Genomic DNA, 72,089 nt, shown 5'->3' with positions numbered 1-72,089 from the left:
CATTTGTATTCAACCACTTCAACCAAATAATGGTGACCTTTGTTATACAGAGTCCTATTCAATAATTGTTGGTCTTAGTGCCTATGACACCACTCTGCTGTTAAGAAAGTCTTTCCCTATATTAATAAGTTCAAATATATTTCCTTCTTTTCTTTTATCATTTTCAGTTTATCTGAACTTAAGTTGAGGTTCAAAATCAATTTGGTGGTTTTTGTGCAAGGCAATAAATATACATGAATTATCTTTCCTTTTCTTTTTTCAATAGTTAATTTTACTGAAGTATTTCCTTGTGGTCACTATTATAAATTTAATGGTACATCTTAACTTCTGTTGTAGACATTACATGTTTAAGAAAATGTGTGTTAAATCTATATTTTAAGTTTTTCATGCTTTCTTTACTTTTTATTAACTTATTTTTCATCTTTATTAACTTGAGTATTTCTTATTTACATTTCGATTGTTATTCCCCTTCCAGGTTTCCAGGTCAACATCCCCCTAACCCCTCTCCCTCCCCTTCTCTGTGGGTGTTCCCCTCCCCATCCTGCCCCTATTACCACCCTCCCCTAAATAATCATGTTCACTGTGGGTTCAGTCTTGGCAAGAACAAGGGCTTCCCCTTCCACTGGTGCTCTTACTAGGCTATTCATTGCTATGCATTTGGAGTCCAGGGTCAGTCCATGTATAGTCTATGGGTCGTGGCTTAGTCCCTGGAAGCTCTGATTGGTTGGCATTGTTGTTCATATGGGATCTCAAGCCCCTTCAAGCTCTTTCAGTCCTTTCTCTGATTCCTTCAACGGGGGTCCCGTTCTCAATTCAGTGGTTTGCTGCTGGCATTCGCCTGTGTATTTGCTGTATTCTGGCTGTGTCTCTCAGGAGAGATCTACATCCTGTTCCTGTCGGCTTGTACTTCTTTGCTTCATCCATCTTACCTAGTTTGGTGGCTGTATCTGTATGGGCCACATGTGGGGCAGGCTCTGAATGGGTGTTCCTTCTGCCTCTGTTCTAAACTTTGCCTCCCCATTCCCTTCCAAGGGTATTCTTGTTCCCCTTTTAAAGAAGGGGTGAAGCATTCACATTTTGGTCATCCTTCTTGAATTTCATGTGTTCTGTGCATCTAGGGTCATTTGAGCATTTGAGCTAATATACACTTATCAATGAATGCATACCATGTGTGTTTTTCTGTGATTGGGTTAACTCACTCAGGATGATATTTTCCAGTTCCATCCATTTGCCTGTAAATTTCATAAAGTCATTGTTTTTGATAGCTGAGTAATATTCCATTGTGTAGATGTACCACATTTTCTGTATCCATTCCTCTGTTGAAGGGCATCTGGGTTCTTTCCAGCTTCTGACTATTATAAATAAGGCTGCTATGAACATAGTGGAGCACGTGTCTTTGTTATATGTTGGGGCATCTTTTGGGTATATGCCTAAGAGAGGTATAGCTGGGCCCTCAGGTAATTCAATATCCAGTTTTCTGAGGAACCTCCAGACTGATTTCCAGAATGGTTGTACCAGTCTGCAATCCCACCAACAACGGAGGAGTGTTCCTCTTTCACCACATCCTTGCCAGCATTTGCTGTCACCTGAGTTTTTGATCTTAGCCTTTCTCACTGTTGTGAGGTGAAATCTCAGGGTTGTTTTGATTTGCATTTCCCTTATGACTAAAGATGTTGAACATTTTTTTAGGTGTTTCTCAGCCATTTGGCATTCCTCAGCTGTGAATTCTTTGTTTAGCTCTGAACTCCATTTTTTTTTCATCTTTATTAAATTGGGTATTCCTTTTTTTTCTTTATTAACTTGAGTATTTCTTATTTATATTTCGAATGTTGATCTCCATTTTTTAATAGGTTTATTTGTCTCCCTGCGGTCTAACTTCTTGAGTTCTTTGTATATTTTGAATATAAGCCCTCTATCTGTTGTAGGATTGGTAAAGATCTTTTCCCAATCTGTTGGTTGCCGTTTTGTCCTAACCACAGTGTCCTTTGCCTTACAGAAGCTTTGCAGTTTTATGACATCCCTTTTGTCAATTCTTGATCTTACAGCATAAGCCATTGGTGTTTTGTTCAGGAAATTTTCTCCAGTGCCCATGTGCCTGAGATGCTCCCCTAGTTTTTCTTCTATTAGTTTGAGTGTATCTGGTTTGATGTGGAGGTCTTTGATCCACTTGGACTTAAGCTTTTAATAGCTTTTTAAATTAATTATTTTATTTTCATCCCAAATGTCCCATCACAGTCCTACGTCCCAAAGTTCTTCACCCAATGCCCCTCCCCTTTGCCTCTGAGATTGTCTTTTCCTCCGTTCCTGGGCATCCTCCTCCCTGAAGCATCAAGCCTATATAGCATAGGCACATACTCTCCCTCTGAGGCCAAACAAGGCAGTTCTGTGTTACATTTTGGCCTGGGGCTTCTGACCAGGTCATTCATTTATGGTCTTTGATTTGTGCCTAATTCTATCGAAGCTTCTAGGAGTCTGGATTTTAGTTGGTGCTGTTGGTCTTCATATGAGGCCGCCATTCCCTTCAGCTCCTATAGTCCTTCCCCTTACTCTTCTATACGGCTTCCAGATGTCAGTCTAATGCTTGACTGTACCTATCTGCATCTGTCTCAGTCAGTTACTGGTAGAACCTTAGAGGTCAGCCATGCCAGTCTCCTATTTGCAAGCACAGTATTAGCAGTAGTAGTGTCAGTGTTTCATGCCCATGCATAGGATGGATTTTTAGTTTGAACAGTCAGTGTACAGCCTTTTCTTCAGTATCTGATTCATTTTTGTCCCTGCATTTTTTTAGACAGACACAATTCTGGGTCAAATTTTTTGAAGGTTGGATAATGACCACAACTCTCCAATGGGGGCCCTGTTCATCTTCTGGAGGTGGCCTCTTCAGGCTCCATCCCCCTACTGGTGGGCATTTAAGCTAAGGTCACTCCCATTGAGTCTCAGGAGCCCATCACATCCTAGGTCTCTGGTGCTTTCTCGAGCATCCTCCAGTGCCACCCACATCATCCTTATATTTCCATTCATTCTTCTAGCACTCTGGAATTCTCCCTATTTCTCCCAATCTAGATCTCCTGATCCTTTTCCCCTCTTGCTCTCTCATGAAGACTCATCTCTCCTTCTGCCTGCTGTGATTGTTTTGTTCTCCCTTCTAATTGGGATTAGAACATCCTCACTTGGGCCTTCCTTCTTGTTAATCTTCTTACCATCTATGGGTCTAGTTCCCTGACGACTAAGGATGTTAAGCATTTCAAGTGCTTCTTGGCCATTCGAGATTCTTCTCTTGATAATTCTCTGTTTAGCGCTGTACCATACATTTAAATTAGGTCATTTTGTTTCTGGAAGTCTAACTTCTTGAGATCTTTATATATTTTAGATGTTAGCCCTCTATTGGATGCAGGTTAGTGAAGATCTTTTTCCAATTTGTAGGGGACTGTTTTTTCCTATTGACAATGTCCTTTTCCTTCCACAAGATTTTTAGTTGTATCAGGTTCCATTTGTCAATTGTTGACCTTAGAGCCTGAGCCAACAGTGATCTGTTTAGAAAAATGTCCATTATGCCGATGCATTTGAGGGTCTTTCCCGCTTTCTCATTTATTAGGTTCAGTGTATCTGGTTTTATGTCGATGTCCTTGATCCTCTGGATTTGAGCTTTGAACAAAGTAATAAATATAGATCAATTATCATTCTTCTACAAGCAGACTGTCAGTTAGACCAATACATTTTGTTTCTGTTGTTTTTTCCCCCTTAGTATGGATTTTTGGCATCATTGTCACGAATCTGGCATCCATTCCTGTAGGATGATGTTATAATGCAGCAGGTAGGTCCAGGACAAGGCGAATCCTGTGATTGGATGAGAAGGAAGGAGATGTGGAAAAAAGTCTGGGAAAAAGGAAGAGCTGGAGAAATCAAGACAGAGACAGCAGAGCAGAATAATCCAGAGAAAGGCGGACTAGGTCAATTTGATCTTGTCTAGATAGGTGGTTTAAATCTAGTAATTGGCAGTGAATTTATTGTGTGGATGTATTGTGGATTGAGCATTTAACATATAAATCTAACTGCTAAATTATGAGTTTCTGGAGTTTTGATTTACTGGGCTCTGTGTGTGTGTGTGTGTGTGTGTGTGTGTGTGTGTGTGTGTGTGTGTGTGTGTGTGTGTGCATGTGCGTGTGCGCGTGCGCGCACGCGCCAGACATGGTAACTACTGTCTAGTGGACCATGCAGAGAGGGTGGCTTAAAGGGAGACAGCTGGGAAAGCACTGACCCTATGGTAGAGTAGCAATTGGAGTGAGCAGATCCGACTCCTGGGAACTGATAAGTTCCTTCCTAATTTTTACCACAACACATTTGAGTGGACTAATGCCTGTATCTTCAATCTGATCGAATTATAATTGTGAATAAATCAATTTGACTGCACTATAACTGGAGGTATTGTCTAATCTCTATAGCAAAGTACTGTTTATTCAAGTACTGGTCTATAAACTGGATTTGAATTATGTGGGGAGACTTGCAATGAAGAGCTGTATCATTAGAAGTGTTTTCACCACTTTCCTTACCTTAATTGTTAAATATTTAATATTAATATTTATACCTGATGTATTAATTTTAAGTAATAGAATTTCATGATATGTGTATATATATATTTATACACATATGTATACATGCATATATATATATGTATGTATATACATATGAATATATATCACAAAATATATATATGTGTATATATACATACCTATGTGTATGCAAAATATATTTGTGTATTTGATATATATATATATTTGTATTGTGTATTTATTTTTGTTTTAATTCATATTTTATGAATTTTTATAAAAACCTATTATCTGAGAAAGAGGCTACCAAATTCAGAAAAGTCAATCTTATTCCCTTTCTAATTTCTTATAAAATAGTGCTTGGAGACTATTACCAAAACACTTGAGTGTTACTAAATATATATTCAATTTTTTTCTTAATTTTTGATTGTGGATGTGTACATACCACAGATCCAGAGAGACTAGGTTAAAAAGGAGTTCTATAAGAGTGAATAACAGCTCTCTTTCTGAAAGTGAGTAGAGACAGTTTGGGCAGAAGCAGGAGTCACATGGAGGGGAGATATGGAATGATAGATGGTGCGGATATAGACAGCTGGAATTGAAGCAATTGAGGTAACGTGGAAACCTAATGCAGTAAATTCTTCCTAGAATTTCTGAGGGTAAAACTAATGAGGACTCCCTGTAATAGAGGATATGAAATCTGAACTGTCCATCTTTTGTAGCCAGGCAAGGCTCCCAGCGTTAGGACTGTATATTACATTCCTTGATTTATTCACCAAGAAGGTCCCATATCAATCCCTATACAACCAACACTGATGCTAAATCAGAAGATTGCCTCTGGAAAATGACAATAGGGCCCCTTGACCTAGGACAACTACTTAGCTCATTGAATTTAGAGAGATGGAGTTGGTGCTGGCTTAGAGGCTTCACTCCTATTTTCTAGATTATACAGAGAGACAATTTAAATTGCAGGCCTCTTTGATGTGAGAAAATACTTTCAAGAATACAGAAAGAAAAACCTGGTCATCAACCAGCCACAAAATCCTTCACATAAAGCAGCTGCAAGATGTTTGGTTTCAATGATGGGACAGAACTTGTAGGATGCCAATGAATGTTTGATTTCATTTGAGGCTCATTGCACAAGAGTGAGCCATTGTCTGACACTACTGAGAAGGCCAGAAACCAGGTACTCGATAGCCCAGAGAAATAGAATAGATCCAAATAAAGTAATCTAAAATATAACAATAAATAATAAACCAATAAACAAATGATCTATAGTGATATTCTGCCATGTTCATAGTTGGTTACTTTACTGCCTTCTCCTGTCATCACCAGCAAGACTTCCTCTGGCAGCAGATGGAAACAGATATAGAAACACACAGTCTGGTATTATGAAGAGAGACAGTCTAAACTGAAGGACTGGTGAATACAACGAAAATACAGCCCACTAAATGAACTAAGGAGGGTTTACATGGGTTCACAGACACTGAAGTGTCAAGCATGGGGCCTGCACAGGTCTGCGCCAGGTCGTCTGTGTATGTTATAATTACTAGCTTAGTGTTGTTGTGAAACTCGTAACAGTGAGATTAGTTATATCTCTGACTCTTTTGACTGCTCTTGGTACTGTTTTCATCCTACTATGCTGCCTTGTCCAGCAGTGATAGGAGGGTTTCACCTTTTTTTAAAAATTATATCTTGTTATGTCATTTGGCTGCTGTCTCATGGCAAACTGTTCTTTTCTGAATTAGAAATAAAGAGAAGGGGAGAGGACGTGTAGGGTGGGAGCTGCGGGAGGAGCAGCAGGGGCAGGGAGAACTAAGTTTGGTTTATATGTGAGAATATATTTCCAAATAACACTTTGCTTTTATTACGTTAGTGTGTGTAGTTTATCTTATAAATGTATGTAGAGCCTCTAAACATTTATTTAAATATATACTTTATATGGAGTAAGTAAAAACACATATTTTTATTATTTGATCAAAATAGTACCTCTGGTAATTTTTTTCTTTTGAAATTATAGTACAGATCCATCATTTCTTCCTTTCTATTCATCCCTTCAAATCTTCCAGTACATTTCTAAGAACAACTTGTTCAACGGGTATAATGTTACTTGTATATATGTATTTTAGAGATGACCATTTGATATTTGGTAAACAATTGATTTGTTCTTCCCTGAAGAAGACTGTCTCCCACTGTCAACATTCCTTAGTTGCCAGTATGTTTTTTGGGTAAGGTTAAGTTCTAATGGCCTCACTGGCCCACTGAGAACTATATACGAAAGTGAAATCAACACTACTTAATTTTAAAACCTAGAGCATATGAATTACTTTAAAAAGGTTATCAATTAAGTCAATGTTAAAAATGAATTGGGAAATACCCTCAAGGCCATTGAAAATCAATTAATGTATTAGATTGGCTACCGTGCCTCTTTAACATCTTTTCATGAAGGTAAAATCAAACGTAACAGTCTTTATGAAGGCGAACGATGAAGCAATAAATGCCAGGAGTGAGCAGTGCCCTTTGCTCCTTGTGCTTAGTTTCCTAGATGAGAGTCATTGTCACCGGTAGGTGACTATTCTTATGAAAACAACAGCATAAATGAAACAGGACTGTTAGGAATCAAATGAAGTAGAGGAAGCCCTGCAAGGTCTCTCCTCTATAGGCTGTGTGTTTCCCACTTACCCAATCAACTTATTTTCGACAGTTTAAGAATTGCATCCCATATTTATGTTATATAAATATACTCCACATATGAAACATATAATTTAATATCTTGGAAGTCTAACAATATAAGCAGTCCAGTTCTTCACTTCATACTCTACACAGGAAAAGGAGAAAAAGGGGAAAACTTTCTACTCTAGTCTGCATTTGCACAAGTCATTTATATTCATCAGCTGCAGGTCTTTAAACAGCAAAAGAATTGATGAAGCACTAGTAACTGAACACCTATTGCTATGTTCCTTGTTATTTTTCTTCCTACTCCTTAATGAGATGTAATTACAGTCACTCATATTTTGTCTAGAACAGGCTTTATTATCACAAAAAAAGTAGAGAGAAGTAGCAGGATGAACACCAAACTTACTGCAGATATGTAAATGAGAAGACGCTGAGATACAGAAGAGCCTGGAGATATTAACATCTGTGTGAATGAAACAGCCATTTCACAACTCAGTGGACCTTAAACACAGCAGACACCGAAATCTGTTCAGTACATGGAGTAGATTTTTAAATATGTTCAATTATTGCTTGACTCCCAGCTGCTGTCTGAACATGGCTTCTGTAATATTAGAAACTCTGCTTTGACACCACTGTTATTTAAAATCCGCGTCCTTGATTAATAGTCACCACCAGACTAAATAGCCATTTAGATTCATAAGTACGAACTTGAATTGCACCATGCTCAAAATTGCTTCTTTAGGGTAAAGGGGTTAGATTGTATTTACTGAAAAGCTCAGAAACATAAGAGGAATGACCTTTGACAAGCTTGGTTTTGTTATTATTGTCTCCCTTCAAGTATAGATAGCCAATATGTCTGATAACACAGATAAATGTCAACACAAAAGTATGTAATTAGTTTTAGGCAAATTCTTGGAAATTTAAAAGAATTATAAATTGAAAATGCTCACTTAGAATAAATAAATAGAACTGAAAGACTATGTTGCACCTATGATGTAGTTAAATTGGTAGATTGCTTCCCTGGCAGACATGAAGACTTGATTCCACTCTGAGAAATAGAAATAATAATAAAAATACATTGAAATCTGTGAATTTTTATCCCTAAGAAAGAAATAAGTTTATTTTGAAGTATATGGGCTTATTTTTAATTATGTTTGAAGTATTATACATACTTAAAGGAGGCATACACGAGTAAAGTTGCTAATTTTTTAATCATGAAATTACAACATGCATGATATTTTGGAAGTATACAGCTAATATATTTTCTGTATAATTTTCTCTAAAAATAAAATTCTTTATTTTTATCCTTCAAAGAACCATTAATGCATAATAGAAATATGTGAATGTTTCCACGTTAATATGTAATTTCAAAATAATTTATTAATATATTATGGATGAATAAAGGTTGTGAATTATCATTTTAGCAAATGAATTTGCAATTAAAATATTTAATCAATTTTGATTATACAATTTAAATATTATTATCAAATTAAGTTATTATCTTTAAATCCAGATATTTGACATTTGTTCTGAAAGTTAAAAGTAATAACCTTTATGTTTATATAAGTGATTTTAAAAATACTTTATGTATTAGGCTATGAGTATTCCAGATAATAAAAACTAATTTAATCATCAATTACAGCAATGAATAAGCCAAGTTTAGTCACAATAGGGAACACAAATTGCATGTAACACATTCACTCTCTCCCTGTGCTTGCCAGATCCTGCCAGTGAGTGAGGACTCTGAATCACACTCCTTCGGACACTTACTTTTTTCAGCATTATGCTGCAAGTTATCTTTACGACTCCCACGGCAGTTTTATAATGCCATTTCTTGGCCTTTTAGAGATTTATATTTTTATTTCTTTCATGTGAAAGGTCTGTGGATTGATATGTAAAAGAAGCCACAGTTAATTAGTAGTGCTAAATTCAGGGAAGCTTGTACAAGCGGCCAAGAATTTGAAGAGGATTCTGCTAATCATAAAGTCTGAAGCTTCAACTACTTTATTTTTTCTAAGATACTGAAAATACATAGTGAAGAGTGTACCAGAGTCTGAAACACTGTAACAAGTCAACCCTAATGATCATTTATTTGAATCAGTAAGCTGCTGACTGTCAAAGGTCAGGGCTGTCAAATAGCAGGAGAAACATATTTCTCTCTGAAGACACTTGAGCATAGTGCAGTTATTTTATCTGTTAAGGAGGCGTTGCAGTCAAAATGCTTTCAAATTATAGCATCATTGCTTTGTTTATTTTTTTGTTTTTTTTGTTTGTTTGTTTTTTTATGGAACCATGACATAGTTTCAAAGGGCAAAATAAATACATCAACAAATGAGCAAATGCTCACCAGACATAATGAGCTAAACAATTTGATCACACATATGTGTATTTCAAAACAAGAAGTCATTCATTCATAACAATAGTACTGTTGGTTTTTGTTTTTTTGAAAAAGTAGTTCTTAGTCATTCATTCACTGCCACACATTTCTAATCATCTCTTACATAGAAAACAAACTTTGTAATTTATGATATTAAAAGATAAAGGCATACATAAAACCCTTCATCTTCATGAAGCTTACTTAAATTCAGTATGGCAAATTATATAGTTTTAGATAATATAAAAAAGTAAACAGATATGGCCATGATAATGACAGCATTCTGAGACACTTTGTCCATCCGAAGACCAAAGAAGATCCTTCTGAAATGATAGGAGTCAAGGATGGGTAGGAGTGATACTGTAGGAAAAAAAAAAAAAGAAAAGAGGATTGATGAAATTGAAATATGCCTGTAATTTTATTGTCTACTGAAACTATATTGGACTGTTTCACACACATTAGTTTTAAATTCATGATTTAATGTTTATTCAAATTGCTGAAGAATCATGACAATAAGACAAACAATAGATAGGAATACCTTGAAGACATTCCTATCCATATGGTCCAGTATGGTTCTTTTTAAGTCACAAATGAATGGTAAGAAAATGGTAAGAGAATGTACACTCCATTTAAAATATTCTAACAGTGATTATCTTCAGTTCCTGATACCCCACTGCCACACATTTTCATTCATTTTCCTAAACCTTTGTAATTCTCCCAATCTCTTCCCATACCTGATTCTATCCCCACTTTCCTTCATCCTTGTCTTTACCTCCCAGGTCCCTTCCACTCTTTACCTCCCTTGATTATTTTGCTCACACTTCGAATTAAGACTGAAGCATCCACACTTCTTCTTCTAGAGCTTCATATGGTCAGTGAGTTGTATCATGGGCATTCCAAAATTTTGCCTATTATCCACTTATCAGTGAGTGTGTTCTTTTGTGACTGAGTTACCTCCCTCACAATGCTATTTTCTAGTTCCATAGATTTGTCTGCAAATTTCATGAAGTCATTGTTTTAAATAGCTGACCAGTACTTCATTGTGTACCACATTTTCTGCATCCATTCCTCTGCTGGGAGACATCTGGGTTGTTTCCAGTTTCTAACCATTATAATTAAGACTTATATGAACATAGTGAACATAGTTCTTGTTATATGTTGGAGCATCTTTTGGGTATATGACCAGGAGTGGGATAACTGGGTCCCAGATTCCAGGTATGCAAGAGGTTCATAAGACCCAATGGGATGACAATAGCCAAAATATCCAACAAAAGGGAGGTAGAACCTGTAGAGACCATATCCAGTGGTTAGGTCCGGCTCCCAGTAGAGGGATGGGACTATGCACATATCTCAAAAATATTAATCCAGAATTACTCCTGGCTAAAGGAAATTCAGGGACAAAGAGTAGAGCAGAGACTGAAGATAAGGTCATCCAGAAACTTCCCCACCTAAGGATCCATCTCATCTATAGACACCAAACCCAGACACTACTTTTGATGCCAAGAATTGCTTACTGACAGGAGACTAGTATAGCTATCCCCTGAGAGGGTCTGCTAGAGCCTGATAACTATATGTGCAGATGTACACAGTCATACATTAGACTGAGCACAGGGACCCCAATGGAGAATTTAGGGAAAGGAGTGCAGGAGATGAAGTTTGCAACCCCATAGAAAGAACAACAATAACAACCAACCAGAACTCCCAGAGTCTCCAGGGACTAAAAAACCATCCAAATAGTACACGTGGAGGGACCCATGGCTCGAGCAGCATTTGTAGCAGATCATTGCTAGAGCACTGAGGTGGGAGTAAGGGGGGCACCCTCGTAGAAGCAGGGCAGAGGGGGATCGGACAGGGGGTTTGCAGAGGAAAAATGGGAAGGGGGATAACATTTGAAATGTAGATAAATAAAATAACCAATAAAAACTAAAAATAAACCAATGTAACAAATGACATTAACATAAGTAAAAACTGTCTACTGCACAAGCTTTCTAAAATGAAAGAATAACCCAATTCAGAAATGTATTTCACAAAATCTACCATCATCTGTAACTGCTTGATTTGGGGATGAATGTCCTCTATAACAGCTACTGTAGAGTTTATAGGATATTTTCTAGTTCTACTCATTTGACTCTTGATTTCATGAAGTCATTGTTTTTAATCACCGAGTAGTTAATCATTGTGAATATGTACCACATTTTCTATATCCATTGAGGATATAGAAATATATCTGTTGAGGGACATCTGGGTTGTTTCTAGCTTCTGGCAATTATACGTAAGGCTGCTATGAACATAGTGGAGCATGTGTTGTGTTCTTGTTATATGTTGAAACATTTTTGGGGTATATGCTCAGTGATGGTATAGCTGGGTCTTCAGGTAGAACTATTTCCAAATTTCTCAGGAACCACCAGATTGATTTCCAAAGTGGTTTTACCAGCTTGCAGCCCCACCAACAATAAAGGAGTATTCATTCTCCACATACTTGCCAATATCTGCTGTCAACTGCATTTTTGATCTTAGCCATTCTGATTGGTATAAGGTAGAATCTCAGAGTTGTTTTGATTTAAGAATATACATGGAATATACTCACTGATAAGTGGATATTAGCCCCAAAGGTCACAATGCCCATGATTCAACCCACAAGCCCACAAGCCATATGGAGCATAAGAGGAAGTAAGTCCAGGGAATGGATGCTTCAGTCCTGCCTTGAGAGGGGAACAGGATCATCGTGGGAAGTTGAAGGAGATTGGGACTTGTGGGGAAAGAGAAGGAGGAACAAATAAGGGGGCAGTATCAGGTACTAGAGGGGATAGGAGAGAAGTACAGAGGATCAGAAAATCAAATAAAATGTATGAAGGGGGTGGATGAAGAACTAGGGAGAGCCACTGAAGGGTCTCAGACACCAGGCAAAATAGAGGCTCCCAGGACTGAATTGGGATGTCTTCAGCCAAAATGCACAGAGAAGGGGGGGATGGAACCTGTTGAGCCCACCTCCAACAAGCAGATAGGCATAGACCCAAGTCATGAGATGGCGGCACCCACCCATCTCAAAGTTTTTAGCCCAGGAATGTTCCTGTCCAAAGGAAGAAAAGAAAAGAAAAATGAGCAGAGACTGAAGGGCCATCCGGGAACTGCCCCACCTGGGGATCCATCCTGTTGGCAGGTACCAACCCCTACACAGTGGCTATGGTTAAGAGGAGCTTACTGATGGGAAACTGCTGTGGCTGCTCCTTGGGGAGTCTGGTCCACAACTGACCAGTGCAGATGTGAATGCGTAGAGCCAACCTTCAGACTGAGCCCAGGGATCCAGTCCGGGAGCTGGAGGAAAGATTAGAGGAGCAGAGAAGGGTTGCGACCCCATAAGAAGGACAACATGGGCTCTCAATACATTTCTGCACAGATACTTGAAAGACAATATTTGATACTCATGGAAGTGGAAAGTTGTGATGTTTACCCCACTACTTCTCAGTCTTCACATTATTTGACTTCAAATATGTTCTAAGACCGGAAGGACATCCCATTGTGTATCCCTGGTCCCGTCACATATTCTGACACTTGTTCCCATGAGTGGAAAAGAACAAAATGATTTTACTATTTCCAAAGTAATTTAGTGACTTTGTCTTTCCTTTTGTTTCCTATATCTTCTAACTATATATAATCTCATTTGTATAGATATTTAAACAAAAGTAGACATATTTATTGAATTAATGGAGAAATTTGGATTGACTTCTCAAAAGTAATTATACATAGTTAAAATTCATAGCTCTATCAGAACAACAATTTCATGGAAATCATTTTGTGGAAGTCTATTAGATTACTGTAGTAATGAATGAGCATAAGAACGGAGGGAAAGCTCACTGATTGTATTTATTTCTGTTTCTTTGATAAATAAATTGATAAAATTTTATAATAATGGTATACAATCAGATTATCAGTAAAACCATGTGGAAATTTGTACTATATTATTCTCTCTTATCTCCAGTATATAATTTTAAAACTAGAAGTAGTTTTAAAAATTGTATTTAGGCATTTTGTTCCAAATTTGTCTTCAGATATTTCAACTAATAAGTGCTTTAAGTATTTATTTTAGAGCCTTATTTTTGAATGCAATGTTGTGTGGTCACAAGAGGTCACCTATCATACAGAAAGTTTAATAGTAAACTAGTGATAGACTCAGAACTCTGTCTTTCCCCTATCAATGTTAAAAAAAATCAGCAAGTTTCTTTGTGTTTATAGACATCAAACATTGTAGAATTTTACTATCTATTTATAATATTAATTAGTAAGGAAATAACCTCTACAACTAATTGTGTTTATACAATAAAATGAAATTTTCATTAAAGTCTTTCTTATTATGATCTGTGTACAACTTATTCATCATTTTACTCCTGAAGCACAGACTGGGTACAGAGCCAAAGACTCAGAGCTGTCTGTGGTTCAGTGATTACACACTGAAGGCTGTTTTTCCCCAGTGTGGTGCTTAGCCTGAAGATTCATTATGTTCTCATAAAAGAATGTCTGGTGATGTTTTCCCTTCCCTATGTCTAAGACAAAAGACTTTGAACAGATATTTCCCATAATTCATTTAACTTAGGCGAGAGACTATACTGAAGCTCATTATAGGATATTGTATAGACATTAATGTGATAATTCACTCAACAAAAGAATTTAGTGAAAAATAAAGTAGAACTTTCAATGTCCTTGTAATATACATTGTAGTCTAATTAGGATTAAAACACAATGGCATACTTTTATTAGAATGCTGAATGCAGTGAATTTTTAAAATGGAAATAATAGAAGCTACAGGGGGAAAAACACCATTTACAACTTGAAATTACTATGCAAGCCTTGAAATTATTTTCAAAAATCCAAAGAATTGATGTCGTACAAACACCCATAAATAAATGTTATAATACAGTGTTTATATGACTTTGAAGCAACTTGGTTTCTCTGCCATGTGATTCTCAGAATCTCTTCAAACACATTATTTTGAGAGAAGGATTTCTGAAACACATAAGATTTGTTTCTCTCATCTGCTAAGAAGAATGGCCTTAAAATATTTTCCTAGAAGGAAACCATTTCCCAGTTTCATTCAGTAAAAGAGTAACTGAGTATACAAGTAGGGATCCATTCACCCAGCACGTCATCATGGTTACACTAATGAACTCTCAATGTGTCAATAGGTTGGTTATTTCCTCAGGCCCATCTTTAAAACACAGTGCATCAAATATCTCTTCTGCATACATGTGTTTGCCTATGTGTGCATGTCTATATGAATTTATGTGTACCACCTCAAATTTAGGCCCATTGAATATTAGATTTTCTAAATTTTTAGTAAATTTATAGCTAAAATACTTCTCTCATTTTTTTCTTAAAACCAAGTATTCTAATATAACCAGATAAAATATACTTGTTAAACTTAATTTTTGATATAAGTCATTAATGAATTTTTTTCTTGAGAAAATCAATGGTCTTCTCTAAAGATAATAAAAAACAAACAAACAAAAATAAACCTACCTTCAAAATGGAGAAAAAAAAAAGAAAATAATCACAGGGAGGGACCTGGGTGGGAGACAGGCAGAGGAGGAGAAAGGGAAACAGGAGTGGAGGAAGAGATGAGAAGCCCCAGAGTGCCAGGAGGAAGAATGGATATGCATCCTCTGGGTGTGGGAAGTAGGAGGTCCCTCTAGAATGTTCTAGAGACCTGGGAGGTGAGAGATTCTCAGGAATCAATGGGGTAACTTTTGCCAAAATGCCCAACATGAGGAGAGTCCACCTCCAGTAGATCCTCAAGTGGATGAGGCTACAAATCCACAGTCAAAATTTCTGTCCCAGAATTTTTCATGTCTATAAGAATGACAGGGACAAGACGGAGAAGAGACTAAAGAAAGTCCATTCAGTGGCAGTGCCTACTTGGGATCCATCTGAAGGGCTGCAGGGGTGGGGGGCTTTCAAGGCCTGACACTATTACTGATTCTATGCTATGCTTATAGACAGGAGCCTAGCATAGATGTCTCTGAGAGGCCCTACCAGCTGAGACTGACCACTGGACTGAAGTCCGGACTTCTATGGAGGAATTAGGGGAAGGACTGAAGAAGCTGAAGGGGAGAGTGACCCCAGCAGTCTCAACTTACACAGACCCCAGGGAGCTCCCAGAGAGAATTAGGCAACAACCAGGCAGCATAAATGTGCTGGTCCCTGGTCTGAGGGCCCTGACACATATATATTGAGGACTGCCTGCTGTGGCCTCAGTGGGAGAAGATGTGCCTAATCCTTGAGAAACTTGAGGCTCCATGGAAGAGGGATATCTGGTGTAGTGAGGGAGGCACCCTTGTAGAGCCAAAGTGGAAGAGGAATGAGATGAGGAAATGTGGGGAAAAGGGGAGAGGGGACTGGGAGCAGCTGCAGAGGCTGGAATGTAAATAAAAAATACAATGAAGATAAAAATGAAATAAAATAATTTAAAAATTGATTAAAGTTATAGAAAATTTGCTTATTAAGTTTTATAATGAGAATAATTTTAACCTATAAAAAAGCTGAAATTGTATCAAAAATATTTCCACAAGATTATTTCTGAATGTTAATTTTGTAATTTGCTTTGAGTAATTTTATTTATTTTCTTTGATATTCTTGTTATTTTATATTTAGAGCATAGGTTAGTTTTATATTATAATTACAAAGATTTTATGTATTTAAACTACATATTCATATATATATTTTTTAATCACTTTTTTGTCTTAGTAGATGCCAGGTATTCATAGTGAGACTCTTCTAGAGTACAATGAGTCAATATTTATGGACTGGAATCATCTTTAATTGTATTATATCATTGACTCACTAAAATTTCAGGCACAAAATATGTTTATTATCATAATCTTCATTTTTTTCTGCCTTTGAATTGTTGATACTGCAATGTTCTTCCTTATTCATTACAGGTCTAAATACTAGGATATTATTTTTACTGATTCTCTATATAACTCAGTATTTAAATTATTATAAGTGATTATCAGTTTAAATTTTATGGCTACAATACAGTGATAGTCATGATGGTTGGCCTCAGATAAATATTAGGTTGTCATGCAACTTAAATATCATACATTTGTCTTAAAATAATCTGCCATTTGAGGACTTAAATCACTTAATATTGAAGATACCAAATATCTTACAAATTAAAATTATCTAATTGTCTTCCACAGGTGGTCACTGCTTTTGGCAAACATAAGATGCATGTAATACTATTTGAATATTTAATACTTGAATCCCTTAATAGCCACTAATAATAAATTATATGCATCAAGAGCCATTGTCTCTTTTAATTTTGAATATGTTTTAAATACCTAGCAAGTATTCAAAACCTTTATATTTTGCAGAAACACAAAACAGATTACAGTGCTGTGATTTGTACCTAGAAATTGAGACATGAATAAGCCATAGATCAACCACATTTTACTGCTATTGAAATATGTGTGTGCATGTACATGTGCCCCTCTCTCTCTGTCCCACTTCCCTCTCTTCCCTCTCTCTCTCTTCCTCTCACTCATTCCATGTGTGTGTGTGTGTGTGTGTGTGTGTGTGTGTGTGTGTGTGTGTATGTGTGTGTGTGTGTTATGTGCAAAGAGTAGAAAATTGAAGACTAAAGTTTCTGGAAAGGAATAAGTTTCATTATTTCTCTCTTTGTAAACAAGTGAGACTTCTGTGGAACTTTCGGTTACAAGAATATATGGCAATAAATATGTTCTGATTTAAATCACTATGGCATGCTATTAGGCACACATGAGACAAGTGGAATTTCAATGTTGGTAAAATTATGAATATGATGGTGACTATATTATATATTAGTACCAAAAGTCTAATATTTCATTCACAAAGGATGTTGATATTCTATTTGAACATTACTGAGACAATTTAAGAAAATCACCGAAACATATATAGAATTGAATTCTTTATAGTCTTCCATTGTGATATTATTTAACATTGAAATATTAGTTATGAATTTGATTAAAAGTATATTTTATATTATACTACATTATTCATATATAAACTATATTATATACATAAATATGTAATAATGTATTACTAATTTCAATTATGTTACATATAAATATAATTAAATCAACAAAATATAAGTATAGAGAATTGAGTTTGATACCACAGTGCCCATGAATTTGAAATTCAGATGTTAAGAAGACTGGCACAATTGGTAAAAGTATTTGCTGTTATTACATAGGAACATGATTCAGTGCTGCCAACAAGTTACCCCACAATCCTCACATGACAGTTCACAACCTCAAAAACTCCAAATCAAGATTTTGTAAGTTCTTCTGGTATTTACTGGTAGATGGCACACACATGGGGCTCATATATAACCACACACACATGTAAAATTAAAATATTGTATATCTAAGAAACCATCCAACTGAAAAATCAATCAAAACAAAAATAAAACAGCCTGCTGTGATGATACATGTTTGTAATCCCAGAAATGTGGACAGAGGTAGAATGATGGATGGGGTTTACTGGCCACCTAGCCTATCATAATTGTAGAGTTCCAGGAAATACAAGACCACAGCTAAACCAAAATGGCACATGGCAGTCAAGAGTTTCCTCTGTCCTCCACACTTGTGAACATACACCTTAAACTGCTGACAGTCACAAATCCACAAAAGCATGTGTATGTACACACAACAATTTATGCATTATTTAAAATGAATTTAATTAATGTAATACCAATATTAATAAACATTATACAAGAAGTCATAAAATTTAATTTGGCATTAAAAATTTCTGGAGAGGGGTTGGGGATTTAGCTCAGTGGTAGAGCGCTTGCCTAGCAAGCGCAAGGCCCTAGGTTCGGTCCCCAGCTCCGAAAAAAAAAAAAAAAATTCTGGAGAACCTGTATTACTGAAAAACTTCTACTCACACAGTTGGTATATTAAAAATAAGCCTTTCTTCTGGAATTGAAGTATATAACTTCATTAGTAGCTTGAACTCTAAGGACTTAAATACTTACAATGTTATGATTCTTCATGTATAATGAAAATTTTATTAATATTTTTTCCAGTGAAAGATAAATAAGTTAAAGATACGAGCTTTAGGCATGTCAGATTTATTATTTATATATTTTGGATACACAGTGTTTGTTTACTGAACTATTCTGAATCAAATGAAAGTTGGATATATTATCCAAGTAAATATTAAGGCCATATTTGCAACTATATAAATACAAATCAAGTTTCTAATTTTTACAATAAGCATTATAATAAGCAAAAAAGCATACATGGAGATAGTTAGCACAATAGAGTTTTGTTGTTATTTGGATTGGTTTGTTTGTTTGTTTGTTAAGTTGGTCAGTTGGTTGGTTCCTTTGGTTAGTTTTTGGTTTTGTGAGAAAGAGTTTCTCCATATAACACTGGTTGTCCTGGAACTCTTCTTTTAGACAACATTGTTTTCAAACTCAGAGATCTGCTTGCTTCTGCTTCCCAAGGGCTGGTATTAAGGGAATACACATCACCACCCAGATTTTTATTTTTAATTTATTGATTCTTAAGTTTTATGTATATGGGCTCTCTGTTTTCATGCACACAAGAAGAGGCAATCAGATTCCATTATAAATGTTTGTCAGTCACCGTGTAGTTGCTGAAACTGAACTCAAGATCACTGGGAGAGTGGCAAAGCACTCTTAACCACTGAGCCAACTCTTAAGTCCTCTGAATATGTCGTTGTTGTTATTATTATGTAACTTTTTTTTATTAATCGAATATTTCTTATATATATTTCAGTGTTATTCCCTTTCGGTTTCGGGCAAATCCCCTTCCCCCTTCCTTGTGGGTGTTCCTCCCCACCCTCCCCCATTGCTGCCTCCCCGACAGTCCCCTAGTTCACTGGGGTTCAGTCTTATGGGACCCAGGGCTTCCCCTTCCACTGGTGCTCTTACTAGGATATTCATTGCCCTATGAGGTCAGAGTCCAGGGTCAGTCCATGTATAGTCTTTAGGTAGTGGCATGTCCTGGAAGCTCTGGTTGCTTGGCATTGTTGTACATATGGGATCTCAAGCCCCTTCAAGCTCTTCCAGTTCTTTCTCTGATTCCTTCAACGGGGGTCCCGTTCTCAGTTCAGTGGGTTGCTGCTGGCATTCGCCTCTGTATTTGCTGTATTCTGGCTGTGTCTCTCAGGATCGATCTACATCCAGCTCCTGTCGGTCTGCACTTCTTTGCATCATCCATCTTGTCTAATTGGGTGGCTGTATATGTATAGGCCACATGTGGGGCAGGCTCTGAATGGGTGTTCCTTCTGTGTCTGTCTTAATCTTTGCCTCTCTATTCCCTGCCAAGGGTATTCTTATTCCCCTTTTAAAGAAGGAGTGAAGCATTCACATTTTGATCATCCGTCTTGAGTTTCATTTGTTCTAGGCATCTAGGGTAATTCAAGCATTTGGGCTAATAGCCACTTATCAATGAGTGCATACCATGTATGTCTTTCTGTGATTAGGTTAGCTCACTCAGGATGATATTTTCCAGTTCAACCATTTGCCTACTGGGAATTTCATAAAAGTCGTTGTTTTTGATAGCTGAGTAATATTCCATTGTGTGATGTACCACATTTTCTGTATCCATTCCTCTGCTGAAGGGCATCTGGGTTCTTTCCAGCTTCTGGCTATTATAAATAAGGCTGCGATGAACATAGTGGAGCACGTGTCTTTTTTATATGTTGGGGCATCTTTTGGGTATATGCCCAAGAGAGGTATAGCTGGATCCTCAGGCAGTTCAATGTCCAATTTTCTGAGGAACCTCCAGACTGATTTCCAGAATGGTTGTACCAGTCTGCAACCCCACCAACAATGGAGGTGTTCCTCTTTCTCCATCCTCATGGCATTTGCTGTCACCAGAGTTTTTGATCTTAGCCATTCTGACTGGTGTGAGGTGAAATCTCAGGGTTGTTTTTGATTTGCATTTCCTGATGACTAAAGATGTTGAACATTTCTTTAGGTGTTTCTCAGCCATTCGGCATTCCTCAGCTGTGAATTCTTTGTTTAGCTCTGAACCCCATTTTTAATAGGGTTATTTGTCTCCCCTCTTGGTCTAACTTTTTGAGTTCTTTGTATATTTTGGATATAAGGCCTCTATCTGTTGTAGGATTGGTAAAGATCTTTTTCCAATCTGTTGGTTGTCGTTTTGTCCTAGCCACAGTGTCCTTTGCCTTACAGAAGCTTTGCAGTTTTATGAGATCCCATTTGTCGATTCTTGATCTTAGAGCATAAGCCATTGGTGTTTGTTCAGGAAATTTTTTCCAGTGCCCATGTGTTCCAGATGCTTCCCTAGTTTTTCTTCTATTAGTTTGAGTGTGTCTGGTTTGATGTGGAGGTCCTTGATCCACTTGGACTTAAGCTTTGTACAGGGTGATAAGCATGGATCGATCTGCATTCTTCTACATGTTGACCTCCAGTTGAACCAGCACCATTTGCTGAAAATGCTATCTTTTTTCCATTGGATGGATTTGGCTCCTTTGTCAAAAATCAAGTGACCACAGGTGTGTGGGTTCATTTCTGGGTCTTCAATTCTATTCCATTGGTCTATCTGTCTGTCTCTGTACCAATACCATGCAGTTTTTATCACTATTGCTCTGTAATACTGCTTGAGTTCAGGGATAGTGATTCCCCCTGAAGTCCTTTTATTGTTGAGGATAGTTTTTACCTATCCTGGGTTTCTTGTTATTCCAGATGAATTTGCAAATTGTTCTGTCTAACTCTTTGAAGAATTGGATTGGTATTTTGATGGGGATTGCACTGAATCTGTAGATCGCTTTTGGTAAAATGGCCATTTTTACTGTATTAATCCTGCCAATCCATGAGCATGGGAGATCTTTCCATCTTCTGAGGTCTTCTTCAATTTCTTTCTTCAGAGTCTTGAAGTTCTTGTTGTATAAATCTTTTACTTGCTTGGTTAAAGTCACACCTAGGTACTTTATATTATTTGGGTCTATTATGAAGGGTGTCGTTTCCCTAATTTCTTTCTCGGCTTGTTTCTCTGTAGTGTAGAGGAAGGCTACTGATTTATTTGAGTTAATTTTATACCCAGCCACTTTGCTGAAGTTGTTTATCAGCTTTAGTAGTTCTCTGGTGGAACTTTTGGGATCACTTAAATATACTATCATATCATCTGCAAATAGTGATATTTTGACTTCTTCTTTTCCAATCTGTATCCCCTTGACCTCCTTTTGTTGTCTGATTGCTCTGGCTAGAACTTCAAGAACTATATTGAGTAAGTAGGAGAGAGTGGGCAGCCTTGTCTAGTCCCTGATTTTAGTGGGATTGCTTCAAGTTTCTCTCCATTTAGTTTAATGTTAGCAACTGGTTTTGCTGTGTAGCTTTTACTATGTTTAGGTATGGGCCTTGAATTCCTATTCTTTCCAGGACTTTTATCATGAAGGGGTGTTGAATTTTGTCAAATGCTTTCTCAGCATCTAATGAAATGATCATGTGGTTTTGTTCTTTCAGTTTGTTTATATAATGGATCACGTTGATGGTTTTCCGTATATTAAACCATCCCTGCATGCCTGGGATGAAGCCTACTTGATCATGGTGGATGATTGTTTTGATGTGCTCTTGGATTCGGTTTGCCAAAATTTTGTTGAGTATTTTTGCGTCAATGTTCATAAGAGAAATTGGTCTGAAGTTCTCTTTCTTTGTTGTGTCTTTGTGTGGTTTAGGTATAAGAGTAATTGTGGCTTCATAGAAGGTATTCGGTAGTAATCCATCTGTTTCAATTTTGTGGAATAGTTTGGATAATATTGGTACGAGGTCTTCTATGAAGGTCTGATAGAATTCTGCACTAACCCCGTCTGGACCTGGGCTCTTTTTTGGTTGGGAGACCTTTAATGACTGCTTCTATTTCCTTAGGAGTTATGGGGTTGTTTAACTGGTTTATCTGTTCCTGATTTAACTTTCGGTACCTGGTATCTGTCTAGGGAAATTGTCCATTTCCTGCAGATTTTCAAGTTTTGTTGAATATAGGCTTTTTATAGTAAGATCTGATAATTTTTTGAATTTCCTCAGAGTCTGTTGTTATGCCTCCCTTTTCATTTCTGATTTTGTTAATTTGGACACACTCTCTGTGCCCCTTGATTATTCTGGCTAAGGGTTTATCTATCTCGTTGATTTTCTCAAAGAACCAGCTCCTGGTTCTGTTGATTCTTTCTATGGTTCTTTTTGTTTCTACTTGGTTGATTTCAGCTCTGAGTTTGATTATTTCCTGCCTTCTACTCCTCCTGGGTGTATTTGCTTCTTTTTGTTCTAGAGCTTTTAGGTGTGCTGTCAAGCTGCTGACATATGCTCTTTCCTGTTTCTTTCTGCAGGCACTCAGCGCTATGAGTTTTCCTCTTAGCACAGCTTTCATTGTGTCCCATAAGTTTGAGTATGTTGTACCTTCATTTTCATTAAATTCTAAAAAGTTTTTAATTTCTTTCTTTATTTCTTCCTTGATCAGGTTATCATTGAGTAGAGCATTGCTCAATTTCCACGTATATGTGGGCATTCTTCCCTTATTGTTATTGGAGACCAGCTTTAGGCCGTGGTGGTCCGATAGCACACATGGGATTATTTCTATCTTTCTGTACCTGTTGAGGCCCGTTTTTTGACCAATTATATGGTCAATTTTGGAGAAAGTACCATGAGGAGCTGAGAAGAAGGTATATCCTTTTGCATTAGGGTAGAATGTTCTATAAATATCCGTTAAGTCCATTTGGCTCATGCCTTCTCTTAGTCTGTCTACATCTCTGTTTAATTTCTGTTTCCATGATCTGTTCATTGATGAGCGTGGGGTGTTGAAATCTCCTACTATTATTGTGTGAGGTGCAATGTGTGTTTTGAGCTTTAGTAAGGTTTCTTTTTACGTTATGTAGGTGCCCTTGTATTTGGGGCATAGATATTTAGGATTGAGAGTTCATCTTGGTGGATTTTTCCTTTGATGAATATAAAGTGTCCTTCCTTATCTTTTTTTGATGACTTTTAGTTGAAAATTGACTTTATTTGATATTAGAATGGCTACTCCAGCTTGCTTCTTCTGACCATTTGCTTGGAAAGTTGTTTTCCAGCCTTTCACTCTGAGGTAGTGTCTGTCTTTGTCTCTGAGGTGTGTTTCCTGTAGGCAGCAGAATGCAGGGTCCTCGTTGCGTATCCAGTTTGTTAATATATGTCTTTTTATTGGGGAGTTGAGGCCATTGATGTTGAGAGATATTAAGGAATAGTGATTATTGATTCCTGTTATATTCATATTTGGATGTGTTATGTTTGTGTGCTTTTCTTCTCTTTGTTTTGTTCCAAGACGATTAGTTTCTTGCCTCTTCTTGGGTATAGCTTGCCTCCTTATGTTGGGCTTTACCATTTATTATCCTTTGTAGTGCTGGATTTGTAGAAAGATATTGTGTAAATTTGGTTTTGTCATGGAATATCTTGGTTTCTCCATCTATGTTAATTGAGAGTTTTACAGGATACAGTAGCCTCGGCTGGCATTTGTGTTCTCTTAGGGTCTGTATGACATCAGTCCAGGATCTTCTGGCCTTCATAGTTTCTGGCGAGAAGTCTGGTGTGATTCTGATAGGTCTGCCTTTATATGTTACTTGACCTTTTTTCCTTACTGCTTTTAATATTCTTTCTTTATTTTGTGCATTTGGTGTTTTGACTGTGATGTGACGGGAGGTGTTTCTTTTCTGGTCCAATCTATTTGGAGTTCTGTAGGCTTCTTGTATGCCTATGGGTATCTCTTTTTGTAGGTTAGGGAAGTTTTCTTGTATGATTTTGTTGAAGATATTTACTGGTCCTTTGAGCTGGGGTCTTCCTCTCTTCTATACCTATTATCCTTAGGTTTGATCTTCTCATTGAGTCCTGGATTTCCTGTATGTTTTGGACCAGTAGCTTTTTCCGCTTTACATTATCTTTGACAGTTGAGTCAATGATTTCTATGGAATCTTCTGCTCTGAGATTCTCTCTTCCATCTCTTGTATTCTGTTGGTGAAGCTTGTATCTACAGTTCCATGTCTCTTCTTTTGGTTTTCTATATCCAGGGTTGTTTCCATGTGTTCTTTCTTGATTGCTTCTATTTCCATTTTTAATTCCTTCAACTGTTTGATTGTGTTTTCCTGGAATTCTTTCAGGGATTTTTTGTGTCTCTCTCTATGGCTTCTACTTTTTATTTATGTTTTCCTGGAATTCTTTCAGGCATTTTTTGCGATTCCTCTCTGTAGGCTTCTACTTGTTCTCTAAGGGAGTTCTTCCGTCTTTCTTGAAGTCCTCCAGCATCATGGTCAAATATGATTTTGAAACTAGATCTTGCTTTTCTGGTGTGTTTGGATATTCCATGTTTGTTTTGATGGGAGAATTGGGCTCGATGGTGCCATGTAGTCTTGGTTTCTGTTGCTTGGGTTCCTCGCTTGCCTCTACGCCATCAGATTATCTCTAGTGTTACTTTTGTTCTGCTATTTCTGACAGTGGCTAAACTGTCCTATAGGCCTGTGTGTCAGGAGTGCTGTAGACCTGTTTTCCTCTCTTTCAGTCAGTTATGGGGACAGAGTGTTCTGCTTTCGGGCGTGTAGTTTTTCCTCTCTACAGGTCTTCAGCTGTTCCTGTGGACCTGTGCCTTGAGTTCACCAGGCAGGTCACTTGCAGCAGAAAAGTTGGTCTTACCTCTGGTCCCGAGGCTCAAGTTCGCTGGCGGGGTGCTGCCCGGTGGCAGCAACCAGGAAGATCTGTGCCGCCCCTTCCGGGAGCCTCTGTGCACCAGGGTTCCAGATGGATTTTGGTGTTTTCCTCTGGAATCAGTAATGTGTGCAGAGAGCAGTCTCTTCTGGTTTTGCAGGCGTGTCTGCCTCTCTGAAGGTTTAGCTCTCCCTCCCACGGGATTTGGGTGCAAAGAACTGTTTATCCGGTCTGTTTCCTTCAGGTTCCGGCGGTGTCTCGTAACTTTTTTTTTTACAGTCCAGTCCTTATCCCCCTTCTAGTCCACAATCCAACAGTTCCTTATTTCATTTCTCCTCCCCTGTCTCCAAGAGAATGTATGCCCAGACCTTGCCACAACCTGTGGCCTCAAGTCTTGTGAGGGTTAGGCGCTTCTTCTCTCACTGAAACCAGACCAGGAAGTCCTCTGCTATATTTATGTCAGAGGCTTCATATCAGCTGGTGCATGCTGCCTGTTTGGTGGTTCAGAGTCTGAGAGATCTCAAGGGATCCAGGAGAGATGACACTACTGATCTTCCTATGGTGTCACGCTCCTCCTCGGCTTCTTCCTAACTTTCATGATTTACTTGCAGGTGTCCTTGGCTTCTCTCCATTGGCTGGATGTAAGTATCTGTATCTGACCTTTTGAGCTCTATGTTGGGCCTCTCAGTGGCAGGCATGCGAGGCTCTTCTCTGTAGTACATGAAAGTTCATCATAGCATCAGTAATAGTGTCAGGCCTTGAGGCCTCCCCCTAAATTGGATCCCAATTTGGGCAGCTAACTGAACCTCCATTACCTTTGTGTCTTCTCCAAATTCTTCCCTGCATTTCTTTTATAGGAAAAATACTGGGTCAGAGTTTTTGACTGTGGTATGGCAAACCCATCCCTCCATTTGATGCCGTCTTTTTCCTGGAGGTGGACTCTACAATTTTCCCTTTTCATCTAAGATCCCTCCCTTTGGGTTCTGAAAGTCTCTCACCTCTCACATCTCTGTTTCATTCTGGAGAAATTCCTACATCCTACCTTCTGCAGCTGTCTGTTTCCATTATTTCTGCTGGCCTTTAAGGCTTTACTCCTATTTCCAAACCCTGCCCCAATGGCTCGTCATGTTCCCCCTTTCTATTCCTTCTTCACTCAGGTCCCTCCCTCCCTCCTTCCCCAACTCTATGATTGCTTTCTTCTTGTCAAGTGACATTGAGGCATCCTCACTTGGGACTATCAGCTTGTTAGCATTTAGGAATTCTGTGGATTGTATCCTGGGTATTTTTTACATTTTTGGCTAATATCCACTTAATAGAGAGTATATCCCATGAATGTCATTTTGGGGTCTGAGTTACCTCACTCAGGGTTATATTTCCTAGTTCCATCCATTGTGCTAAAAACTCATGATGTCCTCATTCCTTATAGCTGAATAGTACTCCATTGTATAAGTGAACCACATTTTCGTTACCCATTCTTGTGTTGTGGGACATATTATTTTTCCAGCTTCTGGCTATCACAAATAAGGCTGCTATGAACATAATGGAACACGTGCCCCTGTGGCATGGTGGGACATCTTTTGGGTTTATTTCCAAGAATGGTATAGCTGGGTCCTCAGACCTGTTTCCAATTTTCTAAGGAACCTGTAGTTTGATTTCCTGAGTGGTTGTACCAGTTTGCAATCCCATCAGCAGTGGAGGAGTGTTCCTCTTTCTCCACATCCTGACCAACATGTGTAGTCATCTGAGTTTTAGATCTTGGCTATTCTGATGGGTGTAAGGTAGAATCTCATGGTCATTTTGACTTGCACTTCCCTGATGACTAAGGATGTTGAATATTTCTTTGAGTGCTTCTTGTCATTTGAGATTCCTCTGGTATGAATTCTGATTAGTTCAATTCCCCCATTTCTGATTGGTTTGATTTTTTGGAGGTTAGTTTCTTGATTTCTTTATATATTAACCATCCATCAGAACTGGGGTTAGGGAAGTTTCTCCTAATCTGTAGGTTGTCAATTTGTCTTAGTGACTACGTCCTTTGCCTTACAGAGCTTTCCAGTTTCATGAGGTCCCATTTATTAATCCTTGACTTTAGAGCCTGAACCAATGAAAACGGTGATACAGCCTACCCAAACTTGTGGGACACAATGAAAGCAGTGCAAGAGGGAAATCCATCGTACTAAGTGACCTGGTAAAGAATTTGGAGAGATCCTACACTAGCACCGTTTTTATTGTATATTTTATTTATTTACATTTCAAATGTTATGCCATTTCCAAGTTGCCCCTCCAGAAACCCTCTATCCCATCCTTGCTCCCCTTGCTTCTATGAAGGTGCTACTCCAAACCCCTACCGACTCCCACCTCACAGTCCTGGCATTCCTCTACACTAGGGCATGGAAACTTCACAGGACCAAGGACCTACCATTGATGCCAGATAAAACCCTCCTCTGCTTCATATGCAACTGGAGCCCAGGGCCCCTCCATGTGTACTCTTTGGTTGGTGTTTTAGTCACTGGATGCTCTGGGGTCCATGGTTGGTTGATATTGTTGTTCTTTCTATAGGATTGCAAAACCCTTGAGCTCCTTCAGTCCTGTCCCTAACTCTTCCATTTAGTTCCCCATGCTCAGTCCAATGATTGGTTGTGAGACTGTGAGCATCCCCCTGTGTATTTGTCAGGTTCTGACAGAGTCTCTCTGGAAACATCTATATCAGGTTCCTGTCAGCAATTACTTCTCAGCATCTGCAATATACACTAGCAACTTAACAGCACACCCCAGTGCCCTAGAACAAAAAGAAGCAAACATACCCAAGAGGAGTAGAGGGCAGGAAATAGTCAAACTCAGTACAGAAATCAACCAAATAGAAATAAAGATAATGATACAAAGGATCAACAAAACCAAATGTTGGTTCTTTGAGAAAATCAACAAGATAAATAACCGCCTTGTCAGACTAACTAAAGCGCACAGAGACAGTATCCAAATTAGCAAAATGAAATGAAATGAAAAAGGAGATATAAGAACAGAATTGGAGGAAATTTTAAAAAATCCTCAGTTCCTACTATAAAAGCCTATATTCCTCAAAACTAGAAAAACTAGATGAAATGGATGATTTTCTAAACATATACCGGGTATCAAAGGTAAATCAAGATCAGGTAAACTGTCTAAACAGACCCATATTCCCTAAGAAATACAAGAAATCATTAACAACATATCAACAACAACAACAACAACAACAACAACAACAACAACAACAACAAAACAAACCCAAATGCCTTTAGTGCAGGATTCTACCAAAACTTCAAAGAAGAGCTCATACCAACATTTCTCAAATTATCCCACAAAATAGAAACAAAAGGAACACTACCTAATTCATTCTAAGGAGCCACAATTACTCAGATACCTAAAACACAGAGAGACCAAATAAAGAAAGAGAACTTCATCCCAATTTTGCTTATGAATATCAATGCAAAAATATTCAATAAAATTCCCAGAAACTCAGTCCAAGAACACATCAACACCATCATTCACCACGATAACTTAGTTATGTATATTCTGTTTGGATTTGAACATTTTGTAATTTCTTATTCCCTCTAATTTTGACAGGTATATATCTCTATTGTAATTACAATGTCCTATGCCAATAGATTCTTCTCAAGTAATGGTTAAGAACTGCATTTTTCTCTATGTGAGGAGTCAGCTTAATTCTGTTACTATTTAGAGGTATAATACTCATATTATCATCCTGGGGCCTAGGACCCAAGCAGCCATACATTTTAGCCCTATAAAGATGCTTGTTACAGGTTTTATCTTTTGGAGAAGGACTTATCTAATCAGAAAGTCTTTGGTTATTCCACTGATGTTAAAACTTGTATTACATCATTGGTCCTACCTTTCACAACCAGTTATCAAAAATTTTGCCCAAATTTCACAGGTTTGCATGTTTCAGTAATTACTTTTCTCTCCTTATAGCTTGCACAGGAATCCAATTTCTTAACTGATGCTAGTTTTAATAAATTGATATTTATAGATTCATCTTCCTATTTTATTCTTTTGATAACTTTCTTTATCCTTCTTAACGTTCAACTTTTCAAATATTAAATATTTCCTTGTTGTAGAAGATTAAATGATTTACTCCTAAAATTTGTTAGGCTACCTAAAACAAGTTTTCTGAGGTTACATACTCATATTTTACCAAGCAACATATATTTTTATGTTTTATAGTTCTATTTTCCTTGCATCTAGTATCGACTCCCATTTCATTTCTAATTTACCAAATGGGTTGGTAGGTTTACAATTTTACATTGACCCAAATCCCATGGCGGGGAGAGCTGGACCCTCAGAAGTGCGGACACTCCTGAGAAATCAGAGGAGAATACTCTCTGCCCACATCCCTGACAAGAGGAAATCACCTAGTACCATCTGTGCCCCCTGGGCACAGGGACTTAGGAGCAGTCAGGGACAAGACCTTCCAGTTCCTGCCCACACCTAGAGCTCAAAGACATCCACCAGGAGCACCTACAGTCCTGAGAGTAGAGATAAGATCAACTTTTCTGCTCCAAGTGACCTGTCTGGTGGACTCAGGACATAGAAAGGCAGAAGTCCTCTGGACAGGGCACTTCTAGTTTCTGGCTGTGCCTGGAACTGAACTGATCGCATCCCACAGCTCCCTGCTCCCAAATCACATGGGGGAGAGAGCTGAACGCCCAGAAGTGCAGACAATCCTGAGACTGCAGGACATACTGTCACTTCTGCTCACCATTGACCACATCTCTGGCCCAAGAGGAAACTGCATAGTGCCTCTGGAAACAGGGATATAGGAGCAGTCATCAGCAGGAACCCCCATGGTCCAGGTCTCTGCCCAGAATTGAACTGAACTGAACTGGTCAAACAGCCCCATGCACTCTAATCCTGTGGGGGGCAAGAGTTGGACCCTCAGAAGTGCAGATACTCCTGAAAAATCAGCGGGGAATACTCTCTGCCCACATTCCTGAACCAAGAAGAAATTGCCTAGTGCCATCTGTGCCTCCTGGGCACAGGTACCTGGGAACAGTCAGGGGCAGGAACTGTCACGTTCCTACCCGCACCAAGAGCTGAAAACCAGCCTCCAGGAGCGACTACACACTTGAGAGCAGAACATTCTGTTCCAAGAACCTGCTGAAAGTAAACAGGAAAATAGTTAATAGGATTAACTATTGGGTTTGCCATCAGACATTTCTTGAAAAAATATAAATCCTTTATTATACTCTACATGTGATAGAGGGCTAATATCCAAAATATATAAAGAACTCATGAAGTTAAGAACTTAGACTCCAGATAGCAAAATAACCCTATTAAAAATTTCTCAGCTGAGGAATATCCAATTGCTGAAAAGCACCTAAAGACATGTTCAACATCCTTAGTCATCAGGGAAATGCAAATCAAAACAACCCTGAGATTCCACCTCATATCAGTCAGAATGGCTAAGATAAAAAACTTAGATGGCAGCAGATGCTGGAGAGGATGTGGAGAAATTGGAACACCCCTCCAATGTTGATGGGATTTTAAACTGGTACAACCACTCTGGAAATCAATCTGGAGGTTCCTCAGAAACATGGACATTGCACTACTTGAGGACCCGGCTATACTCATCCTGAGTATATACCTAAAATATTCTTCAACTTAAAACAAAGACACATGCTCCACTATGTTCATAGAAGCCTTATTTATTTACGCCAGAAGCTGGAAAGAAGCCAGTTGCCCTTCAATAGAGGAAAGGATACAAAAAATTTGGTACCTCTTCACAATGGAGTATTACTCTGCAATCAAAAACAATGACTTCATGAAATTCATAAGCAAATGGAATGAACTAGAAAATATAATTCTGAGTGAGGTAACCCAGTCACAGAAAAACACATGGTATGCATTCCACTGATAATTAGATATTAGCCTAAAACCTCATTTACCCAATACACTATCCATAGAACACATGAAGTTCCAAAAAAGGATGACCAAAATGCAGATGTTTCAATCCTTCTTAAAAGGGGGAACAAAAATATTCATAGGACGGCATATGGAGGCAAAGTTTGCAGGAGAGACTGAAGGAACGGCCATTCAGAGCCTGTCCCACATGTGGCCCATACATATACAGCCATCAAAATTAGAGAAGACTGATGAAGCTAAGAAGTGCAGCTGACAGGAACCGGATATAGATCTCTCCTGAGAGACACAGCCAGAGCATGTCAAATACAGAGGTGAATGCTAGCAGGAAACCACTAAACTGAGGACAGGACCTATGTTGGAAGAATTAGAGAAAGGATTAAAATAGCTAAAGGGTCTTGCAACCCCATAAGAACAACAATGCCAACCAGCCAGAGCTCCCAGGGAATGAACCACTATCCAAAGACTATGTACGCACTGACCCATGGCTCTAACTCCATATGTAGCATAGGATGGCCTTGTTGGGCACCAATGGAAGAAGAAGCCCTTGGTCCTGCCCAGGTTGAACCCCCAGTGTAGGGGATTGTCGGGTAGGAAACCAGGAAAGGGAATTACATTTCAAATGTAAATAAAGAAATAACCAATTAAAAAAAAGAAAAACTAAAACTAAGAAAATATGCTTTGCAAAATTGTATATTTAGATAAATGTAATACTTAAAGTATCTTCACTGACAAATTCACTGAATGATATTACCATTAAAACTTATATGACAGTATTTATTGAAAAATGCTCTAGAAATATATAGGATTGACTATTGGGTTTGCCATCAGACATTTCTTGAAAAAATATAAATCCTTTATTATACTACTAAAATTCAAATGGAAGCAATAATTTTACTACAACAAATTTGTATGTAGTAGTAAATTGTCAAGTCACTCAAAGATCAAATATGAAATATAAAGCCACAGAATATTGATGTTTTCACTTGTGGGTGATCTGCAAGTCTGTAGTGTAAGTAAAGTTAGGAATTAAAAAGTACACAGTTATCATGGAAAGTGCACTGTTCTAGTCAGAATTTTGTTTCAGAACAAGTTTTGGGAAGCCTTGACTTGTGGCTGCAACTTCTGAAGTTGTAACATTTTGCTGATCAGAATTGTACATGTAGTCTCAGAAAATGGAGATTTGATTTCACAGCAAATATTATATAACACAATGCAAATTTGTCAAGCAGTGGCTGGAGACAATTGAAAACAGACTGAGATTAAATTCTTTTTTATATTCTTCTTGCTTCTGAATTTCTGTAGAACAAATCAATATGGATAAGATAAAGATCTGCATTTTTATAGAAATATCATCTTCGCCTTAATAACATTTTTGAGACAAATGTGAGGTTTCTGTACTGCGTTTATGAGCTTTCTCTGAATGGAAGTGTGGTATTAAAAATCCTGACAACTGGCCCATATTCAGTTTGATTCAGTTCAACAAATATTCACTGAATGCCATGCAATGTAGAGGGCCTGTCATGTAGAGAAATACTTTGATACGTAAGATATACCATTGTAATTAAGTGTGTATTTTGTTCTATAAAGAGAACTGAAGCATATTTATACACACATAGCAATATCTAATATGTATTTTAGATATATGCTGTGGAGCAACATAGATAATAAAGAGCGTTGAGTCATTCAAACTTGATATGCATCCGTATAAAAGGAACATCTTTGTGGCATATCATTTAACTTCCTGAGCACAGCCCAGAAATTAAAATATTATCTAAGGCACTGCCAGAAAAGCTTTTGCAGTAATAGTAATGAATAAATACATAGTTTAAAATGATGGCTATGTTTTTTTTAATAAATGTACAGTAGAAAGTTGATGTTTTCCTATTTTAACAGTGGTAAGGTAGTTTAGAAAAGCTTGCATTTAGGGGTACTTATGAAGGTCGTCATGGAAACACTATGAAGTGGCAGTTCACACTAACTTAAAGTCTAGAGAGGAAAAAAGGTATGAGAATGATATAGAAGACAGTGTATGGCCTAAAATTACAAATAGGATGTAGTTAAGAAACTCACTTGAAGGCAATCAGCAGATAGAGAAAGCAAAAACAAGGAAACTCATGTAACTCTGGATAGTATCCCTGCAGAGAAGATAGGAATAATGACAAGTTCATAGATAGGTTAACGAAGACCAGGAGCATTTTATCAAGGAAGATCAAACTTCAGGAGTAGAAGGCGAATTATTTGTGTGTATCTTTGTTTGAATGAAACACCTAATCAATTTCACTAACTTCAATATCTATTTGCAGGTGTGGAGTGAGACAAAGGAGAAAACTCCCTGTACTTTTTAAGGTTGTTCTTTATATCCTCTTTAAAGCCCCCTATCATCTTCATGAGATGGGGTTCTAGGTTATAGTCTTACTTGTCAGGTGTATTTGTGAATCCACAGATTGCAGTGGTGGGAGACTGGCTTCTAATGTGCCAAATTGCATTGGGTTTTGTTGATTATTTTCTTGGGCTTACCTCTTGCCATCTGGTTATCTCTGGTATTAATTAGCCCAGATGTCTCTGACTGGAGCCTGCCCCTCCTTGGGGGCAGGTAGAGCTCTGTGGCATGGGTTAGAGCATACCTCCTGAGAGGCACTCAGTGCTGTCTCTGGTTAAGGTGGGCCTCTTTTGTGTGTGGTTAGAGCTGGATACCTGTGTTCCTTCTTAGAGTAGAAATCCTGTGTTCCTGGTTAGGGATAACCCCTTGAGCCACAGTCAGGCTTTGGGTTCCAGGGGCAGGATCTGCCCCAGTTGCAGATGGAGGTGAAAACCAGAAAGACTGTGCCCCTCAATAAGCAGACACCGTATTTCTCTGCTTACCGTAACCTCCTGAACAATAGGAAGGCAATGCTGTGTGGGATGTATAGGCCCCCAATTTTGCCTGATTGGAGTAGCAGACCTGAAGGAAGATGAAACTCAGGCAGGGGGTAGGTCCTCTGTCATTTGAGCTTTGTGGGAGTTCCAGCTGGCATGGGTATTTGAGTGGAAATCTCACCTGTGTCCCTGGTTATTGATGACCTCCTAGGAGACAAGCAGGCTGTAGGGTGTGAGAGGGTATTGGGCTTAACTATTCAGTTCAGGTGGAGAAGCAGACAAGAAGAACGCTAATTGTTTTTATATCTTCAAATTAAACTAATATCTGATCATAGATATCATATGTCTACTATTTTCGAGTAGCATAGTTATTAATAATTACAAAAATTTAAGTAAAGATATGTTATTTGTCATTCCTTTAATATTAAAATTAGAAAAATCTGATCATTATTGAATGTGACAATAGATTCCTCCCTCGAAGTCATAAAATTTGAATTACTAAAATCATATAAAATAAAATAAAATATAAAACATAAAATACAAAAGATAAAAATTAAAATATTAAATATAAAATGAGGGGACTCAAGCTAGTGTGGGTAACAGAATGGATCTGTGCCTCCAGATCTCTATCTTCTACACTGCAATAATTCTAAGCAGAGTGAATGATTGAAGGGTTGTTTGTACTTCACACAGAATGGTATTTGATTCACAATAAAGCTAACAAGTAGATTTTTCTTATTGTCTTACGACTTGAAAACAAAATGAATTTACTCACTTTAGATGTTTTCCTTTCTTTTTGCCTACCTAGCCTTTTCACTCTTCCTGAGTTATTTGTGTTATCTATAATATTGTAACATTTTATAATTTTTAAGTCAAAGCTTAGACAATTTTGTTCTCTATGATCTTGATATATTTCCTCAAAAAACTATCATAATTTTTGCCACTTCATTTTAAAAACGGTTAGACGACTTCTTGGCCAAATGCCTTATAATTTATATAACTTATGTTTTAATCTGACATCTTAAAAACATTTTAACCAACATTTTTAGAACCTATATAACAGGATCAGAGTGAGGTCATAGTCACTCCCATATGCTATTCATTTAAAAATAATTGATGTGCAAATTGCATTCTATTTAAATGTAGGAGCATGAACTCAAATCTCAGCTTCCCTTTTCCAACTGCAAATTCAAAATTGTTCTGATTTTTAGATAGCCCTAACACAACATTCTTCAGTCTGGCCTAGGTTGTTTAAAAGATAGAGTGAGAGACCTTTCATGTTATTCTCATTGAAAGGAGGTTTCTGTACCATCGTCACCCACAGAAGTTAAGAAAGTCTTAGACATCTTGAATCAAGTGTGTCAGCCCTACAGACATTTACATATGTTATTATGGAAGCTTGGTCATAAAATGCCTCAGAGCTTTCACTTTGTGGACTGGAGAATAAGAAAGTCTTATAATTTCCCATAGAAAAATTGTCCATAGACAAATAATCCTTGTCCAGGGAAGTCTAAGCTTCCTAGAGACGTTTTGTGTGGGATTGGTTTTCTTAGCACTGGCTGCTAACAGTATAACTTACCCACCACCTGAGAGAGCAGCCTTGTGCAGTTAGGTCTGTTGAGCATTGAGATCAATGCAGCAATTGTTAACATTTGACTATAACTCGGAGCAGATACTGTGTATCATCTTCTCTGCTAAGACTTTTTCTTAAAGATTACCCATAATATTCTGAAGAATATTAAGTTTTGTATTTAGTTTTCAAATTAAGAATATTTCTCAATTAAGAATAAATTAGCAAGTCTATTTCAACTTATACCATATAGAATTGTGATTTCTAAATTTTGTTTTTTTTTCTGTTTTTTTTATATTTTTTATTTAATCTTTTATTAAAATTCCAGATTTTATTCCCCTCCTGGTCCATGCTCTGACTATTCCACATCCTATACCTTGTCCTTGCCTTCTGACTCCATGAGAATGTACCCATCCCCCACAACCACTCCACCAGACCTCTAAACTTTGATATACAGCCAAGAAAATGTTAATCAAAACTTTCAAAGTGCTGCATGTGTATGAACATGTACATAGCAGCTTTATTCACAAAACCTAAAGAGTTTCTGCAATTCCAATAATTTTCAGTGTTTGAATGCATATACAGAATGGAGCAACTACACAAAATTTTCATAAAGATGTTTGGTAATTATCAATTCCAAAAACATTATTTTTGACTTATGATGAATTTCACTCATACAATTAGGATTGCAGAAAACTTCTCAGCAACTAAGTGATTTAAGGGTTCTTCTCTCTTGATTTGAAAGAATGAAATCTGTACTTCCGAAAGGATGAATTTTATAACTGAGTATTTCATTAGAGGGAGCTTAAAAGAAAGAAAGAAAAAATAAGTTGATTTCCTGTATAGCAAGAAAGGACTGGCATCTCACAGAATGTGTAGTTTGACATTTTTTAATTAGACTAATGGGAAAAAGTGAGGTGCTAAATAAAGGTGACTCATTAATTTAATTTTTAATTACATTGTCATGTATAGCTTCTTGATAAGGGTAAAAGAAAACTGAAATTAAGGGGTTTGCAAACCCATAGGAAGAATGGCAATATCATCCAACCAGACACCCCAGAGATCCCAGGGACAAAACCACCAAAAACAGTGTACACACGGAGAGACCCATGATTCCAACTGCATATATAACAGAGTATGGCATTGTCTGGCATCAATTGGAAGAGAGGCGTGTGTGTACTCGTGTGTGTGTGTGTGTGTGTGTGTGTGTGTGTGTGTGTGTGTGTGTGTGTGTTTCTTTTTTTAAAATATATTTTCTTAGTGAAAATAATTTTTCCACACAAGGTATTCTGGTTGCATCCTTCTATTCTGCCCCATTCCTCCCCACCTTTCCTCACATCTTGATCCCACATAGTTTCTGCCTTTCTATCTTTACACAGTCACAGAAGGCAGAATATAGTTATGTATACTGTGCACAGATTTAAAAATGAAGAAAATGAATAGTTTTTAGCACAAAATATAAGTAGTTGTTGAAAATAGATATCTAAATATCTGAGGTGATCTACACTTTACAAATGTCCCCAAATGACACAATATATCACATGAAAATATTCAGTGGTTGCCTAGATGACAGAAGTGACCATGATGCATATTTTACTACAAAACAATAAAAAACACTACCACATATAATAACTCAGTTTTTGCTTGGAAGAATAACGTAACTGGGTGACATATCTCTCCTTACTCAAATCCCGTGGGAGAGAAAGCTGGCTTCTCAGAATTGTGGACAATCCTGAGAGCACAGGTGAGATCACCACTTCCATTCACATTCCTGGCCCAAGAAGAACTCTCCTGGAAACCTCTGGACACAGGAAACAAGGAATAGTCTGGGACAGGATCCTTCTGGTTTCTGCCTGCTCTCAGAGCTGATACTCTGACACAGATCTTTGTACCCAGATCTCACTGGGAGGCAGCCAGGGTCCAGAAGTGCTGACACACAGATGTACAGGACAGTCAAGCCACTGTCAGAAACAGCAAGACTAACTAACACCAGAGATAAGAAGATGGGAAGAAGCAAGAGCAAGAACATAAGCAACAGAAACCAAGGTTACTTGGCATCATCAGACCAAGTTCCCCCACTACAACAAGCACTGGATACACCAACACAATGTAAAAGAAAGATTTTGATTTAAAATTACAACTCATATTGGTGTTAGAGGACTTTTTGAAGGACGTAAATGACTCCCTTAAAGAAATACAGGACAACACAGGTAAAAAGGTAGAAGCAATTAAAGTGGAAACAGGAAAATCCCTTAAAAAATTACAGGAAAACACAATCAAACAGGTGAAGGAATTCAACAAAACTATCCAATATTTAAAATGTAAATAGAAACGATAAAGAAATCACAAACGGAAACAACCCTGGAAATTGAAAACTTGGAAAGATATCAGGAGCCATAGATGCAAGTAGTAACAACAGAATACAAGAAGTAGAAGAAGCTTGGGGCAGAAGATGAAATAAAAATACATTGGCACAATCATAGAAGGAAATGCAAACCACAAAAATCTCCTAAACCAAATTATCCAGGAAATGCAGGATAAAATGAGGCAGTCAAACCTAAGGATAATAAATATAGAAGAGAGCAAATACTCCCAATTTAAATGGCCAGTAAATATATTCAATAAAATTATAGAAGAAAACTTCCCTAAGCTAAAGAAAAAGATTCCATAAACATACAAGAAGCCTTCAGAACTCCAAATAGATTGGACTAGAAAAGAAATTCCCCCTGTCACATAAGAGTCAAAACACCAAATGAACAGATCAAAACAACAACAACAACAACAACAACAACAACAACAACAACAACAACAAAAGAATAGTAAAAGCAGTAAGAGAAAAAGGTCAAGTAACATATAAAGGCAGACCTATAAGAATTACACCAGACTTCTCACCAGAGAATATGAAAGCCAGAAGATCCTGAGCAGATGTCATGCAGACCCTAATAGAACACAAATGCCTAAGTTACTATATAGAGCAAAACTCTCAATTCACATAGATGGGAAAACCAAGATATTCCATGACAAAACCAAATTTACACAATATGTTTCCACAAATGAAGTCCTTCAAAAAAATAATAGATGGAAAATTCCAAAACAAAGAGGGAAACTACAACTAGAAAAAGGTGGAAAGTAATCTAATTTAAACTAACCCAAAAGAAGATAGCCAACAAATATAATTACACCTCAAACAACAAAAATAACAGGAAAAATAATCATTGTTTCCTAATATTTCTCAATATCAATGGACTCAAATCTCCAATAAAAAGAAGTAGATTAACAGACTGGATAGGCAAAGGGAACCCAGCATTTAGCTGCATATAAGAAACACACCTCAGTGACAAAGACAGAAACTACCTCAGAGGAAAGGATGGAAAACAAGTTTCCAAGCAAATGGTCCCAAGAATAAGATGGGGTAGGCATTCTAATATTGAAAAAAATTGAATTTCAACCAAAAGTTATCCAAAGAATGTAAACAAAGGACTATTCATATTCATCAAAAGTAAAACCCCACTAATATGAACTCTCAATCTTGAATGTCTATGCTCCAAATGCAAGGGCACCAACATTCATAAAAGAAACCTTACGAAAATTCAAAGCATACATTGCAACTCATACAATAATAGTGGGTACCTTCAACACTCCACTCTCATAAATGGACAGATCGTGGAAACAGAAACTGAAGAAAGACACAGAGAAACCAAAAGAGGTTCTGAACCAAATGGATCTAACAGATAGCTATAGAACATTTCATCCTAAAACAAAAGAAAATAACTTCTTTTAAGCACCTCTTTGGTAGTTCTCCAAAATTGGCCATACAGTCAGTCACAAAACAGGCCTCAATAGATGCAAGAAGATTGAAATACTCCCATTCATCCTATCAGATCACCACATACTAAGGCTGATATTCAATAAGGATGAAATCTACAGAAAGGACACATACACATAGAAGATGAATAATACTCTACTCTATGATAACTTGGTTAATAAAGAAGTAAAGGAATGGAAGACTTTTCAGTTTTAATGAAAATGAAGGTACAACATGCCTAAACTTATGGGACAAAATGAAAGCTGTGCCAAGAGGGAAACTCATAGTTCTGAGGGCCTCCAAAATGAAACTGAAGAGAACATAAACTAGCAGCTTGACAGCACACCTAAAAGCTGTAGAACAAAAGGAAGCAAACATACTCCAGAGAAATAGATGGCAGGAAATAATCAAGTGCAGGACTGAAATCAGCCAAGTAGAAACAAAAGGAACTATGCAAAGAATCAATGAAACAAGGATTGGTTCCTTGAGAAAATCAGCAAGATATATAAACTCTTGTTTATCTCCAGACTAACCAGAGGTCAAAGAGAGAGTATCCAAATTAACCAAATCAAAACTGAAAAGGAGACATAACAACAGAAACTGAGAAAATTCAAAAGATCATCAGATCTTATTACAAAAGCCTATACTCAACAAAACTCGAAAATCTGGAGGAAATGGACAGTTTTCTACACAGATAGCAGGAACAAAAGTTAAATCAGAATCTGATAAACCATCTAAACAGTCCCATAGCTCCTAAAAAATAGAAGCAGTCACTAATATCTCAAAAAAAAAAAAAAAGGCCAGGACCAGATGGATTTAGTGCAGAATTCTATCAGACTTTCATAGAAAACCTAATAACAATACTGTCCAAACAATTACACAAAATAGAAACAGAAGGAACACTACTTAATTCGTTCTTAGAAACCCCAATTATGCTTATACCTAAGCCACACAAAGACTGGACAAAGAAAGAGTACTTCCCAATTTCCCACATGAATATCAATGTAAAATTACTCAATGAAATTCTCCCAAACCAAATCTAAGAACAAGTCAAAAGAATAATCCATTGTGATCATTGGGCTTCATCCCAGGGATGCAGGTATGGTTTAATATATGGAAATCCATTAATGTAATCCACTGTATAAACAAATTCAAAGAAAAAGACCACTTCTTCATAGTAAAAGTCTTGGAAAGATCAGGAATTCAAGACCCATACTTAAACATAGTAAAAACAATATACAGCAAATCGGTTGCCAACATCAAACTAAATGGAGAGAAACTTGAATCAATCCCACTAAAACCAGGGACTGAACAAGGCTCACCACTCTCTCCTTACCCATTCAATATAGTACTTTAAGTACTAGCCAGAACAATGGACAACAAAAGGAGGTCAAAGGAATAAAATTTGGAAAGGAAGAATTCAAAATATCGCTATTTGTAGATGATATGATAGTATACTTAAATGCCACCAAAAGTTCCACCAGAGACCTACTAAGCCCGATCAGCAACTTCAGCAAAGTGACTGGTTATAAAATTAACTCCAAGAAATCAGTATCCTTGTTATACTCAGAGGATAAACAGGCTGAGAAAGATATGAGGGAAATGCCACCATTCACAATAGTTATAAATAATATAAACTACCTCTGTGTGGCTCTAACAAAGCAAGTGAGAGATCTGTATGATAAGAAATTCAAGTCTCTGAAGAAAGAAATTGAAGAAGATCTCAGAAGATGGAAAGATCTCCCATGCTCAAGGATTGGCATGATGAATATTGGAAAAATAGCCATCTTGTCGAAAGCAATCTAAAGATTCAGTGCAACCCCCAACAAAATTCCAACACAATTCTTCATATAGGGAGAAAGAGCATTTTCCAAATTCGTTTGGAATAACACAAAAAAAACAGGATAGCAAAAATTATCATCAAGAATAAATGACCTTCTGGGAAACTCACCATCCCTGACCTCAAGCTTCATTACAGAACAATATTGATAAAAACTCTATGGTATTGGTACAGAAACAGGCAGGTACATCAATGGAATAGAATTGAAGACCCATACATAAACCCATACACCTATGGTCACTTGATCTTTGAAAAAGGTGCTAAAACCATCTAGTGGAAAAAAGATAGGACTTTGAAAAAATAAATGGTTCTGGTTCAAATGGAGGACAGCATGCAGAAGAATTTAAATCGATCAATCCATTCTTACAGCACTGTACAAAGCTCAAGTCCAAGTGGATCAAGGATCTCCACATAAAACCAGACACACTCAAACAAATAGAAGATATATTGGGAAGAGCCTCGAGCACATGGGCACTGGGGAAATTTTCCTGAACAGAACAACAATGGCTTATGCTCTAAAATCAAGAATCAACCAATAGGACCTCATAAAATTGCAAAGCTTCTGTAAGGAAAAGTACACTATCATTGGGACAAAATGGCAACATCAGATTGTGAAAAGATCCTTACCTATCCTACATCTGATAGAGGGCTAATATCCAATATATATAAAGAACTGAAGATGTTAGACTCCAGAGAATCAAATAAGCCTATTAAAATGGGGTACCGAGCTTAACAACAAATTCTCAACTGAGGAATATCAAATGCCTGAGAAGTACCTAAATAAAATGTTCAACATCCTTAGTCATCAGGGAAATGCGAATCAAAAAACCCCTGAGATTTCAAGTCACATCAGTTTGAATGACTAAGATCAAAACTCAGGTGACGACAGATGCTGGCGAGGATGTGGAGAAAGAGGAACACTCCTCCATTGTTGGTGAGATTGCATTTTGGTACAACCATTCTGGAAATCAGTCTGGAGTTTCATCCTAAAATTGGATATAGTAATACCTGAGGACATGAGGAGTGGTAGCTGCTATACCACTCCTGGGCACATACCCAAAAGCAGCTCCATCATATAACAAGGACCCATGCTCCACTATGTTAATAGCATTCTATTTGTAGTAGTCAGAAGCTAGAAAGAACCCAAATGTCCTTCATCAGAGGAGTGAATACAGAAAATATGGTACATCTACACAATGGAGTACTACTCAGCTATTAAAAACAGGGACTGTATAAATTCATAGACAATTAGATTTAATTAGAAAATATCATCCTGAGTGAGATAATTCAATTCCCCCCCCCCAAAAAAAAACAGTCATGGTAGGCACTCATTGATAAGTGGATATTAGTCCAAAAGATTGATTTACCCAAGATACAATCCACTGACCACTTGAAGCTCAAGAAGAAGGATTAACAAAATGAAGATGCTTCAGTCATTCCATTCGTAAAATATGGAACAAAAATATTAATAGGAGGAGATATGGAGACACAGTTTGGAGCAGAGACTGAAGGAACGGCCATTCAGAGCATGCCCCACCTGGGGATTCACTCTATATACATACGGCAACCAAACATGGACAAAATTGCTGATGCCAAGAAGTGCATGCTGACAGGAGCCTGATATAGTTATTTCCTGAGAGGTTCAGCCAGAGCATGGCAAATACAGAGGCGATTGCTAATAGCCAATCATTGAACTAAGTACAGGGTCCCCATTGGAGGAGTTAGAGAAAGGATTGAAGGAGCCAAAGTGGCTTCCAACCCTATAAGAACCACACCACCAACCAACGAGAACTCTGAGGAACTAAACCATGGCTCCGGCTGCAGAGGATGGCCTTTTTGGTCACCAATGGGAGAAGAACTTCTTGGTCCTACCAAGGCTGAACCCTCCAGTGTAGGGGAATATCAGGGCAATGAGGTGGGAAGGGGTTGTTGGATGGATGGTAGAACTCCCTTATGGAAGAATTGAGATGGGGGACTGGGTAGGGCATTTAAGGATGGGAAACCATGAAAGGGTATAACATTTCAAATGTTAATGAATTAAAAAATCCAATAAAAAAGAAAAAAGAATATAACTTCATATGCAGAAATACTCAACTAAAAAATTCAGTGTATATCTGTATATCTTTCTTAAATATACATATTACTATTTCTTATATTAATTAATATATAAATTGAAACTGTTAATGAAAGAAATGTATATTTTCATTAGATGTAGGCTTTATATATTGCACATAAGATGTGGTGCTAGAAAATAATTATTTATATCAACTAGAGTAGTTGTCAAAGCAACCAATGATGAATTCAATTGTGTTATATATATATATATATATATATATATATATATATATATATTACATGCATTACTCTCTTAAAATTCTTACTAAAAGAGCTGAAAGTAAAATGCTTCCAATGGTATCAAGGTTATACTAAGTGTTCTACATTGAGAAATTAATTTGACAGATGTTAAACTTATTTTGTTGCAGAAACATTGAAACCATGATATTCAAATTTCAAAAAGAAAAGTGCAAGGTCCTTTACAAAATCATAACACATGACCATATACTTATATATGTATGAGAGTGGTTATATTATTTGAGTCCAACTGGTATAAACAGTGACAGATTGTTGAGTTTCCTGTTATTACTATTTATTTCCCTTGTGAATAACTGTTGTTCTGGTAATGTATTCATTCTGATTGAATTCTACCTCTGGGAGATCTACTTCACATGGTGATTATGGCAACATGTTAGGATATATGCTAGGAAGGAAAGAACTTTAAATTTATCTAGTTTAACTGCATAGGGAGAATTTCATTTAAAATACATGTATTCCATGGCACAATGATTATATTTTTGATGTTTTTTCAGTGCACTTTTTACATGAAACATAACATTCTATGACTTTAATTTCAAGAAATTAATGTACTAACCTTAATGAATGTTGATAAAAATCCCAGAATATAAACAATAAATTCTTACTACCTTTTCCTGCAGTAGCTCTCTTGCCTTAGATACATTTAGTCCATAATATCTCATTTCTTTTCTAGGTAATATTTATCAGTTAGATACATAAATATTATACTACTTAATAGAAAAATATGATTTTGTCTATACTGTGTTAAATAACATTGATATTGATATGAATCTCTTATGTCCTAAATTTAGATTCACAAAATATCAAACATAAATTTGAAAAGGTCAGTATATAATGATTTTTTGGTCTAAATCTGTGAAGATTCATTTTTGAGACGGAGTGGCTGGGAATTACATGCTAGAATTATCTTACTTTCTGATTTTTGACACTTGGAGAGTAAAGAATGGAATTTCTTGCTCTCCAATGCTTTTACTATGTGGAACTTAAGACTCCATAAAAGAATTCGACAAGAGCATTTTTGTAATCATGGCACAGTGTCTAAATTAAGGTAGTTACAATGTTTACTTTGACACTTGAAAAGTACTTTACTAATTAAAGAAAATAAATAAATAATATATATATTCCAAAAAAGGTATTTTGAAAGATTTTTGAAAGATTTTAGTTGTTGTGATTTTGTATGAAAAATTAAGAAAATAAGTATATGTTATACATTATATATAAATATGTAAATATATATTTTTTTCAAGAAAATTCTGTAACTTTCATGAAGTTAAACATGATTGGGATCCACAGCAATTTTACTCTGGGAACCAAATTCATATACAATGAATTTTGCTAAATAAACCCACATTCAATCATTCTTTTTATCGTGCTTTTTAAACAAATACATACGATCTATAATTTTGAAAATTGAGACTTTTGAAATATTTTTCTATATTTAGTTAAAATATATTACTGTTCAGTGGTTTTTTATCAGAGTGCAACTTTGATAGAATTTTAGAATATATTTAAACAATTATAATTGACACATGGTAACTGTTCTGAGGGAAACTGTTTCGTACTTCTGTGCATGAATAATTCCGACTCTAGTGACAAGTTTTGAGAATACTGTATATTTGTATGTAATTCAGACATGTTGAAATATACATATTACATTCCACAAGTAATTTTTAACATTTAAAATATTGTCTTAAGAACATAAACACGAGCTCTTCCTTACGTGCATGTAGCCCTAGAATACTAAAACTAGATATCACAGGGGCCTCGGGTAAACCCAAATGTGACTGTCCTAATGAAAGAATACAGAGGCAAAACGACTCCTACTGTCTTTCTCCTACCTATAGTTTTCCAAACAGAGATGAACTCAATGGAAAACTCCAATTTAGATTCTCTCTCTCTCTCTCTGAGGATGAATGAACAAGGCAGCATAACTGTAGGAGAATATCAACAGGAAATATTTCATTTATTTTTTTAATTAATTATGATCAGGCATGAGAGAAAAATACATTACAGAATAGCCTTCACACACCCCTTCTCTCTCTCTCTCTCTCTCTCTCTCTCTCTCTCTCTCTCTCTCTCTCTCTCTCTCTCTCCTGTTTTCCCCTGTTTGCTAGTATTCTTGAAATATGATATCATTCCTATAAATAGGGGGGTACATAGTATCTTCACTATGCTGAGTACATTTCTTTTTTTCCTTTTTTTGGAAATATTTTTATATTTACATTTCAAATGTTATCCCCTTTCCTGGTTTCTCATCCATAAACCTCATATACAATCCTCACTCCGCATTCTTAAATGAGAGTGTTCCCCAACTCAACCACCTACCCTTTCGCACCTCTCTGCCCTGACATTCCCCTACACCAGCGGATCCAACCTTGGCAAGACTAAGGGCTTCTCCTCCCAATGGTGCCTAACAATGCCATCCTCTGCAGCTGGAGCCATGGGTCTGTCCATGTGTACTCTTTGGATAGTAGTTTAGTCTCTGGGAGTTATGATTGGTTTGGATTGTTGTTCTTATGGGGTCGCAAGCCCCTTTAGCTCCTTCAATCCTTTCTCTAACTCCTCCAATGGGGACCCTGTTCTCTGTTCAATGGTTGGCTGTGAGCATTCGCCTCTGTATTTGTCAAGCTCTGGCTGAGCCTCTCTATACATAGCTGTATGAGGCTCCTGTCAGCATGCACTACTTGACATCAGCTATATTGTCTGGATTTGGTGGCTGTATGTATATGGGTTTGATCCCCAGGTGGGCACGTTCTGAATGGCCATTTCTTCAGTCTCTACTCCAAACTTTGTCTCCATCTCTCCTTCTCTGAATACTTTTGTTCCCCCTTTTTCAAAAGGACTGAAACATCCGCACTTGGTTGTTTTTGTTGTTGAGCTTCATGTGGTCTATGGATTGTATCCTGGGCAATCTGAGCTTATGGGCTAATATCCACCTATTAGCGAGTACATCCATGATTATTTCTTTGTGATTGGGTTACCTCATTCAGGATAATATTTTCTAGATCCATCCATTTTTCTATAAATTTCATTAAGTCATTGTTTTTAATAGCCGAGTGGTACTTCATTGTGTAGATGTACTACATTTTCAGCTGTTGAAGGGCATCTGGGTTCTTTCCAGCTTCTGGCTATTATAAATAAGGCTGCTATGAACATAGTGTCCTTGATCTATGTTGAAGCATCTTTTGGGTATAAGCCCAGAGTGGTATAACTGGGTCCTCAATACTATATCCAATTTTCTGATGAACCTTCAAACTGATTTCCAGAGTGTTTGTACCAGCTTGCAATCCCACCAACAATGGAGGAGTGTTCTGCTTTCTCCACATCCTCGCCAGCACCTGCTGTCGCCAGAATTTTTGATCTTAGCCATTCTCACTGATGTGAGGTGGAATCTCAGGGTTGTTCTGATTTGCAATTCCCTAATAACTAAGGATGGTGAACATTTCTCTAGGTACTTCTCAGACATTTCATATTCCTCACTTGAGAATTCTGTGTTTACCTCTGTACCCTAATTTTTAATAAGGTTATTTGATTCTCTGGAGTCTAACGTCTTGAATTTTTTGTATTTATTGGATATTAGCCCTCTATCAGATGAATGATTGGTAAAGATCTTTTTGCAATCTGATGGTTGCCATTTTGTCCTAATGATAGTGTTCTTTGCCTTACAGAAGCTTTACAATTTTATGAGGTAATGTCTGTCGATTCTTGATTTTAGAGCGTAAGTCATTGGTGTCCTGTTCAGGAAATTTTCCTCAGTATCTATGTGTTTGAGGCTCTTCCCCACTTTTTCTTCTTTTAGTCTGAGTTTTTCTGGTTTTATGTGGAGATCCTCGATCCATTTGGACTTGAGCTTTGAACAGGGCAGGAAGAATGGATCAATTTGCATTCTTCTTCATGCTGACCTCCAGTTGAACCAGAACCATTTGTTGAAAATACTATCTTTTTTCCATGGGATGGTTTTAACTCTTTTGTCAAAGATCAAGTGACCATAGGTGTGTGGGTTAATTTCTCAGTCTTCAATTCTATTCTTTTGATCTATCTGCCTGTTTCTGTATCAGTTCCATATAGTTTTTATCACTATTGCTCTGCAATATTGCTTGAGGACAGTTATGGTGATTCCCTGAGATGTTCTTTTATTGTTGAGATTGTTTTTGCTATTCTGGGTTTTTTGTTATTCCAAATGAATTTTCAAATTGCTCTTTCTAACTCTATGAAGAATACAGTTTGAATTTTGATGGGGATTACATTGAATCTGTAGATTGCTTTTGGCACGTTGGCCATTTTTACAAAGAGAGACTATTAGATTATTAACTGAGAAAGAGGCTAGAATAAGATTAATATTTTTTCTCCATCTTTATTAACTTGGGTATTTTTTATTTACATTTCGATTGTTATTCCCTTTCCCAGTTTCTGGGCCAACATCCTCCTAACCCCTCCCCCTCTCCTCCTATATGGGTGTTCCCCTCCCCATCCTCCCCCCATTACTGCCCTCCCCCCAACAATCACGTTCACTGGATATTTTTAAAAAGTGCAAACAATTATGCAGGGTTTTGACTCTGAATGCTACATATAAGGGGGTTAAGAGCTAAGAACAATCGCCACAGTTAGGAAAAAGTGTTTTCTAAGTTTAATCAAGCAGAATAGAGCTAAGGATATTTGTCTATGATCTGAAGTGGAAAATTCTGCACAAATTTCAAAATGATAACTTCAAATGCATAAACCTAAACTAGGGACATGTAAGAAAACAAAGTAATAGATGATCGCTTAAAAATAACAGTAGTTTTGAGGTGCCATTTATATAGTCTCAAATAACACATAACTAGTCACAGGGAAACCATCTATAGATAATTCAAATGTAATTGTTGTAGCATAAATATATCTATGACTGCAGTTTTTTTTTAAATTACCTTTTGGCATATAAGATAAAAATAGAAAATTAATTAATCTCTAGACAGTATTCTATTTTCAGAATTTGGCTTATTATTCTAAAATTAATTTTAAAATCCTCACTGAAAATATGAAAAATTGGTACTCTAGAGACAATTGATGCTACACCATATAAATTCTAAAGGAGAAAAAAGAAGGTAGTCACATTTTAAGTATATAATTGCAAGAAAGTACATTAAAAGCAATATTGAATTTTGACAGGATTTCTGTCAAACTATTACTATTATTTCTGTTAAACTATTACTATACTATTCAGCAAACTGGGCAATGAATAAGTAAGAATGTAATATTGTATTAGGAAACTTCTGAGTATGGAATGAACAAATTCAACACATCTTAGTACTGAATTATAAATTATGACTAAGAGGTGACTATCCCTTTGACAACAAACTTTTAATGGTTGCTTCATTGGCTTCAAAACAACTAAAAATTATCAATATAACTACATTACGTTAAAAAATTATGTGTTGAACTTACTTATATAGAATCATGTATAAAGCTTTATTTATGTGTAAAACTTATGTATAACAATCGTTATGTGTTTTTTCTAAAGCATTGACAAATCATTAAAACTTTTTTAATAATGTATGTTATTATAAAGTGTATAAATAGCAGTCGTAAATTAGTAGATATACCTTTCACAAGATTTATTCTTGTTATTTTTCATATAAACAAAGTTATTTGGAAAAGAGAAAGTTTTAAAAATAAAAAAATATACAAAAATTATTTTTGGGCTTGTTCATTTTGTTCCACTTTCTCATTCTGTAACATAATGAATTTATATATTGTAGTGTTTAATAACATAAATAACACACTACCCAAAGAGTACTTCCAAACAAAATTGTAATATAAATATCATACTTAAAAATCAATATTATTATTTAAATTTACATGGGCGTCTATTTGAGGCACTAGGAATCAAATGCTAATGTGCCCTTCTAGCCTTGGTACATAAATAAAATGTATGAATATTAAAATAAAATATGTGGTGAGTTAGTTTACTTATTCAAGACAATATCACATGAGTTGTCTAAAATTGTGCTTACATATAGCAAAAATTTTTTCAAAATGTGAACCTTCAGTTTAACACCATCAACGATACCATAATTCTCTCAATATTTGTATAAATGTTCCTCCTAGCCATTGTTAAGACTGTTTTAGAATGAGATTCATTCTCATATTATGCTAGTATTTATTAAATTATCTTGTATGCCAACAGCTATAAGGAAGTCACATTCAGCCTCCAGATAGAGGCTTCAAAATGTTAACCCTATTTATGACATTAATTTTTTATTTGGAGTACTTAGCAAACATTACTTCTTATATTTCCAAATACTTTCTGCAAGAACGACACTGCAAGCCAGACTCACAAAGACAGTGATTTACATCAGTACTTAATGTAAGTAAATAGAGAAAATCTTACAAATGTTTTCCATTAATGAGAAATATTTCAAAATAGACTCTGTATATTTATTTTGTTTTTGTAGTTTTTGTGCATGTGTTTGTTTTGCCTTCATGCTGGCCAGTGTGGCAGCATATAGAGAGCTCCTGGGGGCTGAAATGTGTTATTGTATCCCCTAGAACGGCTTGGTCCACTTTCTGGCCTTGTTTGTGTTTTTGAAAGAGGCCTTCACTGCATAGCCCAGACAGCAATCCCATTGGCAAGCTTTTGGTCTCAGCCTCCCTGGCTATGGGATTATAGGCATACACTACTGCGCTGTAATTTTTTTTAATTTTTATTTTATCTTTTTTTTTAGGAAAATGAATTTTGTTTCCTTTTGTTAGCCTTTTTAAAGGTGTTAATAAGGTATAAATAAAACCTGAAAGTCATTTATTTCATTCCAATTATTAAAATTGTTAAGACCTTGTTTTCTCACTTATTGTTGTAAACATTCATTAGGCAAGTCATTTTTAAAATTATTTTCATTGTAAACAAAATTTAATCCAAAGTTTTCATTACTTTATTCTTCATATTTTATTTGTTATAACCGGAGCCCAGAAATTAAACCACGTCTCATACAAAACGTAAGTCTTTAATTTTTTACATAGTTGTGCTGAATACTTAAACATTGTATAGTTAGTTATTTATTGGTTTGTTTCTGTCCCAAATACTGGTCCTTCCCACTCCCCTTTCACAGAGTCCATCCCCTTATCTTTCCTCCCCTTTTCCTCTGAGAGGGTGCCTCCCTTGGGCATCCCCCAACCCTGGCCCCTCAGATCTCTGCAGGCTTAGGCATATCCTTGCCAAGTGAAGCCAGACAGTGAAGCAGTGTTAAAAAACAGAATCCACAGTCAGATTACAGATTTAGAAACAGCCTTTGCTCCTGTTGTTGGGGGGCTCACAAGGAAATTGAGCTTAATATCTGCTACGTCCTTGGTCCCAGCCCACTTATACTCTTTGTTGGTCTTTGGTTGATGACTTAGACTCTGAGACCTCCCACGGGTCCAGGTTAGTTGACTCTTTTGGTCTTCAGGGCCTTCAATCTTTTTCCAACTTTTCCAAAAGAGTCCGCAATTTCTGTCCAATGTTTGGTTGTGGGTGTCTGCATCTGTTTCAGTCAGCTGCTGGGTAAAGCTTCTCAGAGAACAGTTATGATAGGTTTGTGTCTGTAAGACTAACCCCAGTGTCGTAAATAGTGTCAGGGACTAGTGCTTGCCCATGGGACAGACCTCAAGTTGGGCCATTTCTTCACACACCTGCTCCACCTCTGTCCCTGCATTTCTTATAGACCTGGCAAATTTTGGGTCAAAAGTTTTGTGTGTGTTTGTGTGTGTGTGTGTGTGTGTGTGTGTGTGTGTGTGTGTGTGTGTGTGTGTGTGTGTGTGTAGAGTGGGGTCCTTATCTTTTCACTGAAGTTCCTGCCTGGATACAGGAGGTAACCACCTCAGGTTCCACATCCACACTGTTAGGCATCTGGGTTAAGACAACCCACGTTGACTCCTGTGAGCCTCCCTTATCCCAGGTCTCTCGTATTTCCTCAAGATCATCACCCACCCCAGCAGCTCTAGATTTTCATTTATTCTCCTGGCCCTCTGGCCCTTTCTCCTCCCCACATCTGATCCTGACCTCTCCATTCCCCTCCCAATCCCCTTTCCTACTCATCTTCTTCCCTCCCTCTACCTCTTATGACTGTTTTATTACCACAAGTTACATTCTTAACAGCTATTATAATTATTTTCAAAGAATTTGTTACTGTTTAAATTAATTTTCTTATATAATACATCTCATCACAATACCCACCCCATTTCACCTCTTGTTTTTCCATTCTACCTCCACTGTTTCCCCAGATCCACTACTCCTTCAGCAGATAAAGGCTAGGCTCACCACCAAAAGTATTCATTACTTTTGAGAATTCCGTTTTTATCCATCCTTGCTGCACTTTCATTTCTATTAAGAAAATCTATGAAATCTCTCTTCACATGTTTGCCTTTGACTTGTCCTTATAGTTTTAAAGACAAAAAATTTATTAATCAAAAAAAAAAAAAAAAAAAGAATCCAAGTATCTGATTATAGATGCCACAAGTGTCAGGAGCCTGAACACATAGTCAGATTATAACAATATAGCTTTCCAAGCAATTTTTTTTGGTTTATTGAAATATTTAGAAATGAAATATGAATAAATAAATGCTACCTGTATTTAATTCATTATAATGTTCACATTATTTTAGTCGTGGATCATCTCCAATTCAAATTTATGATAAAGGTAGATGCAAAGTCAACAGCTAATTTGTCAAATAAATTTTAGTCCATAAACTAAAAACCTAAAGAGGACAGATGTAGGGAGTCTTCCTTGCTGGTCGAGGTGGGCGCTTCAGACAGACATTTTATGTAGGAGTTATTCAATTCAGGCACACTGGTCATGGTTTATGAGACATTTCAAAGTCATTTATTTACTTTTTTATGAGAAAGATTGTATATAGAAATAAATGGTAAATGTTATTTTTACATTTGTGAATAGGAAACTGTTAAAATTATTGATTGTTTTAATAGAAACAGTTCAGCAAGACAATTGATATGAAGGATTTGATATTTCCTGCTGTGTGTATGTACTATTTATAATAGACATTTGGAGTCAGAAAGGTTGATCAGTGATTTAAATAGATTTCTTCCTGCTCTTACAAAGCACTGAGGTTTCTCAGAATTATATGGAAGAGGCACAGTGGTTCCAGAGGAGTTCAAGGTATCTGATTCTCTGGGCACTATAGCCATTTACACACACACACACACACACACACACACACACACACACACACACACACACACACACAGAGTAAAAAATATTTAAAGAAAGTAAATAAGTATTATTTGTATGTTTTGCAAAGTTAAATTCTTTCTTAGCATAACCAGGATATTTTCTTTGTATGTAGTTTTATTTACAGTTTTGGTATGTAAGAGTCCTTTCCTCTTTTTCTTCTATGTACTATCTGAGCCTATTTACACACTATTAGCTTTCAGCCTGATAAGTAATTGTTTTAGAATTCCTACACAAATGCCAAATAGAATTTTTAAATTTTTGAAACACTTTCAAATATCATTTTTGTTTCTTTTATTAATACATATTTAAATATGTAAATTTTGCACATACATTATAATTGAGGTATATTTTTATTTGAAAAATAGAAGACCAAAGACATACGGAGATGTCAAGTCTATAATATGTAATTTAATTTGACTTTGCCCAACAAACTGTTTAAAATTTAGATTTGACTTACCTTGGTAAAATTTATGCAAACATATTCACCTTATTTTTTTCTTAGTCATATTAATTACTTCTGAAACATATATAGCATATATAATAAAAGTATCTAGTGTAATAAAACAGTGTGCTACATTCTGATCTGAATATACATTTTGAAATCAAAATTGAGCATCTAGCAATACAATAAAAGTAAAAAATAAGTGAACTAATCTATTTTCTCACAAATAAAACGAGATAAGGGCACATGTATCAACGAATTACATGTTTTCTCTTGAGAAAACAAAGTGCTATATTTAAGTAAATGTGAACTCTTTCTAAATAACACAATGATAAGTCTTATTTCCTATAGCCTAATTTGTTTTGTGTAGCTTCTCCAGAATATTGAATGATTAATAGGAAGGCACATTTCCATACAGGAATCAATATGATACATAATAGAAAACTTTCTTGGCAATTATGTTTCAAAAAATCAGTCATGTACCAGTCAATGTATTCAAACAGCTTAAGCTGACTTGGGTCTCTGTGATGGTTCATTGAAAAACCTGAGTTTTATACCAAGACTATAAGATAGAAGGAGCGAATTGCCTTCTAAAATCTATCCTCAGATCTCCACACTCGTGCCATGGTATATAAGCATGTGTACATACCCATGTAAGAATGCCCACAATGACCCACATCCACATATTAAGGGGAGGGAGACTTTAAAAAAATGTTTCCTGGAAATAAGTTTTTACTTCAGATAAAGCAGGTGATTTTAGTTATGGATATATGCCCAGCTCAGTACTTTCTGAGTTATAAATATGCTAAATGGCATAGTTTATGAACATAATTTCAGAGGCTAAATAAGTTCATTCTTAGTGTATTTAATTAAAGAATGTTTATTTTTAAGGAAGGAAGATAATTATGCAGTTTATAATTCAGCAGATTCTCAGAAAATGATTATTACAAGCTATGTTAATGTATTCCAGGAAAATTAAGAGTTTAAGACCCTCTTGGCCCATCTCTCCTGACACTCTTGAACACATTAAGTAGCAAAGGTTTTGCAGGAGAACGATTAGTGTAGCAGACATATTTTCCCAAGAGAGGCATGCTACTGTGATTCATTATTTAGACACCTAAAGTAGGACAGTGGTGTCTGGTTTTCTTCCCTGAGGGGTTCTTTTTCCATTGAACAAACAACATACCTAGAGTAATTGGCTTATAAGTAATTTCTGACAAATTTAGTATTTCCTTCGTATCCGAGCAGCTTTATATAGGTCACAGCCACTTGTTTCATAATGTAGAGTTATGAAATTTATTCATCCATTCCCAACCTTCACAAGTTAATCAGGGAAACAAAGAAAGAATAAAAAAAATGTTAAGAAGCCTTTTTATAACAGGAAGTAAAGTAAGAACTGAACACTTAATGGATGAGGAAAAACTAAAATTTATAATTATTCGTTGCATCAGAAACAAAGCAAAGCAAAAGAAAGACTTGTTTGGGACAAATGAACTATAATTACCACAGTGAGTAATTCTTTCCTTTGCCTTGATAACCCTGCTCGGAATGTCTTCAGCTAGGAATATTCAGATTAATGTCACATTATTTTAATATCTTAATTATTCTCCTAGTATAACACACAGGTGAACTGTCTTTGACTAGATTACTATCAAAATGGAAGAGCATATACTGGTAGAAAAATGATAAATCCCCCAAACTAAAAGATGACCTTAAATATCACATGAACTCCTTACAGGAGTAGTAACTCTGTTTACAATGATTGAAGTTTGCGATGCATTAACATTGACACTGGTTTGTCATTGGTGTCCACATATGAACTTTCTGCCCATGCTGGGGAAAATTATCAATGAGATATTAAGGAAGAAAAAAGTACTCCAGTACAATAGTCCATATTTGCATAATCTCATCATTTTTCCTGCAGTTATAAGAAGTCAAAAAATGATACACATAGATGTCTCTTTGCACATATTACATCAGGCAGATCTAACATCATACACAAAGCACATATCAACAGGAATATGCCTTGATAAATGGAGAACTTTAAAAGTTTTATTTCAACAACTACTCTGGTTATTCACTTGGGGGACTTTTCTTGCCTTCATGTACATATATAATCTTGTTTATTGACTCTTTCTGGAAAAAATTACCATAATATCACCAGCCCTGTATTGTTCAATTATTGTGTAACATATGGACAAAGATTACTTGATATCATTATCAATGTGCTTTATATATAGAAAAAAACTATGCTCAAACTAATTGTTGTTTTAGTACTTAAATATGTAAGGAAGGAAAGATCAAATGTGTAATAGCTTTCCTTAGTACATTTCAATTAAATTTAAACAACATTTTAATAACTACATTTAAAGATAATATTTGTATACCAAAATGTTGACAATATAGTTCATTAAGTTAAAAAAAATCTCTCCTAGATTGAATTAGTCATCAATAATCAGATATGGTGTTGTCCAAAATGAATTTCATAGAATGAATAGGTAAATAGTACAGAAATGATAGGGAGAATAGATAGATGATGATAGACGCATAGATAGATAAATTCAAAAATACATATACATACATGATATATGTTAAATGGCACGTAAAATATAGAGATAGATGTTAAAAAGATGATAAGGAGATAGACTTATTTATTTTTTACTGGTTTCTGGAAAATACTAATAGGGGACTCATAAATCTACAAAAATGTAAAAGTTTATTCTGGCTTACACAAATGAAAGACTTGAGATAGTCAATTACATCTTAGTTCTGTCAAATGCATTCTTACAGAAAGGGATTGCCAAAGTCTCCCTTCATCTGGTTTTAAAAACATCACCACTATAAAATGCAAGGTACTTTACAGTAATCAGAGTTTTGCCTACCAACAACAACAACAACAACAAAAAGACTTTCACTTTTCTCTTCTTCAGTTTAAACATTGCAAGATGGAATGTTGTAAAGAACAAAAGGATCTTATTGTAAGCAAAGCATTTCCTATCAAAGCATGCCTGCTTCGTAGGTGGTCAATTTTAATTCATCATTTAAAAGAATAGGCTTTAAAAGCATGTTTATAAAATACACTATACCTATGTAGTAAATTACAATACACATCTGCTTCACATATAAATTACATGCTCAAATATATAATGTATGTGCATCAACATATCCTCTTATATACATACAGTCAATTTTATAATCAATGTCTAGAAATTATGCATCAAATTCTTCCACATCAATTTTTTTCCAGTCACTCAACCACTGTGAATAAGATTGTAGGACTAAATAAAGAGAATTATATAGAGTTCATAACCCAAAGCAAAAGGATTCAATCATCAATAACCACAAAACGCCTAACATTATTACATATAAAGTTTTGAAAATGTAACAAAAATTATAAGTAAACTATAAAGTATCTAAAACTCTCAGTTACTAACAGTACTCTCCAGTTTGTTGGAGCTTTGTTTTAGATCCACAAATATTAGACCATATTGCCTTTTGGTATTTTCAAATAATAGTACTTCCTATTCTCCCAGGCTATTATTTTTTTCTTTTTTCTTTTTCCTTTTTTTTTTTTTTTTTTGAGCTGTGGACCGAACCTAGGACCTTGCACTTGCTAGGCAAGCGCTCTACCACTGAGCTAAATCCCCAACCAGGCTATTATATTTTATACTCAGAGACTACAGACTGTCATTGACAACTAATCAATTCATCTCTAATAAAAATAATTGGGCATTTATTTTCCAGAGAAGTTATCTGGAAAATTCAACTTTAAAACATCTCCTTTAAAGGAGACATAGTCCCAGAGAAGATTCAGAGAATGTGTTGATCAGTTCATCCCATACATTTATTAAGAGAGGAATGATGTCTTGTTTGATTTTATTCTTCTTACTTCTAGGCAATCTTCAACATAGTTTCATAGTATGTGATTTCCTTCGCAATATTTCCAATTGAAATTCCTGAAAAAAAATTAGATTCTAGGTCATTGTTATAGATTTTTTTTGAGGCATCCTTACCTGTTAAATTAAAGTACCTCATCAAGGAATTGAACAGATTTGACTGTGCTCTCAAAGTGACATATAAAATGGATCCAGTAATCTGAGTTACAGCTAATTACATTCAATTCTCCAGTTATTCCTCATCTTCAAAGTGCTCAGGAAAGTATGACCTATAATTTTCTTGAAAATCTCAACAAACGACACTTAACACTGACATGTTAAGGACTTCTTAAATGTGGCTTTTGAAGAAACAAACTTCTTTACATGAAGCAGGACACTTTTGACAATTTATCTGGTTCATCTTAGAGATTTTTTTGGTAACAAATTCATACCACTGTAGTTTTAAGTTGAACGCACATTCTCATTATTCAGAAGTATTTTGTTTCAACTCTGGATATTTTGGACACTGACGTCTTATTTTGGAAGAAGAAGTGTACAGAGTAAATTATTTCACTAGAACGAAAACTCACAACACTCATAGCAAGATGAACACACCTGCACTTGCAAACTCCATTTCATACGTCATAATGAATTAATATATCTATTATAGCTGTTAAAGAAGAACGCAGATGAGAGGTTGAAATCTACCTCTTGTTTCAGAAACATTGTAACAAAATTTCAGCATTACAGTCTAAGACAGGAAATTTTGTTTCCAGGTAGAAAAATAAAATTTAAATATATCCTGTTTTCATGATTGGGTCGAGAATTTATTGTAGACCAACTTGTACTGGATTTTTCCATCTTCAACAAATGGGACATATGGGACAACCTGGTATTTACTGTGAAATATGGTCACTCATTATCCTGCAGCAAGGAGTTTTCAAATTCATTACACAAATCCTCTCCAGCATTAGATGACATATTATCAATATGCTCATTTTTTTGTTCATTTGTTTGTTTTTATACCATGGGTAAAACTTTTTCCATTTATACTGTTCCATCTCTTGTCAGCATTGATTCCCTGTAAGCTTACAAGCTAAACGTAAGAGGTTATAACTTAGCAGTATAATTTTGTGATATTTTAACATCAAGTTTCAAAGTATGATTTTGCTTTGGAATCACTTTTCCCTATCTTCTTTTTGAAAAAGTTTTTTTTGTTGTTGTTGTTGTTGTTTTGTTTGCTTTTCAGGGTTGAATTAGCAAAAGGTATTTTATCTGAAAAACGACAGGTTAGCCCAGGTATTTAACTTCAGTGTTTTATTGGAGCTTCTGATAATTTTCAGGACAGTCCCATGTGTCATGGAATAGAACTGTTTCTGTTATTATTCTGCTAGAATGTGTTGATAAATAATATGTGGTGTGTGTGTGTGTGTGTGTGTGTGTGTGTGTGTGTGTGCATGCTTCATGCGTGTGTTCTTTGTGGTATATGTCCCATTACAAATTTCTCTGCAGACTAAAAGGGGTCTTTTCCACCACCCTCTCATCTCTCCTTAGTTCTCTCTCCCCCATATTAATTTTCCATATAGGAAATACGCTGCATGCAGGACGAGGGAGATTTTCATGGAATGATGGTCTTGCAGATCAGTCACTGAAAGCAGCAGTTACTATCAGTTGCAATCCCAGCATTCAGCTCTGGGTTTAGCATGAGATCCTGCATAAGAAAATAAAGAGGAGAGGAACTGAAGACACCTGATGTCAACTCTGGCCTCCCTTCTCCTCATATGAAAACATCAATACACATATACATGCATACCACCGTACAGATAGCAGCACAAAGGGTGATTTGCAATATCAGAATGCTGGGAAGACAACAAGAAAGTGCTGTCAAAGGGCATTGTTGGGAAAGTGTTGGTTGATGTGGTGAAGGAAAAAGTGGGATTGAGAGGACAGATTCAAAGGCTCCTATGACACAGTGAAGAGGCTTAATCTGCAGTACATGGCTTTAGATCTAAGAGGGCTCCTGGAACACTGACTAGACAGTAAAAGGGAACCTAGGTCAGATCAATGGCTGCTTCCTCCTTTTTCACAGGAGCTCTAACAGGTGTAGATGCTTCTGCTTGCTCCTTCGGAGTAACCTCATCAGGCAGGGATTTTATTGGGGGCACAGTGACAGTGTGGTGAGATATAATTGGCTAAGGATTTAGAGGCTCTCTCTCTCTCTCTCTCTCTCTCTCTCTCTCTCTCTGTGTGTGTTTGTATGCATGTTTATATTACTTCTCTGCATACCATTCTCCTAGTTGTGCCTATTTTATTTTAAAATTAAATAGAAAATGTGAGCTTCGGTATCAAAATGGCTTCATAGAACTTTAAATTCTAAAGAAAGAGAAATAAAGAAGAAAATAAAGAAAATAGAGCTTCACGGTCTCTTTAACCACCACTGAGACATTTTCTTCAACAGCAAGTGAAGGAACGTTGAACAAATAAACCATTAATGAAGCTGTGAAGATTTAATATTGAAATCTGTAATGTGTTAATACCACAAATCATGAGGAATATCTCTAAGAACTACCCACCTTTTCATTGTACTGTGTTAATTTTGTTCAAGGATGAACTAACTGAGAAATTCTAAAGCATTATAATATATACGTTATCTGTAAACAGCAGATACAGGGTCTATTTATTCATTAACATTGTCATGTAAAATATCCTTGGTTGACAAAGTAAAAATGAACGAGGATGTTCTCTGAAATAGTTTATAAAGTTAGTTAAAATTTTAATGTAAGAAATCATATAATTTAATTGTGTAAGCCTAGTAAATATATTTAATGTGAAAACAAAATACTTTAGTGTTAATATGGAAAACAACTTTTCAATTCAGAACTTTACATTCTCCATAAGATGACCCAAAAATTGGGTCCCAAAAGCATCCCAAGAATTTTAAAACTTCATAACAACATTAAGTTGAATGTGTTTAAGCTGTTAGAGTATATGTTAACACTATTTTCAAAGTTTTTTCTTTTCAAAAAATCCTGTGCCCATGCTGTTTGAAAGAAAACATTAATTAAATAAAATAGAGGAACCATGAGTTGTGTAGATTTTTTTTCAACAACAGGCCTTGGCATCAGTCTCTGGAGAGCAAGTCATAGCCTAGGCAGTAGCCCAGATTCTTAGGCATTTCCCGTGGGGACCTTTGACTAACAATTTGTTTAGTTAAAACTCACTGCCAGAACTGGGGGCTTCTCTTAGCAACCAGAATTTTGACTTGGCTCCTCTAATCTCACTTAGCGTCAGTCCATAAGGATCTCTTCTAGTTCCCCTCCTACAGACAGTCAAACCTCCTCCTTCTTACACCAACACTATTTCTGCACTCAATGCTCACATGTACTGTAGCCCGATTATTGAAGACTTCACATCTACCATCCGCGTATAAGCGAATGCACAATGTTTACCTTTTGGTCCTAGCTCAAGACAATTTTGTTTCTAACTCCATTCATTTGACTAGAAAATTCATGATTTTATTATTTTTATAAGTTAAATGATATTTCATTGTGTCATTGTAGGATATTTTCAGACAAAACCTACACAATTCACTGAAAATGGAAACGTGAAGCTGGTGCTTACCTAGAACCTTCGCTCCTACTGACCAGAATTCATGATAACGGAAGGCACTCTGAAGACTACAAAAGGAAAAACTCCAAACCAAATACAAACGCTTCAATCTACAAAGTTCCTTGTAAGTTGTGCTAGTACTATTCTTGCACAAATATTGTGGGACTAACAAAACAATATGTAGTTGGATGTAAAGCACTGCTCCATGAGGTAGGACCCATCCACAATACTGCTTGGGGGACCAAACCCTGAGACTAAATGGGGTCCTGGAGTGGGAAAACAAGTACTAAAGTTCTGTTAATGGAATACAACTGCTTCTGAATTTCTGCTATACTCATAGATCAGTGCCTTGCTTAGGCTATGCTAGAGAAGCTTCCTCCTGAATAGTATAAGATACACAGAGACCCACAGCTAGGTAAAATTCGGAGAGTAATAGATATAGGAATACTCAGCCCTGCATAGAAGGGCTTCACCAAATTCCTCTCCTTATTGTTCCAAGAACTCCAAGCAAGAGGAAATGGAAGGATTGTAAAAGCCAGAGGGAATGCATAGAACAAACAAACAAACAAACAAACAAAAAGCAAGGCTGTCCAATATAATAATGAGCCTAATCATGTGTGACCTCACAGAAACTGTGGCAGCATGTACAGGGTTTATTCAGGTCTGAGTCAAATGGGATCCAGCACCAAAAAATAAAATAAAATAAAATAAAATAAAATAAAATAAAATAAAAGGACACATGCCCCATACCTAAGCTAGAATCTCTCTCCAATTGATAATCTATTACAAAGGAAAAATTGATTTTTCTCTGACAAAATATCCCTGGGTATGCAAACCACACTAAGTGGCAAGTCTGATCCCCAGAAGTGATGGGGATCACTTTGAAAGTTCTTTGTCTCATAAAGTTTAGTCAGGTTCTCATCTTCCCATGCCCTTCCTCTTCCTTTGTCCTTTTCCTTCCTTCTTTCCCACCTTTTCATTTCCCTCTTTCTCTGTTTCTCTTTCTCCTTCTCTTTCTGTTGCCTTCTCCTTCCTTCTCATTCCCCCCCATCATTTCTTCCTCGGCCCCCTCCTCCTTTTCTCCTTCTTTCTCCTTCTAATTCTCCTCCTCCTCCTCCTCCTCCTCCTCCTCCTCCTCTATTATGGTTCTCTTCTTCACAGGTTCATTGTGAATGTGTTAATATTTTTCTGTTTTATGGTTTCATGAAATGGCTGAGTGTATGAAGATGTGTGTGTCTACATCTATACCTAATTCTTAAACTTTTTGTTTGACTCTTTTTCCTTTTCTGCATGATATCCTATTCTGGATTTTTTTTGTTTCGGTTTTATCTTTTTTATTTCATTGCCTTTTTTATATTTCTGTTTATATATTAATGAGAGAGAATGGAATGCAGATTTGGGTAGATTGGAAAGTAAAGGAATGTGGGCAAGTATGGTGAAGAGAAAACAATAATCAGAATATAATATATAATAAAACCTACTTTCCATAAAAATTATAACATAGCTTAAAACTAAATGCTGGAACAAAGGGTTGATAATATGCAAATGACAGTTTAAAGTTCAGATAAGCTATACATTTTCTTAAATTTTCCTCATTTCAAATATGTTTACTATTCTATGGTAATATTTCATAGAAAATTTATTAATTATTTTCTATATATATCAAGATGATATTTTAACATCTCTTATATTACTGAAAATATGCCACTCATTTACAAATTAAAATTGTTTGAACACAAATTATTGGTCATCCAACTGGAAAATGTCTTAAGGTATTTCATGTTAGCTTTCTTGATTACCATTTTCTTATTATTCATAATTATTCTTAAGTGTTCATAGAGAGCAATCAAGTGGCTTACATTTGAAGAGGAGATTTAAAAGAGGACAAATGAATATGCAACAACCAAACTGTGAGTAAAGGCCAAGTACATAGTCATAAAGTTTTATTTACAACATGCTTCAGATTCTCCTCATTTTTTGACTTAATCCTTTCTTCATTTAAGCTATGTGTACTTTTTCCTCATTACTTCAATATAGCCTAGTTACTATCTGATTCTTGAATTATTTTTCTCATATATGTAATTGTTCTATAAAAATAAGGCTATATATTAATATCTAATATTATATATTTAATAAACATATATTTAAATATTTGCATTTCTGTAATGGATAATTTATATTTTATATTAATCATCATTATTTCATCTAATGGAATTATTTTTTAAGTTGATTTGAATGCATATGCTACACTGATACTTTTATCAGTTATACATTTTATTTCTTAAAAGATTTTTAAAACATGTATTGCTTGAGGCCAACCATTGGATGGATGATAGGAACCACAATGGAGAAGTTAGGGGAAGGACTGAAGGAACCGAAGGTGTTTACAACCCCATAGGAAGAACAACATCAACCAACCAGGACCCCTAGAGCTCCCAGGGACTAAACCATGAACCAAAGAGTATATATGGAGGGACCCGTGCCTCCAGCTGCAGATGTAGCAGAGGATGGCCTTGTCTGGCATCTATGGGAGGGGAAGTCCTGGGTCCTGTGAAAGCTTGATGGCCCAATGTAGGGGAATGCTAGGGCAGTGGGGCAGGAATGGGTGGGTGTGTGGGTGGGGGAGCACCCTCGTGGATGCAGGGGGAGAGGGGGTGCAATGTTTTTTTTTGGGGGGGGGAACCAGAAAGGGGAGAGTAACATTTGAAATGTAAATTAAAAATAACCAATAAAACGTATTTTCCTATTTTAAAATGAATATTTATTTTTATTTTATGTATATGAGTGTTTCATCTACAAGTTTGTACACTACATGTGTGCCTGATGTTCACAGAAGACAGAGAATGGAGGCCTGTAGCGACTGTTCTGTCCCCTGGAACTGGAGTTAAAGATGGATGTGCACTGCCATTTGGTGATAGGGTTAAATGTACCTAAGTCGTCTTGCTATATAACCAGTCAGTCATCTCTCTAACCCCTCTTTCACCCTGAGATTGAAGACTCTAATGCTTACCAATACATTTCTGTTTGTCCAAAGAATGTCATCTGTTAAGAAAGGGAATTGAAAATTAAGAATACTAAGGTCTCTGCTACAGTCAGCCTAAGCTCCAGCTGTTCGGATGCAACTTGTTTGTTGAGAGTGTAATTGCAAGGAAGGAATCGTGGCATGCATGAGAGCACACAAGAATGACATATTTCGTCTCATACATAATTCTCTGAGGTTTTTTGCATAAAGTAGTTATGGGAGGTCTTGGTTTCCAAAATACAAGAAAGCATAGGGTTGTCAAAGTTCTAACTCAGAGTTTGAACAGAGCATCCTCTTCTGGCCTCCATCCTGTATTCAAACATGTAGAAGAAACACACACACATATATATATATATATATATATATATATATATATATATATATATATGTGTGTGTGTGTGTGTAATAAAAATAAATACTGATTTTAAAATATGTAAATATATAAAACTATATAAATATATGTTTTAGAAATATTTTAAGAAATAAAATATTTAACTGATAAATAGTTTCATTAATATTTGAAGTCACGTTTTAATGGCCAACTTTGTTGCTAATAGCCTCAACAAATGCAGTAATTCCCTGATATCAAAAAGTCTTTAAGTGTCTCAGCCTTTTCATTCAACAGGATGAAAACAACAGAGAGAACAAAACACAAAGGCCAGGCATTTGAGGTACTGTCCACCATTCTCCTCATCTGAAGTGTTCCTGGGTGTGGTAACTGAGCCTTTTCCAGAGCTGCAGCTGCTCACCACAGCAAACAGCAGTGAGCACCAGAGCCCCGGTGTGGGAGACGGTTTTGCTTTTGTTTGGTTTTGGTTTCGAGGGATTTTTTTTCCTGTCTATTTAGTTGTTCGGTGGATATTTTCATCTTTTTATTTTAAAATTATAGGTAGGGATGTTTTGACTGTGTTATGAATGTGCATCACATACATGCAGTGCCTGTTAGGTCAGATGCTGTTGAATTGGGATTACAACTGCTAGCTACCGTGTGGGTGCTGGTAACTGCAACTGTACCATATGGAAGAGCTAGAAGCATTACCAATGTTAGCCATTTCCCCAACTCCAGATTCCTGATATGCAAAATTGTGACAAGTCTTTAGACATTAAACACCCAACATTTTTTGATCATTTTAATGATAGATGTGCTATGGTATATATTCTATATTACATAAGAATCCTGTAATACAACTGACACATTCATTTCTTTAGAATTCACCACACCACACAATTCAAATAAGATATATCCAAATTTGTTCCTATGCGAGAATATGTAATTTAACGTAGAAGAACTCTATGAGATTTATCTTTTTAAGTAGCTAGAAAGAAGTAAAATGGACAGCATGGTATATAACTAATATTTGAGTGTGGGCCATAGTACATTAAACACTTCATTTTCTTAGTGAACTTGGATATTGTAAAGTGAGTGAATTAGAAAAAAGTAAAAAGAAATTATTTTAAAGGCAGAGAAAAATATTTTGTGATTATCTTCTACATTGTGTGTGTGAGTGTGTGTGAATGTGTGTGTGTGTGTATGTGTGTGTTACAAACTCTAGCTATTCAAATATATCCCCATTCTTACAAGACGAGAACAACAAATTGAGCTTCAGAGTGGCTGTGCTACGAAATAGGAAGATAATGATATTTCATAACTGGACTTTATAGGCTCCCACCAAATAAATCCAGTGTGAAGAAACATATTAATGTTCTTCAGAGCATGAATGATTTAATACATTTTACACTCTATAATATTCAACAGTAGAAATAGCATGCAAGCCAATGCATTTTTTCTATAATGTATTACATAATTTAAGGTATTGGAGACTGATGAAAATGCCTATGTAGAGGTCGAGATCATATATATTGCCTTCTAATTGTTTCAATTTTCTCAATGATTTAATTTTAATTGACCTGTGCTATGAAGGCATGACTGTTGATATGTGTACTGGATAATGCCAATTTGAATACTTAGTAGGCAGATCCATGGACAAACCTGGTCCACATAACAAGTTTCAGGCCAAGTTGGACTACAGATTGAGGCAGTGTCAAACAAAATAAAGGAACAGATGAAACACAAATTAACCACCTCAAAAACATGTGCAAACATGTGCATGTCAAAAGTATGAAGAGAAAAGAAAAAGTGATACGATTATCTGTGAAAGTGAGAAAAAGTTACACTAACACATTTAAGCTTACAGTGGTTTAACTCTATGTCTGATCAATTCTTTCAATAAATTTTATCTGCCATGGAAAAAAAAGTCACACAAATATCTTAAATCGGGATATTACCATACTTTATGTCCATCAGTTTAAAAAATGGGTGACTTTGGAACTATTTTTTAAAAGGAAAAATGTTGAACAATCGAAGGAATATTTAGTTCAGATAATGTCATATGTTGTAAATTAAAATTACATCACACAGTGTGTGTATATTATAGAAAGAACTCCATTGGAACGTATCCCCATTCTTCTGAGATGAGAACAACAAATCGAACTTCACAGTGGCGGTGCAATAAAATAGGATAATAATGATATTTCATAGCCGGACTTTAAAGCCTCCCACCAAATAAATCCAGTGTGAAGAAAAACTTTAATGTTTCTCAAAGCATGAATGATTTAACACATTTTACACTCTATAATACTCAAGCACAATATGAAAAGTTAAATATAGAACTGAAACCTTTACCTCAATTTTGTTGCTTATGTATTTAAACCTGACCATTAATGCACTTTTGCTGATTTAATTTTCTACACAATCATACTTAATTGCTTGCCATGTCGTATAATGTTCAATAAAGCAAATCAGTGAAGCGAAAAATAGTGAGACCTCTGAGAAAGGTTAAAAGGAAACCTGTATTAGGACAAGAGTGAATAACACCTCCATGCTAATTACCATCACATGGGGATGTCTTAGAAGTAGTGAAAACTTTCATTAGTGGCACTAAATGTTGCGTTTATATTTTACATGAAAGGCAGGTTAGTAAAAACCAATAGTCATACTATCTTCCATGATAACTTCTTCTTTTCTGAAAATAATTTTTCAGTAGCTGAATAATACGTTTAATTCATTATACATATTTAAAACAATATCTACATATATAATTTATATATGTACAAAATTAAAATTATCTTTCTACATATATATGATATAACCACATAATTAGTATTTACATTCTTTCAGCTATGTTCTTCCCTTAGTCCGCTGGTTTATCTAATTATGATCTATTTATCCCTCATTCAATTAATTACTTTACATTTTTGTTTATTTCGTGTATGTGTGTGTTTCTCATGCTGTCATTCTCAATTTCTGTAGATGTATTTTTATGAGGATGCATTTATCTTTGTGTTTAAATGCTGTAAGTAAGTTCTACAATGGTGAGAAGAACTCAGGAATATAATAAGAAGTTCTGTGGATGGGATGGGGAGAGTCTCAATCACACGTTCAATGGGGAAAATTTCCTGAACAAACACCTATGATTTATGCTCTAAGATCAAGAATTGACAAGTGGGACCTCATAAAACTGCAAAGCTTCTGTAAGGCAAAGGACATTGTCAATAGGACAAAATGGCAACCAACAGATTGAGAAATTACCTTTACCAAGCCTACAACAGATAGAGGGCTTATATCCAAAATATACAAAGAACTCAAGAAGTTAGACTGCAGAGAGCCAAATAACCCTATTAAAAATGGGGTAAAGAGCGAACCAAAGAATTCTCAGCTGAGGAATATTGAATGGCTGAGAAGTACCTAAAGAAATGTTCAACATCCTTCTTCATCAGAGAAATGCAAATCAAAACAATGCTGAGATTCCACCTCACACCAGTCATGTGACGACAGATGAAGGTGAGGATGTGGAGAAAGAATACTCCTCCAATGTTGGTGGGATTGCAATCTGGTATAACCACTCTGGAAATCAGTCTGGAGGTTTCTCAGAAAATTGGACATTGCACTTCCTGAGTACCCAGCTATACCTCTCTTGGGCATATACCCAAAAGATGCTCCAACATATAACAAAGACACACGCTCCAGTATGTTCATAGCAGTCTTATTTATAATAACCAGAAGCTGGAAAGAACCCAGATGCCCTTCAACAAAGGAATGGATACAGAAAGTGTGGTACATCTACACAATGGAGAACTACCTCTCACCTATCAAAAGAAATGACTTCATGAAATTCATAGACAAATGGATGGAACTGGAAAATATCATCCTGAGTGAGGTAATACAATCACAGAAAAATACAAGTGGTATTCACTCACCGATAAGTGGACATTTGCCCAAAAGCTCGAATTACCCAAGATACAATCCACTGACCATATGAAGCTCAAGAAGCATGACCAAACTGTGGATTCTTCAGTCTTTCTTAAAAGGGGGAACAAAAATATTTGTAGGAAAGGATGAGGAGGCAAAGTTTAGAGCATTGTTGGAAGGAAACCCCATTCAGAGCTTGCCCCATGTATGTGTACAGTCCACATATAAACAGCCACCAAAATTAGATAAGATTGATGAAGCTAAGTGCATGCTGACTGAAGCTGGATAGAGATGTCTCCTGAAAAGGTATAGCCAGAGCATGTCAAATACAGAGGCAAATGCTAGCACCAAACCATTGAACTGAAATGGGATCCCCTTTGGAGGAATCAGAGAAAGGATTGAAAGAAAGAACTGAAGGGGCTTGCAATCCCATAAGAAAAACAATGCTAACCAACCAGAGCTCCCAAGGACTAAATCACTACCCAAAGACTATACCTAGACTATATATGGCTCCAACTGTATATGTAGCAAAGGATGGCCTTGTTGGGCACCAGTAGAAGGAGAAGCCCTTGCTCCTGCCAAGGCTGGAACTCGCCCCCCCAATGTAAGGGAATTTCAGGGTGGGTGGCAGGAAGGGAGGGTGTGTGGGAAGGGGAACACCATTATAGAAGAAGGGGAAGGGAATGTGGTAGGAGGCTTATGTCCAGGAAACCAGGAAAGGGAATAACATTTGCAACCTTAATAAGGAAATATCCAATAAACAACATAGAACTATTTAAACACACAAACAAACAGAAAGATGAACACTAAGTTATGCTGACGTATGGAGAGAACATGAGTACTAGAAGGGACACAGGCATTTCTTGTAGACTATATAGGATTGTACTTGCCTACTCATGGAATTTTTGCTCATCCAGCTTTGACATGAGGATTTATGTCCACTCTTATTGCACCTTGTTATGTCATGTTCAGTTGATATCACTGGGAGGTCTGCTGATTTCTTAAGGGAAATGGAGGAGCACTGTGTTGGGGAGAAAGGGAAAGTGGAGAAGGAGGTCTGAGAATTGGAGAGCGAGGGAGACTCTCATCAGAATATATTATATAAAAGAAGAGTAAGGAAAAACAAAACAAAACTGCAAATCCACTGACATGCAAAACTAATTTTAGGTCAGTGAAAATTACATATATAATAAGATTTATGTCATTTAGAAATATTATTGTCAAATGAAGAGATCGAAGTCTTTTAATGCACGCAGTGATTCTTTGTCGGTTTTAAACTACTCTGAAATTTAAGAAATTTAAGAAATTTAAGAAATTTAAGCATTCAGCTTAATTACGTAAAAGCTTATTTTAACTAATACAACAAAACACAGAATTTGCACATAATAATGGGTTTTATGAAAGGAATTTGATTCGTATGTATTTTGCATAATGATTGAATCAGATCTTCATAGTCATACACCACTTCTCTTTGAGGAACATATATTTTCACTAAAGAAGTTTTAATATTTAACTGAGGATTTCATATATATATGTGTGTATATATATATGTATATATAATGAGTTTGATAAAATGCACACCCCAGTTCCCTCTTTTCCAATTTCTATCTTTTGAGTAGATATCTGAAATGTTTATTCATTTATTGCCAATTGAACCCAAAGGGCTTTAGGGAGACATGACATACAAACTATGATTTCCTTTCACTCAGAAATGTTAGATTAGAGTTGCAGCCAGAAAGACACCTACTCATCACCTTCCCAACTTTATGTATTTTATTTCTCTTTGATTCTTTCTCAGATTCTCTCTCTCTCCCTCCCTCTCTCTTCCTCTCTCTCTTTCCTTCCCTCCCTCCCCTGCCTCTGTCATTCAGTTAGTGTTGGCTGTATGTGCATATGTGAAGAACCATGTCCTGGAGTGGGGATAGCATTTCAATTACAGTATCACTGAACCTCACTGAATCTCCTTCCCTCAGGAGATATACATTGACAGTAGCCTCTCAATAGCTATAGTATTTCATGTATCTTCTTACTCCATGGTGGAATTTGGTCTGGATAATTTTATGCAAGTTTTGTGCATGTAGCCACAGCAAATTGAGTTTCTGTGTAGAAAGAAGGCACTGTCATGTTTAGCAATAATTGTTTTCCTGTTGAAGTCCACTAATGTTGACTCTTAAAATGCTGCTCTACCCCTTTTCATTAATAATTCCTGAACTTCAATAAAGGGACGGGTAAATATTTTCAAAAACTATTTATTCTAAAATTTGCAAGTGTACTGCATATTATTATGATTTGTTAAATTTTAACTGCATAAAAATTTATCAGAATTTTTTGCCATACCAAAAACCATAGCACTAGTTGATCATCATTCCCCTATCTTGCTACTTTGTACTTTCTTGATTATCTTAATGATCACTCTACTATTGAATTCTACGAAATCAGTTATTTTAGATGTCACATTTTGATGCCAGTATATCCATTGCTAGCTCATTTTCATATATTTGCTATCGTGAATGCTAATGCAATAAACAGGGAGTGCAGACAGAGCTGCTGCTTCCTTCCTTTGACTCACTCCCATCCTCTACTTCATAATGGCCATATTAACTAAATATTTAATAAGTAATGTACAAGGAATTCTTTTTCCTACATCTTTGCCTTCGTTTTTATTTTCTTTTTCATAATTTTTTTGGAAAATTTCACATATGAACACAATACTTACATTATTTATATACCACTTCTACTTTCTCTAACATCTCTAAAGTTGTTGGAGAACTCTCAGAATCATGTTATCTTATTCCTATGGTTACATTCCCATTATTGTTGCATGCATACATACATATATATTTATAGATAAGACCAACTGAGTCTCTTCTGTATTCTCATGTATATGTGGTTAGGTCTGTCCACTTGAGGCTGGATATGCAATTGGGAATATTGTGCTTGGAAAATACTGATTCTCTTCTTTCTCACAGAGACCATTAATTGGTAGCTCTTCAGCTATGAGAAGCCCCCTATGAAATGACCCCAAATCTATTGGCGTGTCACCTGGTATTGTCTTTGTTCAAGTCTTGCTTAGGCAATCATGTTCTTAAAGTTTAATGGTTGCAGATTCCCTGTTACATTTAGAAGGTGCCCATGGTTCTGTAGCTCTAAACATCTTCTCAGCCCCTATTCTGAAACGTTTATTGCACCTTAAGTTTGGCAATCGTGTGGTAGATTCATCCTTTGGGGCTAGGAAAGCCATGGCCAGATGTTTTCTGAATTTAGGTAGTTTTGGTTTTCTGTAATGGTCTCTGTCTCTGGAAAAACAGAGAAGCATTTATGGTTATATCATTTTCCCTGTAGTGTAGGGGCCTCTATAAACAACAGATCTGAAAGGAAAATAGTCCAAGTGAGCAAGAAGGAAATCTAATTCAACATATCTCACTGGTCAATGACTTTCAAAATTCTAATGTACTAGAGTCTTATAACACTGAAAAGTTTATATAAAATATTAAAAGGACTCATATTTAAACACAGCACAACTTTGGGAAAAAAGTTTCCAAATGATAATTAAATCAATCCTGTGTAGAATATATCTTTTTTCATTTTCTCTCATCATCATCATCATCATCATCATCATCATCATCATCATCATCATCATCATCATCATCATCATCATCATCATCATAATCTGTTTTTATACTTCACTCGTTATCCCACTTTGGTTTGCCCACGACTATTTCTCATCCCATTCCTCCTCCCCCATCTGCAAGAGGATGTCGCCACCCCACCCACAGCCCACCCAATCCCAGTAGGCCTTCCCTCTCCCAGGGCCTCAGGTCTCTGCCTCTTCTCTCACTGAGGCCAGAGCAGCCAGTACTCTGCTGCTTATGTATCAAGTACTGCATATCAGCTCGTGTATGCTGCCTGATTTGTGGCTCGGTGTTTGAAAGATCTCAGGCTTCAGGTTAGTTAAGACCTCTGGTCTTCCTCTGGGGTTACCCTCCTCCTCTGCTTCTTCCAGCATTTCCCTAAAGCAACCACAGGGTTCCCTGACATCTGTCCATTGGT

The sequence above is a fragment of the Rattus rattus genome, chromosome 12 (assembly GCF_011064425.1).
Source record: "Rattus rattus isolate New Zealand chromosome 12, Rrattus_CSIRO_v1, whole genome shotgun sequence".
Taxonomy (NCBI): domain Eukaryota; kingdom Metazoa; phylum Chordata; class Mammalia; order Rodentia; family Muridae; genus Rattus; species Rattus rattus.
Note: the sequence above shows the minus strand (reverse complement) of the source record.